The sequence below is a fragment of the Columba livia genome, chromosome 3 (genome assembly GCF_036013475.1).
Source record: "Columba livia isolate bColLiv1 breed racing homer chromosome 3, bColLiv1.pat.W.v2, whole genome shotgun sequence".
NCBI lineage: Eukaryota > Metazoa > Chordata > Aves > Columbiformes > Columbidae > Columba > Columba livia.
In genome coordinates this window covers 36,168,514-36,236,693 of record NC_088604.1, presented here as the reverse complement: position 1 = coordinate 36,236,693, position 68,180 = coordinate 36,168,514, and the positions used below count along the sequence as shown (strand labels likewise).

Here is a 68,180-nt window from a genome sequence, read left to right as displayed (position 1 = left end):
TCTTATTAACTTCAGAGGGAAATCGGTATGAAGATGCATTTTTTTTTTCCTTCTTGCAAGCAGCTGTAACAAGGGCAAAAGCAGAACTCATTCTCATAACTGAAAGCCTGGATATTTCACTTCCAGTAATATTTCTTTCGCAGAAAAGCTTATGCATAAAAATATCTTTTCCCAAAGTTAGCATTTCAGCAGTAATTTCAGCAGATAGGTGCTGGTTGTAATTAGTGCCTCATTTTGTATTGACTGCTGTGCTGGTGGAATTTTGTGACACCAACTACATTAGTTATGAATCTCTCTCCGTGTATAGGTAATTGAGGGGATGTATAATGTTGAGTGAAAAGTGCCTCCTGAGGACTTGGGAACGTTACTGTTGAACCACAGGTATAAAGTGATGAAATAGCTAAAATCCTCACAGGACATCACCCTGAAGCAGTAGGCAAACAGGAATGCAGGCTGCTCACGATGCAGACAGAAAAGAGAGAAAGGGAAGAGGAGGAAAAAAAAAGCATTCATTTGGAAATTTCCAGCTGCAACCTTCTCTTAGATGCGTTTATGTTCTAAATATCCCTTTGGTCATACTACCTATGAAAATGTTCACTGCTGTGTGTGCTGCAGTGGCAAACAGTTGATCTTTTCAGATTCTTTACAAGACATACTGAAAGGAATATTTGAATATTGTAATTAAAAAGAAGTCTCTTTTCTTCTGTACCATTCATGAGTATTCAGTCTGTCCTCTAAGGGACTGACTCAGTAAAAGGTGTGGATAACTTCCACACCACATTGCAGAAGCTTCCAATAAAAAGGACTTGAGGTTTCATTCATCATTTTCTCATCAGCAACACACAATGACTTCAGTCTGCAGTTTTGCATTAAGCAAAGGTGGCACAAGGTGCTTTCTTTCCCTCACATTCACCAGCCTTCAAAGGACAGTTTCAGAATGGAGAGGACACTGGCAGAAACCCAGTGTGATTTCTGCCCGGCTGTTCCTCTTACTCCGACGCATCTCACCCAGGCACTTCCATCCCCTCTCAGCTGTCATATGGTGTCATGTTCTTTTTTGCTGTAAGCATGCATAGCTCTTCCCTTTTTGGAAGATCTGCGTAATTCTAGTAGGAGACCAAAATTGCCCGTGTCAATGGCAGACATTGGTATTTGCTGCAGTCTGCCTGGGCTGTGCATAACAATGCAGCCAGTTGAAAGATCACCTTTGCTGAGATGCCTTGTATAAGTTGAGTAAGTTGAGCAGGAGAGGTGTTTGTTCTGAAACTAGAAATAACTTCAAGCTGTATAAGCAAAATCAGAAAATATAATGGGCACTTGTTGGGGAGAATTTTATGTGAAAATGTTTGATCAGCAGGATGCTGGTGTTAGACCAGCATCTGCTCCCACTGAGAACGAGGTCTTGGTGTGCTTGTGTAAATAAGTAATGAAAAATGCGTCCTTTCCAAAGAGCGTGCTGTCTGAACACTGCAGATCGGCTTTAATGGAAATAGGGAAGAGAAGGAATTTACCCAAGGCCGGTGGGAGCAGCAGGGAGGGCACGCTGCTTTTCTGACTTTCCAGCCACCGTTGTTTGATCAGCTTCTGTGTCAGTAGGCAGGACCCAGAGAATGGCAGAGATGGGGTTCTCGTTGCAACAGCTGGCATGTCAGATGGGTTTTACTGGGTTCAACTTCTGGCAATGCTGACTGTCAAAGCTAACACAAGACAGAGCAACTGCAAGCAAGTTTTGTGCATAAGTGTAGCCTTTTCACATGAATGTGCATGTAACTAACTATATTCGTAAGTATGTATGCACAGTGGTTAAAAAGGGATGCAAAACCCTGTTTGTGAGATGCAGATGTGCCATATGGAACGTCTTTGTTCTACTACTGTAACACTTAGGAAAGAGCCAGCAGATGCAATGGTTTGCAGCAAAGAGCCTCTATAGCTAACACTGGATCACCCTTTAGACCACTCTGCAAGCTTTGAGAAAACGTTCCAAAATTATGTGAGTTTTGAAAACACTGTAGAATCAGAAAATTAATTAGGACCTCTTTTGGCACAATTATTTTTAGTGGCACAAGTTTGACAGCAGTAGAAAATTGTCTCATTGTTTGTTTTCTTTAAAAATGAGGAATTAGAAACTATTTCTTAAATAGGAAAAAAGACTAGTGCATTTTCACTACCATCTGTTGAACACATGTTTTGAGAACCAGGAGTTTCCTTTTACATCCACAGATATCTGTGAAGGTTTTATTCACCATTCAATTAATTATTTACATTTTTGAAAGAAGAGGGAAAGATGAATCTGCTGGGACCTGCAATTATTTTTCAAAAGCAACAGTTAAAAAAAACAAAGTTTCCAGCCTGCAAAATCCCATCTTCATAGAAACTATATTTGGTAGAAGAGAACTGAAGCATAAGGATATTTACTGCAGAATCAGGAGGAGTGAGTGAACTGTGAGAGCAGTGAGTCTATCACATGAAATCTCCAGTACAACCAAAGCTTGAGTGGTCAAAGCTTCTAAAGGTTCTGAGTTTGGAGATGCTGATCATGCTGATACAGCCACACATCTCACTAAAGGCCTGAAGAAGTTTGGAGAAGGGCAATCTGGATGGAGCATTCCCTCTTCATGACAAGAATACAGTGTTCAAAAGAGATTCTTATGTACTGTGCAAAAATATGTGGAATCCATACTGCACAAGAAAAGTGACAGGGTCCAGAAAGTCATCCAAGGGCAGAGGAGAAGAAAGGGCTCTAATGAAATGGAAGTGTTTGGCTTGGGTTTCTCAGTCTCTTCAAGCAATGAGGAATGAACTGGGAGCAATCTGCTAGAAGGGCAGGAGAGACGTGATAAGGGACACATCAGAGTCCCTTTTCATATGGAATTTTTTGGGGAATGGGGAGCTTTCCACAGACAATTCAGAGCCTCTGAAAAATCACCAGTGAGGGTGCCAGGTCCCCTGCTGTAGTGGATTGAAGCAGGGATGGCTGGAGCAGCCCCAAGCTCCATTCTTCCCAAACTCCCAAGCAGCAAAGGCAGGTGAACAGGTCACACATCTTTTTTTTCGGGGTGCCTCCATTTACAGCTCAGCACTTTAACATAAATTCATTTTTACATGCCACAAAATAAATGTCAGTCATTCAGAAATTATTGCCCCACCAGTCCAGCTTCTGCTGGTGCTTCCCCCATCAGGGAAAGCAGCAATGTGGAGTGGTGGTGGCAGTAGCCATTTTAAATCCTTTCCTCTGTCAGACACCTCACAAGAACCAGCAGCTTCAACTGCACTGATGTGCCTCTCACTAAGAAACCTCCATGTCCTGCTGTTCATCACTGAGCTGAATGGAAGCTGGAAGGTACTTTTTCCTTCTAAACCCAGGACCAGGATATGTTGAACCACAATGGAGACTGCTATAAAAGTGAAAGGGAGGATTTTCCTGACCTCCCAGTGCCTATATGCTGGGTCTCTGAGCAACTTTTAATGTTTTTCCCATTCTGCTTTCAGTGACTTCAGCTGCCACACTGGAAGTGCTGAGCTTTGTGCACACAGGTGCCCTTCCTAAATGCTCCTCTATATGCATAACAAAGTGCCATTCAGGAGGGAGCCTGTGTATATTGCATCTGAATACAAATAAGGTTTCTTTTTTTAAAAACAACTAAGATCTGGATGAAGCTTCCAAAAAACCTACTGCCACACAGATGAGATGGAAACCAAAGGCAAACTCAGTATGTTACACCTTTCCATAGCACCAAGAGACCCAAGCTGCTGGTTGTAACTGCTTCCCTGTGGCTGGACCATGCTAAACTCTGAGCATGTCTTAATGTAGTAAAACCTTGCTCTGGAATTGGGAGATGAAAAGTGGGAAAGGTTTTGAGCAAGGAAGATCTGATGAGGGAGATCTGACTCAGCTTGGGGGAAAGAAAAAATGTGTCAGCCCTGAGAAAATCAACATGGGAGTTTTTCCACACTGAGACTTTACACATCTGTCTTTAAAAAAAGAACAAGAGAAATCATCACTACTGACTCTTCTTTCCAAGAACTTGGTAGCGCAATGGAAGGTGTCGGTCCCAAGCCTGCACAAGAAATAGAGAAACAGGATTTACTTCTGTGAGTCTGCCCCAGAATGTCCATGGGATAATGGCCATTGAGTTTATTGTTGCTGGCAACCCATGTGCCTAGCAAGATTATAGCTATCTGTTCTGCGAGAGGACAAGATTAACTAACCCAAGAGTGCCTCAAGAGTGAGAGAAAGAGCATGTAGAGCTGGAAAGGCTAACAGTAATAACAGAGAGTATTAACAATGACAGTAAAGTAGGTGACTTTTTTCCTAGTCCAAAACCCACATAGTGCTCAGGTGAAAATTATTCTTTGGTGTTAAATAGTTTTAAACTTTTTCTTTACATGTCCTCTGTGTCTATTTTTGCTGTGGAGCACATTGCTCAAACAATACAAAAAATGAAGGACACATATTCAGATCCTCTGAGAATAATTCAGGTGCCTGAACATGTGTGTCTAGCACCATTTGAGCTGCCCTTGATTTTCTGTCTGACTTCCAGTGGCTTATCCAGAAGGTCCAGCATCATATCTGACAGTCCAGTGAGGAGGGCTCAGATAACCTGAGGCACATGAAATGTCATTAGATGGGCATGTTCAGGCACACCAGTCACTCCCTGCCAGTGTCTGTTTTTCAGAGTTATTACTGAAAAACTTCTTTCTGTGTTAGCAAGAATAATGACAACTTCTTTCTTCTCCACAGTAGCCACATGAATGACTACCAGCACCAGGCAACAAGTGTTGCCTGCTCTCCCCTGCTGCTGGTCTCTGGTGGCAATGACAGCTGTGCCAGCGGGTGTTGGAGAAGAGTGCTCTTCCTTCAGCGTCTCATGGTGATGGGATTATTCAGTTGTGCTGTGGGTTTCATTTTCCATGAGATGCTTTTGCTCAAGTTTTATTAATGATTTGACCTACCAGGACTCAACACCAGACTCTGGCCACCACTGCTTCACTGAAACTCCTGAAGCTGGTGAAAACCTCCTGAGCTGCATAATGCCCCAGAGGACACTTGGCGTGCTGCAGAAAGGTGGCCATGAAAAGCACCCCTGAGCTTGTTCCCCTTCCCACAAGAAAGCCAAGCAGACGCCAGCTGGTTTGGTCAGGTATTTAAAATCATGTTGCTTTTACTTTTTTATAATTTTTATGTATTTTTTTAAAAAGCGTTGGCAGAGCAGAAGCAGCGTAAGCAGACATGAAGACCCTGGCTTCCAGCACAGGCAGCGCTGGAAGGCAGCGGCAAGTGGGAGACATTAGTGCCGTGCTGACTGCAAAGTCTGCAAGGAGCAACCAGGGGCACTAAGGGGCCTGTTTCCTTTTTAGGAGAATTATTAATGACCAGAAGAAGAAAAAGTGATTCAATACTGAAAACTTGCTGCGTACCAGCTGTTGTTTGGAAATGGATTCAACTCAAAAGAGCAATACAAAACACTACAGTGAATTTACCTCACTTGATCCAATGCACGAGCCAAGACACAATGGTATGGCTCTTTGCTGTGTTTCCAACTGTTATTCCACATTGTTCCCTTCTCTGACAAAGTACTTTCATTCAAGGAAACTATTGTTTGAACTTGAACATAACTAAAACAAACCAGAAAACAGGACTGAAGCCCCAGAGCAACAGCACACATAACTTCAGAAGAGAAATTAATTTAACCCATCTTGAAATTCTGCACACAAGCCCCTTTTTATGTAAAGGTGATCAGAAAATGTTAATTGCATGGGTTGTTCTACGTACCTGAATTTTCCACCTGATTCTCCTCCCTGTTGTCAGGATAAGAAAATTTGCTTCCAGTTGTACAGCACAGGAGCTCTTGCTGGGTCAGGGAAATCCCTGCTAATAGGGAACAGAGGGGGTAAGGCAGTATCTGGGCTGTGCTGGAAGCCCACAGGATGCTGGAGGAACCTGCCTTGTGCTGGGTAAAGGTAGAAAACAGTTTGCATTGTGGTTTCTGAACGCTGCTTTGAAGATATTTCCTGTACTTGGTCTCCAAATTCAAACAACAGGGGATCTTTGTGATTTTGTTTTTCTTTTTTTCCTTTTTTTTTTTTTCTCCTGGAGTTCTTGGCTGGTGGCTGAAGAGTGACTGTGGCCACCGCTTGCCAGCAGACTTAGGACTGGTGCTGGGACTATTTCTAAACTTTAAGAGTATGAGCTGCATGGTTCTCATTGTTTGATTCGCAGAGACTTTCAGGAGAATCTTTAAATTCACATTCATTACTTATTTCTTCTGCCCAACATTTTCAATTGTCCCATTTAAGAGTTACGTTATTCAAGTCTTATGTAAGCTTTGTTACTACTGTAGACTGAAGATTTTTATTAAGAATATTGGTTTTGTTTTGTTTCTTCTTTGGTTATGGATTTCAAAACAACCTTAATATAATAAAACACATAAGTGGATAAAAGAAAAGGACAGGAGAGCATGGAATGTGCTGTGTCCTAGGTCCAATTTTCATCCTTTCAGCAGCAGCTGTGAGTCCCTGTGGAATTTCTAATCTCCACATGAGTTAATTAATTTTGTACACAAACCCTGTTTATGGCTTCCTTGTTTAAAAAAGTGTTCGAAGTTGTAGGTTTGTTTTGTTTTGTGGGTTTTTGTTGTTGTTGTTTGTTTTTTTAATATAAAAGTTATTCTCTTAACAGTTCTATATGCTATTAAGGATCTTTATTTTCTCCAGAATAATTTTGAATTAGCCACCTGGCATAATTCTGTAACCCCCCCCTTTTTTTTTTTAAGACAAAAGAACAACTGTCAAGAAAAATATATTTAAACATAGGAAATAGAAGAAAATCCTTCCTCTAACCTCCTCTACTCAATATTCATATTCTACGTCATGGAATAATTGCAGGAGAGAGCTGGAAGGTCTCCTCCAATACTCCTCCCACCATATGGGAACTGGTAGAAGCAAATCTACAGAGGAGTTGTTTAATGTTTTTTCTTCTTGGATTCACAGATACTTTTTAAGCCTTCACAGCTGCTGTGTAATTAAGCTTTACTTTTTTGTGGCTTCTAGAGCAAAAAGGTGAAGGGTTAAAAGCATCACTCTGTCCTTGACACCTGTCTTCTTGCAACCAGGTTCCTAGTTCATGCTCCACTCTCAGGAGCATGTAGTTGTTCCAGTTTCTGCTGACAAGCCCATTCCTCCTCTTTGCCACTCCTTGGTGATCTCATTACAAGTGTCACCATCACACTCTGATACTCTTTCTTTCCTGTGTCACGCATGTAAGCCACCCTCACGATGAGCAAGGTGTCACTGACATATTCCACTGGAAAACACTTCTATTATGGGTTTCAAAATCTCATTACATTCCCATCTAAGTACCAGTCATTTGGACCCCTTTCTGTTTTGCTGCTTGGTGTAAGCACTTTGAAACAGAAATAAAAGTAGCCTGCACTGCTGCTGTTGCCTCCGGTTCTCCCTACGCTTTGGGCCACTGAACCACCTTTGGAAAATGTAAGTCTGCATCATTCTGCCTACAGACCCATGTGTCAGGATAAGTCAACACTGTTCTCTGCTACTTGCAGCAGCAACACAAACAAAACAAGCAGGTGGTCAGCCTCCACCAGTGAGAAAAAAACCTTTAATTCACGTGTATGTGGGTAACGTGAAACGTGGTTTGTGGCAAGGAGAGGCAGTGCTCCCCTGGGCTGTCACTCAGGCCCTCCTATTTGTCTGCAGCAACAGGGAACTTTCTAAACAAATCTGGGTTTTCCTAAAATGTGTGGAAAGCACCCAGATCTGACACAAAGCTTTCTAGTTGTTTGTGTCTTTGTGTGTTGAGACCATCAAAGTGAATGATGGCAGGAATGAACTGCCCTGGGAATAAGGCACAGTAGCTACCTGGGGACTCATTTGGTGACTTGCTGCAGCAGAGCATAAAACACAGCGGTAAGGGAAAGCTGTATGTAAACCTTGCCTGCTCAGCTGCTGGGGAGACCAAAATGCTCTGATCCCCAAGCTGGTAATGGGGTGGTTAGGGAAAAAGAGACCTTGGTGCACCTGTGCTCTGTCAAACAGCTCCTTTGCTCCTCTGGGCTTCTCTGTCCATATTAACAGGAGAAGTAAGGGCTCTCTCAGACCCTCTAGGTGAGGACCTAAGTGGTTAGTACCCACTGCTGATTTGCAGCAGGAGAAAACACCAGTCTCAGTCTCCATGGCTCTTCCTGCTCTCCTGTGATGGAGCAGTCACTGTCGGCATGTCACAGACAAATAATTGCTGCACCTCAGGGTGACGCATCATGAGGTAGTGTCTGCGGGACAGTACAAGGACCTGTGCTGCTGACCATCCTGTGTCGCCTCTCTGCTCCTGCCCACTGCATGCAACCCCATTTGTAAAGCCTCTTGGGTGTCTGTGCAGTGGTTCGTGCTGTGAGTCCTGTCTATGTGGTGAGACACTCATTGCATGGACAGTCTCATCCTGCTGTTCTTGGGATGGAGGCTGCTCAAACCACCTTGTTGTATAGACTCTAGGAAGAGACCTAATAGGGAAGGAAAAGCAGTCCTGGCTGAGGACTTTGTGCTCAGGAGCGTTGAACAGGCAGTCAAACATGCTGGTCTTAGGGAGTTCACTGCTGTCTACTGACTCCTGCACTAACCCAGTACATATATGTCTGACACAAGGCTTGAGGGGTAATTTGCGAGAAGAAAACTACCAAATGTTGAGATATGTTAACCTTAGATATGAGCCAGCTTCCTGCTCCTTGTTTGGGGTTCTCACCTCATTTTCTGATTGATAAATTAAATTCCACTGTTACAAAGTAGTGGATCACAGAAGAAATAGATCAATATGAAAACTTTGTTGGATATTCCCAACTTGGGTTCTGTCTTAGAGGAAAATTGTTACAGTTTCATGAACATTTCACCGACCTATGGCACATATGGGTGTTCACTCTTCCATAGCTGCACTGACTCTCCACTCAGAGAAGCCTGTGGACATGGCACTACCTTGAGAAACGCATTTAAGACCTGCTGAAGTCGATGAGTCATAAGTACACAGTTTATTTAGCTAGGTATTAAGTAGTAGCCATGCTACTGGGCAGTACACCAGGTTGTGCATCCATACTGGTCTGTGCTGGGCTCAGTGAGAGGCCTGCAAGCTGTTCCAGGTATGTTTGCCACCTCCCTCAGCAGAGCTTTCTAGCTTTCACTGTTCACTTGATGCATGTGAATCATGCTGGGAAAGCTCCTCCCTTTCCCTTCTCAGAGCCCTGAGTTCAAGCAAAGCAAACAGAGATGCACTAGATGCAGGATCCACAGCAATCTCTACGCAGTTGTGGCCAAGCACCACAGCATGCTGCCTTGTGTACCCACAGGTGAACCACACAAACATAGTGCTCTTGACCATGCTAAACAGCCAGCACAGCCAAGCTGCCTTCTGCTGCTGTTGCTGGCTGGACTCAACACTTTCTGAATGGAACAGGAGCTTGGAACAGACCTAAGATTTGACCCTGGAGGACTGTCACACCTCTTTGATCAAATCATGGTCAGTGATGGTCATGTTCTCTCTCTGTTCTTCTCTGTACACAGAGGACAGAAAAGAGCATGTCCTACTGGGATGGCACTGTGACCACCAGCAGTGGTTGTAATGCTGGTGTGCAAAGGGCCACCTTCAGTGCTGTCTTTGTTCACTGAGACCTTCAGCACAACCACACAACCACATGTTCTGTAGCACTCTGGCTTTTGCTGCATAGCATCTCACTTTCTCTCCAATGAGAAACCTCAATTTAGGATATAAAATTAACCCACTGAAACCACTTTAACTGAAATAAGAGTTCCCATCAGATGCATCCTGTGCCTATATGGGACAGAGAAGCATAGTGGAGAGCATCAAAGCAATATGGTTTCTTCAGCCATAGACAACCTAGATGTCACAGCCTGTAAAGTTTTATTTAGAGCTAATGGGAGACACTGGCCGTCAACTAATGCAAACACTCTATATCTCAGTTTTGTCAGTCGTAAGTATTGTGTTTAAGCTACTCAGTGTTAAGAGTAGGGTTATTTTTGTTATATTAAAAAGAGATGCATTTAGTTAATAAACTTTGTGGTGAACTTGATTTTAAGAACTTGTAACAAGAAAATCAGAATATATTAATTTGAAGACACAACAACATATATATCAAAATCATTTAAGAAATATATGATTAATCCCCACCCTTAGCACCACATAACATTGCAGAGCATCATCACAAAAGATGATTGGCACACCTGCAGGAAGACAAAGGCTGGAGGGGTTGCTCCACCACATGCAAGGAAAGAGGCAACTTGCCCAGTACACCTGCTCTGTATCTGCTATCTGTCTTAACACAAGAATAAATGGTTGTTTTTCTAGAAGACTCTTTGAGAGGTGTTTGCCTGGGGTGACACATAAAAACCAGTTAGTGAGCCTCCCATCACAGCTAAGATACTGAAACAACTAAGGAATGTTGTTACACATTTTTATGTCTTTAATTTTGGCAATGTGTTTCCTTGTTTTATATTTTTGTAGCCTTCCTTCACGGCTGTGCTCTCCTGTGTCCTTATATGAATGTACTGTATTATCTTTACATCCTACCTAGGAATAAAGCTACCCACAGGTGAGCTGGTGAACAGCATGGCATAGTGCTGCTGTCAGCTTGGCAACTCTTTAAAGGCCAGGCACTCTCGCCGTGCTCAGCACAGCATTTCTCAGAGTACCGCTCCAGGGCACACAAAGGGGGCAGGGTGCATTTCCACTAAACTGCACTGCCCAACTAATTAATGAAGCGGAGGGCCTAAGTGGAGGAAGCCTCTTCTGGGGGTTGATATTATGGAAGAAACTGCCTGCAGGGGAGTACTAGTGCTCTCACCTACTTGTGGGAATCCTGCAGGCTCACAGGAGATGAGTTTTCTATAGTGAAGAATCTCCAGCCTAGCCTAGCTGTTCAGTCCTTGTTCTGGCTGTTAGTGAAGCTGGTGGAGAAATGAGTAGGCAAAAGTATCATCAGGTAAAGAATGGAGGCAGGGAGAGGTGCTGATCAGAATCTGCTGCACCAGACAATCTGTTAATGGCATGTACCTGCTGTATCTATTTCTAGTCTGTAGTGAGTGATAAGAGAATTGTGAAACTCCTGCTTATTCAGGTCCCTCCCTGGAAACTAGAGCAGGTATGTGAGATCATGAATTCAGCTCTGGCTATGTTTGCAAAAGACCCATCTCATGTGATGCTATGCCATGAAGAGATCCAGGAGAGAGGCCAGATCTTTAATGTAGTACTTTTCATTGCTCAGCCAACAACCAGCTTGTTCTGGACCTCCTGGAGTTCCTCTTGGCTGAGATTCAACTCAGAGAGCACCTAAGCTCTTGCTGCTCTGATTCTGGTGGGCTGTGAGCAGGCAGCAGGGGCTGGGGCATTTGCAGAGCCCTGAGGGAGACTAGCAGAAAGGATTGTTGAAGTGAAGCTGCCTGTGGATGTCCTAGGGCCTGGTCCCTGGCACGTGTGGATGTGAGCAGCCTTTGCTATTCTGGAGAGCAAGTAGAAGCGCAATGATACACAACTCTCCTCAAACCCCAAGTGACAGCTAGGCACTGGCTTTGCAAGAGCTTGTTGCAGATCCTGCTTTGTTAGGCAACCCTGCATAGACGAGGGAAACCGGGAGTGGTGGCCTACACTCCAAGCTGACCTGGTTTGGGGCTAGAAAGCTGGCAGGCCTAGGAATGTCTCTTAGTGTTGATGCTTGGAGAGACGGATGGCGCCCAAGTGGACTTGCACAGAGTGCATGGAGGGAGGAGGGAGGCACGGGAAAGTGCCAGCTTCTGCAGGGCATGCACTGAGCCACAATAGTCTCACCAAGACTTTGGCTCCTTGGACTTTCTTGGAGACATGTGATACTATTACACACAGGAGAGATAGGAACAGTCACAACACGCTTACTGAGCCTGGCTGTAGCCAACTATGATGAGGAGCGGCTGAGGGAACTGGGGCTGTTTAGCCGGGAGAAGAGGAGGCTGAGGGGAGACCTTATTGCTGTCTACAACTACCTGAAAGGAGGTTGTAGCATGAAGGGTGTTGGTCTCTTCTCCCAAGTACCAAGTGATAGGACAAGAGGAAATGGCCTCAAGTTGTGCCAGGGTAGGTTTAAATTGGATATTAGGAAAAAAAATATTCACGGAAAAGGTTGTCAGGCATTGGAACAGGCTGCCCGGGGAAGTGGTGGAGTCACCATCCCTGGAGGTGTTTAAAAGGCATTTAGACGAGGTTCTTAGAGACATGGTTTAGTGCTAGAGTTAGGTTATGGTTGGACCTGATGATCTTGAGGGTCTCTTCCAACCTTAATGATTCTGTGATTGTTGATTCAGCAGCAACATAGATGCTTCTTCAGTAGGGCATAGCTTCTGGTCATGACAGGGCCAATCTGGGGTGCATCCTTCATAGAGTCTGGAAAAACATGTTTAAAGAGCCCTGGACCTTCACAGATTGCATATCAGTCCAGAAAGTCCTTCTTCAGAATCCCTAGACAGTCAGGCAGCAGCACTTGGTGCTGGGATTTCTCCATAGAGACTGGGAGAAGGCAGTGGACTGTGAGCCACCAGTGGTTCCTCAGTGGCTTGGACACCAAAGACCTCAAAAGAACACTCATAAAAATTACTTGCTGTCATCAAGGTGTATATTTGTTCCTGAGCTGCTTTACGTTGGCTTTTTTTTAAATTATTTTTTTGCTGTTCTGCTACCTTGTCAAAGATGATTCTCAGCCAGATTTCAGCTCAGCTGTCTGACACCTGGATTTTTTTTTTCCCCATTTTCAAAATCATGACAGCTGTTGGGTAATCACTCACCTTGGGGTTCTAGGCAGAACATCTTCAAAATATCTGATGCAATGCTAGAAATGGAAGAGCAGCTTTGCAGCCTGACAGTGATGGAAATTGGCAGGTGGATGACAGTGTTAGTTTGGTGGTCTGGAGCATCAAGGCATGGAGAAACTTGTGAGGCTTGCCCAGGGCTGAGGCAGTGCCATCTGAAGCTGCTTGGGTCCATACAGCCTATAAGAGTAGGCTGAAACACATAGCCGGAGTGGAGACCATGTGACTTTGAGCTTGTGTGGAAACTCGGGGCTGAACCTAAGGAAGTACATGTGTAATACGTGCCATGCAGGAGCTGCTGTGACAGCAAAGGTGTAATTTGTGTCTCGCAGGATAGATGTTGTGCTCTTCTCATTGCTGTGTGGCAGTATTGTGTCAAGAGACATGAACAGAAAAAGCGGTTTTAAAGTAGCTCAGCAGTTGCGTCTTTGTATTGATTCAAGGCTTTGTATCACACATAACAAAGTAGAAAAGCCCCATCAGAGACACAGGTGGTAACAAGTGAGCTTTAGATGGGCATGAATCATTTCTTACCAAAGGTTTGGAAGCGATACTGTGATTTTTGCTGCTTACCTGTCTCTTTGCTGTTGGTGCCTAAGGCAGTTTCTCAGAAATGGTTCAAAGGACATATTCTATATCCTTGAAAGCTGTGATGAAGAAAAACGATTTCTTCTCCGAAGGAAAAAAGTCTTCCAAGGTGAGGAACTTTCAGTCTTCACTCTATACCACTCAATAATCTGCTATGATTATATATAAGGAAAAATGTGGTCATAGAAGAGAGAAAAAAAAAAAAAAAGTCAGAGATTTTCCTTGAGATCACCCAATGGAGAAACATGTGGGAGGACACTAGAGAGGCAGGACCTCAGGGAGACCCAAATGGAAGTCCTGGCTCTGCTGGAGACTGCAACTATCTCTAACGGGGTAAACATATGGTCTAAATATTTAGACATAGTTTAAAGAAATTGCTGGAGAAATGTTTATAGATAGAGCTTTAACAGTTGCAGGAAGTTGTGCTCTGTTTCAACATATAAAACTGAAGCTATGCTGCAGACTTCAATTACATTGCAAAGGTAGTGGTTTTTTACCAATAACAATGAAAGACAGAATTTGGCTTTCAATTGCTTTATGTAAAAATAGCTCTCGCATTGGATTATCCAATAGGACAGTTGAACATTAAATTTTTTTACAATCTACACCACCTGTGAGCATAAACACATGTATTATGTATACGTTCTGGCTTGTTAACAGACATTGCAATAGTCTACACCCTGTTGACACAATTTTTCAGTCAGTGGGGTTTCTTGTGGTAATGGGCAAAAATGCAAAATAGAATGAAAAACAAAGCAGAGGCCAAAAGTCATGGAAAGAACAAGGAGAAATTATCATTTTTCTAACAGCCTCAAGGGCTGACCATGGTCTGTCATTACTACCATAAAGGGTACAAAGATCTTCACTATCTCCCAGGAGTTTTCTGATATGCTGCTGAGGAAGAGCTACTTGATTTTGCTCATTTGTAGAGCAGGAAGAGCAAGGTAAGTTCTATAGGGGTAAGAGACATTGGACAAAATGCATTGTTTCTCTCCTGGATGCTTTTTTGAAACAAAAAACAAAATAGAAAGAACTCATCCTTCCAGCTGAGGAACAAAGTAATTATGAAATGACAAAAAAGCTGTCATAGATTTAACTGCTGATTTTGATCATAACCTTCTGTGGGATTTTGTTCTGGAAGTTCCGTACATAAGATAATAACAAAAATTATTGTACCAGTTGCTGTGGAGTGTCTAATCAATATGATAAAACTTTATTTCTCGAAAATTCCAAGTAACCATTCATAACCCTTTCCCTTACTGACAAAAATGCGGCTCTGTCCATAATCAGAGCTCAAATGCTGCAAGAAGAAAAGGTATAGAAGTTTGTTTTTTCTTCAAAAGCAATTTTAAGGAAGTTATTTCCCCTGCCTTAAAAGTTTCTCTCCAGTCACAAGCTCTCTGACCTGAGAGGCACATCCTCCCTTTTGTTTGGAGGGTGAGGTAGATTCAAAAAGCCTGTGTTGATCTGGCAAAATTTGTCAGTCTTTGCTAAATTGGCAGCTTGAGCATTTTTAACTGAAAGTTTGAAGCTAGATGTGACTTTATTTTTAAATTTAAAGCATATTACTATCAAGCTCTTAATTTAAAAAGGCAAAGAATATATTAACATTTTTTCTGTCTTGTGAGATCAGTGGGAGTATATGAGAAAAATAAATCTTATAATGTATCTGAAAAATTTCTTCTTGGAGGCATCTGGTTTTCCTTTCTGTGCCCTCCTATGCTATGTGTTGAACTGTAAATAATTATCCAGGTCCTGAAAGTAGAAGATGTGATTATACATATTGCACAGCACTTGTTTATTTCAACAGATATTTTTACAGCCTTTAATTTCAGAGAATAGATGTTATTAAGTATGCTCTATGGTTTACTGTCTACATTTGTGTAGTAAAATGTTCATATTTTGGGTCAATTTCATCTGATTTCCTGTCAGTGGGTTAGGGATTCAATGGTGCTGATTATGAGTGTCCTGAAGGCCTAAATAATCCAGTCTTCATTACATAGGCTTAACTTTCAACCAAGATAGAAACTTGGTGGCTGAATCAAAGCCTGAAAAAATCCTAAAAATGAATGTAATTCAGGGAGAATGCTGGCTCTCTCATGCTGTTTCCCTTGTGACTGCTAAACTCACACTTTGTAGGTTTATAAATAATGTTCACTCATTGTCAAAGAGATCAGGGGATTTCAGGTGAGAGTGTGGAAGGTGGGTCTACCCTGATGTTTCCCATGCACTGCTCCAGCCATAGTTACAGGGAGCGATGGGGAGGGCATGGAGGGTGACTCTGGACCCATGAAATCATCATTAATGTGTCACCCCATGCTAGCTGTGACTGCCTGTCAGGCTGGCACCAAGGAGTCTCTGCTCAGCCATGGCAGCTTTTTAGGCCATCCCATGGCAGAAGAGGTGAGGACACGAAGCCACAACCCACCAAGAGGGGCCTGAAGCCCAGGACCATGAGAGGGAGGAAACTCAGCTGTTTTCTTCACTTGACCTCAGCTGGGTGGAAAAGATTGTTCTGTAGTTTGGGTTGACATTAAAGGATGGATGACGCTGCTTGATCCATGGATGTGGGCTCCTGCTGCCTGCTCAGTTCACCCAGCTGAGTGTCTTATTGCTGAATTCAACATTTGTTTCACTTTTCTCTGCTCCCTCCTTCAGCATGCACTTTGGTTTCCGTGACCAAGAAAGAGATATTATCACTCAAATCTGGTTTTCCATAGAACAGAGACCTAAAATATGTCCTCAGATGAATACTGCTTCCCATATGGAGAATGGAGGCTTTTTTTCTGACTTTGTGGATTCCCTGTTGACACCATTATGTGGATGTTGAAGTCAGGCACTTTCAGAGAGATTAGTGTGAGGGGAGGAAACATAAATCCAAACAGAAGAAAAGAAATTTCCACTCCCATGACAACAAGAAAGGAAGGAGTGGTCATTTCTTCTGTGAGAGCAGAAGCAGCTGCCTGACAGCATTTAACAATTTCCTTAGAAGGTCAATGTGTCATAAACTATAAGCCCAGAAATGGGAGGTCAGGATATCAGTACCACCATTCATTACCAGAAATGTCTCAGCTGATACAGAAAAAACCCTCTTTGTATCTGGCACAGAATCTTTGTATTATCATTGGTGATTGCAATGAAATTACTTATGCACACCTAGCTATGGATTATGTTACATGGTAACATATAAGAAAGAGCCCCAAATAAGGCACTGAATAGGTAGCACAGTTTAACACAGGCCATGCATCATCAAAAAGGAAATGGAGGTGGAAAAGAGATGAATTGAGGTCACTGCTGCATTAGGTGTCCATCAGCCTCCTGCAGCAAAGTCCAGAGAATAGAACTTGCTGTTCAATAGGGAATGAAATTTAATGTAAATCACACTGTTTCTCAACTTTATAGTAGAGATTTCCAGCAAGATGATTCCCAGATGAACATGCTCTCTTCTAGTCTCAGTGACTTTTAACAAATCTGAATAAAATTACTCTTAAAAGCAAGATTCCTACAGCTTTTCTTTTTTTTTTTTTTTTTTCCAAATGGGAGCTATCTTAGTCTTTGTGTACGTGTGGATTTATTCTAGCCCATGAAAGACTATTGATGGTTTTGCATAAGAAGAGCTCCATCAGGTCCAGATTTCTGCATGCAAAGTCTAGTATGAACTTATGTATACACAAGAAATGTTACTATTCAGTGGCCAAAATCTTCTATCTAGAGCACCGTCAAGTAGGCAAAGCATTAGTTCTTAGTTTTCATAGTAAGTGAAAAAAAAAATTGTCATTAGAAAATTCTCTGGATTAGTAAGTGTTCTGATACTGCACTAGTATGTGGGTCATCAGAACTACTATGAGCTCAAAAATGTCCAGTGCAAATGTCTGATTCAGGGAAAAAGGGTAAATCCTAGGCAAAGTTGCTGTGGAGGAAAGGATAGACATCAAAGTTTATTTTGAAGAGAACTGTCTGTGTCATCTGAGTCAAGTGCTTTTCACTATTTGTATGCAAACAAGAGAAACTAACAAATGACTTGGAATAAACCTGATCAAGGACTAAGAGCATTATAATCTAGAACCAAAAAGGGATATTCCCCCTTTGTAAAGCAGGGAAAGACTGGATGCATTGCAGATGTTTTACCTTTTCTTGGCAGTTCATTTAAATGAACATTCATTCATTCCAGGCAGATTCTTGTTTAAAGGTAAAGGTAAAAGGAAATCTATTCTCTTGTTTTCTCTGGTGTACAGCTGCTTTGCTGTTTACTGCTCTACTGGTTGTCCATTGATTACATACAGCTCCCCTAGGAGTTCAGATGAAGGTGGAGGAATAGAGGAAAAGACAGATGTATGTTAGGGATGATTGATTCTGTGTAATAATTGGCAAAAAATGTACACAAAAAGGATTTTTTTCAGATCTGACTGGGAAAGAATAGCAAAGGAGGAACAGCAAGCACAGTACCATCTTCAGCAGGTATTTATGTCTGAGAAGCATGAAAATTAGAGGAGTCGATGTGATAATGTTATTTCCTCTACTAAGTAAACACACAGGCCAGCACAAGCATGCCTGCACTTCTGATGGCTTGAGAGGCTTCCCATGTACTCAAAGACAGAGAAGCAGGTCCAGGGCAAGGACAGGATGGCTCACCCTGCTCGTGGGGCCAGGTCCCTTGGACTATCATTGCCACAAATCACAGCCAGGACCAGGCTGTGACCCTGCGCTCCTGTCAAACCTCTGAGCTGACAGCCTCCAGATGTGTGTATCAGTGCCACAGACATGTACAAAACACAAGCTTTGGCAAGTCCCAAGGCAACCTGATAGAGTTGGTGAAGTAAAAGGGATCATGCAAAGCCCTTACACCATGTTTGACAGACATCTCTGTATCCAGCCAGCCGTACCGTGACTTAGAGTTGACTTGGAGCCAGTTGCTTTTCCTTCAAAGCATAAGGTTTTCTTAAATCTGTTTGGACTGGGGGTTCAGAAAGTGTGAGAGGGAGAAGGAAGGAGAAGTACTCCAGGCCAACAGCCAAATTTAAAACTGAAAGAAGGGTAGAGATGATTGAGTATAATTCTGGGGAGAACCACAGGCTGGTGTGCCTTCACTCTCGAGTAGGCATTTTAGCAGATTTCTTGATAATGAAGCTGCAAAGTTGCAGAGGTTGGAAGGTCCATGGGTTTTTGACAGACTGTAGTGTATTATAACAAACACCTCTCCTGGAAAAAAAAAATTGGTGACAATTACTCCCTGTGAGGGATATTCTTTCAACCACAAATCAGAAACATCACAAGTTATAACTCATTAAAAAGATTATTTCTGGGCTCCTGTCCAAAACTAATGCCAGATTTCTCCAAGTATTTGAGCAAACACAACTGCCACCATCAGTACCGCTTTCCTGGGTAAAAACCCTTTAATGCTTGGTGGCTGTGGTACCTAGCCAGGCACTAGCATGTGCCTGCAGTTTCTTACTGTTGCCTGCAAGGTACTACAGGCTGAACAAAGCTGCATGGCTGTGAGCTGAGGTACCACAGCACAAGGTCGTCTAGCCCTGCTCATCTCCCAGGCATCGTGTGGCTCCAGGGGTGGGTTTTTCAAACAGACTGTCAATGTGTTAATGCTAGGACAGAAGCAGTGTTTTACGGCAGCACAGTATCATTCGGCTTCTCCACCACGCCAGGTGTCCAGGGTTTCTATGAAATCTGGGGGGAGAACAAGGCTGTTCATTACAGAATGGAGAGAGGCCAGCCTGCCTAGAGCAAAGGGCCAAAGCCAATAAGTAGAAAATCTGGAAAGAAAAGGCAAGCCTGAACTCATGCTCATTTTGGAAGTGTAATTCCCTTATTGCAGGCTGCGGTGCTGTAGCTGTCCCTAATAACGATTCACAGTCTCCATTCACCCGTGGTTTTGGATGCTGAAAGCAATCAAAAAGGATGGAGCTCACCCCTTTGCCATAACCAAGCAGTTGTTAGATGAGGCTGAAGTAATTCTGGTGTCCGCTACAGAGGGACTTGGGGAAACCGGTGGTTGGCAATGTTGCATTTGCAGATGTCAGGTGCCTGCAGGATTAGGTGGCTGCTGAGCAAGCAGTTGAAATCAGATAACTGCACAAACTGGCATGTAGCATGTAAATGAAGCTTTTGTGAGCTGACTGTAACATGAAGAACACATGGTTTCTCTGTGGGGGAGGTAGTGGAAAGATTGTGGGGGACATATAATTTGGTATGTCTCCTTGAGGCAGGTACTTGTACTGTGGGGTATGTCCCAGGAGAGCCCCAGCTCAGTCCCCCATGTTTCACCCCCAGCACTTCCTGGGCCAGGCAGGAGCTTCAGGTCCAGCTCCACAGATGTCAAGTCCACTGTGCCACCACATGACTTGGGGCTGGGCTTGAGAAGAACTTGTTCCACTTCCATTACCAGCTTGCTATGAGGGGAAGGGTGAAGGGGCTTTTATTTACTGACTCATCTTTATTTGGAGCCCTTTCCTGGGCCTCAGTGCTGGTAGCAAGCTGATACATTTAGGTTTTCTCCTAGGAGAAATAGGAGTTTTAAGAGGGCACTTTATTCACTAGGTAAGAGAGACTTAACATTTCATATCTGGAAAAGATCTAACAGATGTCTACTTTGTGCCTCACCAGGCCAGGGTTGCTCACTCTTTAATACTGCTTGGCACTCACATTGTGCTAGTTAAGGGCAAACTACTGTACAAGTATTAATTAACCTTAATTAATTAACAAGAGTATGAGAGGCTCAGTTTTCAGGGGAGAAAACCCAGAGCGAAGAGATGTTAAGCAAAGTCACACACACAGTATCACTGTTGTTCCAATACCTTTCACTTTGGGAGGAGATCCTCAGGAGGAGGGAAATAACTTGAGGAATGGGGACCTAGTGGGAACTGCTGAAATGGCTAATGGGTGAAGAAAGAGAGAAGCCTTTTGCAAAGATAAGCAAAGGAGAAATGTCTCAGGGATATTGGAAAGCAGGGATAGACTGCAAGATATACTCAGGGGTGGTAATAACAGGTATGCCAGTGAGATCAAACCAGACCGAACTTCTTCCAAAGCAGCCATAACACACAGGGATTAAAATAATTGAAAGGTTCCTGAGCTATATCACCAAGTCCAAGGTGTTAGGTTTCACCTGTATGGGTCAAATAACTGCTCCAGCAGTGGCACCTCAAATGTCAGCACTTGCCAATATTTACCTTTGAGTGGCTAGCTCGGCTGATGGTCCAGCCCTCAGATGGAAATTGTTCCTTTGTGATCAAAAAAGGAAATATGATGGTAAACACATTGGCAAATACAAGTAGGAAATATTTTAAACGGTGTCAAATATACATCCCCTTTACAAACAGATACAACAGAACCTTGTCTTAATTTCACTGGCACTCAGTGTATGGAACTACCACGTGGAGACTTGCAGTACATTGCATGGTAATACTGAACACACAGGCTTCTATAAAAGAGGTGAAAAATGCATCTTAAAATAATTTCAAAATTTATTTCACAAAATGAACTTTTTATTTTTTTTTTCCTGAAGAATACTTTCATAAATTAATAAACGAACTGTTACAAATGTTCTCTCCTTCACACATCTGGTCAGAGACTTGGAAAGAATTTAGTGCAGGTGCCAGTTGAAAAAGTTACCTGCAGTCTTGGGATTGCTTCTGACTTCCAGTTTTCCTTTCAAAGCAAAGGAATAATGCAACTCGACAGTATAGTATTACCTTGCTGCCCAGAAAGGCTGTTTAAAAAGATTCAGTGGCTAAATAAGATTTTCAAGTAGTTTTTACTGCTTTTCTTAGTACACAGCCCTACAAGTTACTGCACGGGCGGGAGGCTTATTGGGCAGCATTTTACCTGGATAACAGCAATATCAAATGTATCCAATGATGGGTTAAGCCTGATTTTATAGATCTGCCATTTCTCTTTAAATCATTTCATCATTCTGCAGCATTTCACCTGTTTCTTTCTATTGTCTCTGACTAGTCACCAGTTATATATGTAGAGATCTAGAGGAATGTGTTCATGGAATAAGGCTGGCGGCCTTTCTTTGAGGGTAGGCGAAAGGCGGCCTCTTACAAAGAGATATTTGTGAGAAGTGAAATGACATGGGTTTGCTGTCAAGGACAGTGGTGGACTCAGCAGCAAAATCTGGACCTTCTGGCTTTGAGACCAGTTCACAATTAACAAAACAGAATTGCCTTGAAGAACACTGTTGCCATACTTTGTTATCTTTACAGATAGCCACTTTCAACACACCAATGAACTAATATAACCTGTCCAACAATTTTTCTTGGGTTGTGGAGTGTATTAATGTATCATCACAATGTATAATATTGTGCTTTATTAACGTATCAACTTCAGTGCTTGATTTGGCCAATTGTGGAACAAAATTTCATTGCTTTACTGTATCTCAGTTACTTACAAGTTCAGTACAGCAAACTTCCTCCCTCCTTATGGTTCTGCAGCAAATCTTCCTATAAGTGAAAATGTGAATTTCGATTACTGCACTCAAGATTATATTGTTAACTCCATTAAAAAAATTCTGTCTATCATAATACCATTTGGGAAAACCAAGCCTATTATCAGAAAATCCATTTCTTTTCAAGTTTCAGATTTGTGTTTGAAAAGTAGGCCATTAAAGTAATAGATGAGTGCTGCAGACCATGGATTTCAAGTGACTCCTACTTATATATATACATGAGATGATAGCTTAAAAACTGAAGTCAAATCCTTCATAAAGGAATGGCTGTGAGAAAAGCAGGCCTTTCCAAAATGCTGTTTGTGAGGAGTTTCTAAGACCAAAGGATCAAAATTAATTTTAATTTCCCTTTTGGTAGCTGTAAATAACTTATTTTTCAAGCTCTGGGCTTGTCCACTGAAGACACTGAAGTGCTATAGAAAACATAATTTAGTTCACAGTGTATTCATTATATGACACTTATATATAGTTCTTGCATGACAATAATGGGAATTATTTCAACTGTACACCTGTAGAATTTTGTTCTTTTTCCACTGATGCCAGTCTGGGGTGATTATATTGGTACATATTGCAGGATCCTAATTCAGCAATAATGTCAGATCCAAATTTCCCACCCCACTGTTTAGTTTTCCACCATAGTCTTAAACTTCTCAGTGTACTGGAAAAATGTTAGGAGGCAACTGCTGGGTTACTGTAAGTTTGGCACATGACATTGGCCAAAGAGCAGGGCTATAAAAGTGGCTTTAAAAGGGCCTTAAAAGAACAGGTATCCCTCACTGACGCAGCATTGTTCAAACCCCCTTTACGATTCTGAGTCTTTCCAGGAGCCTAAAGAGAACCAGGCTGACTCTGAACTCCAGAAATCCCTCCAGAGTCTGGCCACATGCTGAAATCTGTAGGAAAAAAAGACAATGTGGTATCAGCCGTATCAGGTAGAGAGGCAGAGCACACTGCTGATGTCTGAAGTGTTTGCAGTTCCCAACAGTCTTTTAATTTTCAGACTCCATGTGTTTGTGATCAGTTCATAGTTGTTCTTTCACCTGAACAGCCCTCCTGCCTCCTTGGTGTTTATGTTCATGTATTTATATAGAGCAACCTCCTGTTCTCTCTGCCTTCATTCTTCTAGTGCAAGCAAGGCAAGCAGTTTTGGTGTCTTCCGTATGAAGACTTTCTCCACCTCCTCATCACTGAAGTATCTGCTTTTTGTGCCTTTCCCAAGTCAAGATCCTCTTTCTGGGGCACAAATGACCAGCATTGTTCCCTGTCATTTCTCACCTCTTCTTTTCAGTAATAACTTAGAATCATAGAACAGTTTGGGTTGGAAGGTACCTTCAAAGGTCATCTAGTCTGTCCACCTGCAATGGGCAGGGACATCTTCAACTATATCATGTTGCTCAGCATCTCATCTAGCCTGGCCTGGAATGTTTCCAGGGATGGGGCATCTATCAGCTCTCTGGCCAACATGTTCCAGTGTTTTACCACCCTCTTTGTAAAAATTTTCTTCCTCATGTCTAACCTGAATCTTCCCTCCTTTAGTTTAAAACCATTTCCCCTTGTCCTGTTGCAGCAGACCCTACTAAAAAGTCTGACCCCATCTTTCTTATACTCTCCTTTTAAGTACTGAAAGGAGTTTCTGCTCAACTAGTATGTCCTGTCACCTTCTGGATACTCTGGCTTATAGTGGAAGCGTTTTTGATTACTTAGGCACTGGGGAATCAAAAAGGAGTCAGATGAGAGCAGGGGCTGTCACATGTTCTCTGCTGAAGTAAGCCATGGTAAATGGCTATTACAGCAGCTGTCCCCTTCGGTCACAGACTGTCACTCTTGCTGCAGTGGTGGAAGGGCACACACACTCGTGCCTCAGCTGTCCTACTTCAGTCTGGTACCTTGGCCAAAACATCTAAAGAAGTAGCCTGCACTAAACTACCAGGCTGTAAGCTCAGGTGACCAAACTAAGGATGTATACCTTGTCTTCCAGCTGTAATGGAGCAGAAAGGATTGCTGGAGGGAGTGGAGAACAGCTGGGACCCCTATCAGCTTCAATCACCCTAGCAAGAATCAACACTGGATTTCTGCTACAGCCTGTAGTGCACCTGCTGTCATTGGTAAGTGAAGAATTTAGTTCCTCAGCTCAAGGGATGGAGGTCTCCTTTATGACACTGAGACCTTGGTGTTAAATCCTGGCCAATAGCCCCACCAGAGGGAATGTTAGCCTTGGCTGCAGAGATCAAGAAGCTCATTTGCCTTTGAAAATCCAATATAACTCTCTCTTGGAGTAAGAACTTGTCAGCAGTGTAATAGATGTTCATGAGTTATTGATTTATCCTTCAGCTTCCGATCTGTCCTTCATTTTATTAACCTAACTCTATATCACAGGTTTTATGACTGATAGAAAAATATAATTCTATTTCCATTTGCAGGAAATATTCCTCGTGCCCCTTTCCCTAAAGGAGACACGATGGGTGACACAGTCTCTGTACAAAAACATGGTTCATCCACAACTGAGAATATTAGTGCTTTTTGATCTTCACCATCATCTCTCATCACTTGTATCATCCAGAATCTGTTTTTGCCCCCCTAGTCAGACAGCCAGAGCAGTTTAAACAGAAGTATAGATGTTGCATAGGTAATAACAGACATCACGGTTGATCATGAGTGAAGAAGAGTATTTGTTTGAAGAGAAGCCATACTCCAAATATTTGTTCAAACACTTGCTTTTGTGAATGCTCCCAAGTAAGAATGATAGTCAAGCTGGACAACAGCTGCTTCAAATAAAACCAGATGTCCATATTTGGTCAGGTCTTCTACTGACATAAGTTTGCTATCACATTTGATCTTAAACATTAAGAATATATTCACTAGTTGCTATTGCTATTTCCCATCTCCTGTTCACTGATGAATTCCTCTCCTGCATGATAGTTTGCTACAATATATCACTGAAAGATAATGACACATTGTTTAAGCACACTACATGCTTATAAGATAACAAAATAAAAAATAATTTAATAATACATAGTTTGTACCTATATCCTACTTCTTCTGTCAGTCACTAAGACTAACGGACTGTCTTCTGTTTTTCTTTTCATTCATGATTGTGTTTTTGTTCAAATCATTGATTTATCATGGATCTAATGATTCTTTTCTGGTTTTCAACTTGAAAAATTTCTATGTTCTGGCTCATTACTGTAGCATTTGTCATCAGAACAACACCATCAATCATTTTAAGTTTAAGATCAGACGGGGAAGGTGAAGGAAGGTCTGGATGATTTAAAGACAATGTGCAGAAGAGATCTGATAAACTTTTCTGTTGTAGAGAATTTATTTAGACAATAATAATAAGGCTTTGCTGGAATAAGGGTTTCTCTAGAAGGTGGGTACTCTGAACTGTGGGTATTGTTAGAACAACATTATGGATTGTTTAATGTGTGGAGAACTTTGGGATATCTATCCATGAATTTGGGTATTGTATTGCCAAGTAAAGCTTACATCTGCCTTAGCTTTGGTTTTCACGTTTTAATCTCAGTAGCTATCAACAGTTGTTTAGTGAAGTATTTTAAAAAGGTGTCCTGTAAATAGACCTTTGATGCTATGGAAAAAAAACACATGGCTTATCTCAGCACAGGGAGAGGGTAGGGGAGTCACAGCTGGTCAGAGCCACGGGGAAACACTACAAGAGAGAGCTTGGCCATAGGCTGGACCATGGTGGAGACAAGTTGCTTAACAGTGTTCCTGACAGGCTGGGGGTCCCAGGCTTTGCCTTTGACGACCAGAGCCTTGAAATTTAGATGCGGAGTGAAGCAGAGAGGTCAAAGATACAGCTTGCCTGTAATCATATGCCTGTTCATGGCCTGTTTGCAATCCCCCTGCTCTGGCTGTTGACACATAATCCCAGCCCTGCCCTGTGGAGGTACTTTGCAAGATATGAACATACAAAAGCAGAGTGAAGAAAGTAACCGTTGATTCTCTCTTTCCACTGAAGTCCAGGCACTCTGGTATCTAGCCTGAATTTCATGGGCATGAAAACTAGTGCACTCATTAATTTCAAAAGAGGTTGTGATGTATATCTCAAGATGATCTTTTAAATCTAAGTCTTTTTTATGCCTGAGAAACACAGTAAATGAAACTACATAAAAGCCATATTGCCTTTTGCATGATAAATCATTTCAGCCATTTCAGACTTTCCTGTTTTAGAAAGAGCAATATACGGGAAAAATACTTCGGTCCAAATTAATCCTTATTATAGAATAATAATTAACAGTTGCATTTCTCTGAGGAGTACTTCCAGGTCTGTAAGGGTCAGGTGAACATCTGGTCTCCTTCATATCTGTATTACCGTAACATGTCCTAGGAGATATAAAGTTATCACTGAAAACCAAATCTTACCCAGTCTTGTTAATGTGCTATTTAGCTGCTGTCTAACATAATGTACAACATGGTGTACTAGGTTTTGACCCATATCCAAATTCTCAGAAAACTCTAGAGAAATTCTTCAAATAAATTTTAAAATTTATTTTACTGCGATACTGCAACTGATGTCACAAGACAGAAAAATGTTACCACATTCTTTGTGTTTTTAAATTAGTAGCTTTAAATTAATATACTCCATATTTAAAGAAAAAGTCACATCTAGATTTGAACTTTCAGTTGAAGATGCTCAAGCTGTGAAGTTAGCTAAGGCTGACAAATTTTGCCAGATCCACACCGGCTTTTCAAAACTGAGCTTAAAAAACAACAGTCTGAGGGAGTAGTGTTGATCAAGCAAAATCTAGAAATGTATACTGACACACAGCAGGCAACTGGTGATAACTGCTGTGTGCAGCCTTCGTGTCTGCCATGTGCCCACAAGTCACTTTATATAAGAGAAAATGGCCAGCTGGTCCTGTTGCACTGCAGACAGCAAACTGTGCTCCCTTGCCATTAATTCAGGAAAAACACTGTTCATGAAAATTTAACTTTTCAAAATGATTTGAACTACTCGCTTGGCCAAGATCAAACCAAAGACCACAATGAAAAACTGCACATTGTGGCATTATGTAAACCAGTATAGCAGGAATTTATAAAACATAAAAGCAGTTTGTTTCCCATGTTAAAGATCTTTCAGTCTAACTTAGAAAAATACGAAGATTAACTGAACTATGAATGATGATTGAGGGAAAATAGCTATGAAAGAGGTCCTTTATTTTTGTAATAATTTCTTTTTTTGTTTCATTAATCTGTTTAAGCATTTTAGATGTAAGATTTACTTTTTCTTCAGTGATACATATTGCCTTCAGGTGCTGAAAGAGAGGTTTTCACCAATGGCAAAAAATAAAAATGTAACTGCTAGAGCTCTTATTTCTATTCAATTGACCAGAGGTATTTTTTTTTTTTTTTGAATCAGTTTAGAAATCTACAGTAGCACAGTAAGTACTGATCTAAGGAACTTTAAACAATATATTTAATATTATTTTAATAAAATAGCAATCAAACATATATCAACTGATACATTCCAAGTGCTATACAAGCATTAACTGACCATGACCATTTGTATACCATGATTAAACAGAAACATAAAACCACATATAATTCACAGGGTAGACATATGTGAAAATGCATTAGGCTGAAATAATTTGTACGTCATATATGGAGCTCACTAATACAAATAAATATTTTTTTTTTCACAAATATTTCCATAAATTATTGAAAAAGAAGTTTCAAGTTGTGGATAATAAATATACCTGTTCTCAGAATTTATTTTTTAAAGAAGACATTGTAGCTGGTCTTTCAATGTACTGTATAGTGAAATTAAAATGGATTAATAACTATAATATCAATTTTTCTTTGGTAGATGTGCTACGTATTTCTGCTTTATATCTTGAAAAATGTTGAGCAGAGCACCATTATTGTAGTAACCAAGTCCTCTTATGTGGCTACAATAATGTCATTTACCATTGTCTTCAACTAAGGGTGGGCAATAAAGACAAAACCGTAATTAAGATCACTGTATCCAAACATATGGAGCAGTTAGATATAGAAACCAGAGTAAAATTACTTGTTTCTTATATGTTGATCCTTTGAGACTCCCAATTGTTTCTGTCTCACTCTTCTACTTAAATTAATTTACCAAACATAAAAACACAGTCTCATTTGGAAAAATATTATAAAAACACCAAAAAGTCCCATTAATCCTCAAAGTTTACACTTACTTTATATAACACTTATGTTATAAAATAGAAAAGAAGTACAGGTATTGCAGGCAGAGTGTAGATGGAAACAAGCTGCCCTTTTAGAACCATTTGTCCTCTACACAACTATTATTTTCTTCCAGCAGTGAATCTGTACAAAGGTTTCCTGCACAGGGAATAAATTAATGGAGCTATTTAAAAAGGACAAATATTATAGTGCAAGCCATGCTCATACTATCACAGCTGAACAGGTGCTAGAGAAGTAGCATTTAGACATTGTTTCTGCAGAAACAAAAGGTTTATCACTGGAGTGGTGTAATGTTAACAAGAGTGCTGACCTACTTACACACCATAACACTCTGAGGAGTGTCTGGGGAGATAGGAGACCCTGGAGCAGGGCATATTTTACAAGCCAAGTCATGAAACTATGACCAAGAGCACAACTTTCCTTGTAGCAGCTATTTATCGCTGACAGAGAAATATTGGGTGAGTTTATTTCCATCTCAGTATAGATATTTAAGGTTTAGTTGTCTAATTCTTCACTGATTGCTCTGGGCTTCAACTACATTCATTGGAGAGCAACCCACACATGCAGTCTCTCTGACCTACTTTAACTACCTGCCTCCAGATGAGATTAATTTCTCCTTGGATGTACCTGCTTCTCTTGACTGCCTGTAATGGGAGGCAGGGTAAATAGCTGAGAGTTTGACAAGTAACTTTTTGAGACCTAAGGGCAATAGATCCCACCCATGGTCTAAGAAAAGTACCTTCATTACTTGCAAATACTTGAGCCAAGTCTTGTAAAGCAATGAGCATGATCTAATGAGTTTCTAATGAATGTGACTAATGAAATGACCACTAGCTGAATTGTTATGGGATCTGTCCACACTGTACCACAGACCCTCCCTGGTGAGCAAATGGATGAACTACCCAGCTTTTCCACTTGGATATTCTCATAAATTACTTCATGGTGAAGCCTAGACATACCTGAGGTGGAGAAGCTGGATAGCATCACATCTACTCACCATGCAGACAAAGTGGTGGGAAAGGTGTACCTAGCATAGAGAAAATATAACAGCTGAACTAATTTAACTGAAAAAGGTACATATCTGTTATGCAAAGATAGCTCCTCTGGGGCATTAAGACCCAACTGCTATTTAAAGTAGTTAGTGTTATTTCCTCTAGGGCTCTAGAATACATTCACCAAACCAGTAAATGACCATTTGCAGTAGTGCAGGGAGGTTATGAAAAACTGGTTGTATGATATTGAAATTATACAAGAATACATACAAATTTACTGTTAGGTACAGTTGCTTCAGCTTGGGTGATTCTGTTGCTGGTGAGTAATGAAGTATGACAGTGACACAGAGGTACCCAGTTAGCAGCATATTATCTCAGGGCAGTAGCACAGCAGTGTATCGCACTTGCACATACTGATGGCATACACAAAAAAGCTGGTTTTTATCACTCTGCAGATGGAACAGGTAAAAAGCAGGGAAATGCATAGACAAACTGAGCTAAATTTTGTATATTAAAGAAACCCTGAACAACTAAAACCCCCAGACTCATGGATGAGCCACACTTAGCTTTAAATACTGTCAGAACTTCTATCAACAAAATCTCTACAGCTTTTTTACTTAGTTTGAGAGATGCCTGCTATGTTATGCCATAAAACCATAAGGGAAAGCTAGTTCCTGGCTGCCATTACCTGTGTTTTTCCAAAGTATCTACCTCTTGGAATCGGTTCCTTTAAGCACATCAGCATGCTGATGAATTGCTAGGTTTGATAGCATTTCTGCTTGTTCTGACAGAATATTTTTTATAATCTTCCTTCTTTAAAAAAAAAAAAAAGGTTATTTATTTAGACTCTTAATGTCTTCATAACAGATTGTCTTGCATGGGAGGAAGCATTAAATTCAGTTTACCTAGAGACAGAAGAGAAAGGATTGAAGGTGCGGTAAATCTCCAGCACAGTTCAGAGATGTTTTGTTTCTTTGTGTCTCCTTTCATATGAATCTGCATTAAATCTTCACCTGGAAAATGGTGAACAAAAATAAGTGCAACCCCATCTCTTCATGAAGTTGATCTGGTTCCTGCCTTGGTACTCTGGATCCAAAGCCTGGCTTCTCAGCAGGTGCTAGGCAAGGCACTGATATGGTAAATACAATTCTTTCCTAGCATACATGTGAGATTCTAACACATGGACTTATCCTGCCCAATGTGCTAACTTTGGCTTCAGGGAGACAGGTGTGGTGTCTCAGCTCCAGAGTTAGTGTTTTCCTGTTTTACGCATTTGGAAGTTAAACTTTTCAGAGGCTCCTACTTGGCACACTTTGCTCATCGTAAGCTACCTGGTACTTCTGCAGTGCTATATAAATATTTATTATAAGCTCCTGATACATCTGAGTTGCTCTCATGTCCAAACCTCTCATGTGAGGTTGACATGTGCCTGTGTAACTTCTATTTCATACTCTTTGCTGAGTTTTAGTTCTGGATTGGATTCTATTTGCCTGCTAAAACAGTGAACCCCCAGGGCCTGCCCAGTAACCGGTGTGTTTTTTATAGTTCTGTGTACTGTATAGCACACATAAATGATGTGCTTGTTTTATAGGAAAGTATCAAGCCTAACTAGCTGGCAAAGGAACCAGAGCTGTTAGTGTAGCTTTTGAGAATACCACTTGCCAGTATTTGTATTATGGCAGCACACAGAGGCTCAGCCGAGACTGTGGTCTCCTGTGTTGGTGCTCCACCAGTCCCCAGGCAAACTCCAGCCCTTGCCCAGCCCCACAGGCAGTGGGAAGGTGCGAAGAGAAGTGACAGCATGTGAGATGCACATACTTCGCTTTTTAGAGGCAGCAGTAGCCCATCAGATCTGACTTGAAAGCAAAGGGGCTGCAGAATGGGACACGTTGGGGACCCCGCAGTGGGAAGTCAGCCAAGAGGGCATTGCAGTGGCAAGGAATGCGTGGCATTGCAGTCCACAGATTGGTAGACCAGGGAGAAGCCAGGAAAAAAAAAAAAAAGGCAACAGGTAGGATGGTTTTACTGTTTGATTTCTTACAACACCATAGAATCATATGGTAGAATCCTGGTGCACTAATTCACTTGGTGTTTGCGTTACTGTGTAAGCAAGCAGTCATAAATTCAGAATGAATAAAGGTGAACAAGTTGTGGTACACAGATGTGCACACTAAGAAAGTCTGATGTCATGATTTACTGGAGAAATTTTGGGCTTCTCAGCATGTTATTGTTTTGTTAGTCTTTTACTGCTTGTATAAACCTAAATTGTTTCTGTAATTAAGTTTACAGGCTCATACCTTTGACACACAGACAGAATTATTTCTTTTCAATATTCTGAGTCTTAGTCTATTAGTCAGCGATGGCATATCCTAATATGCAAGACTGAAAACCCCAAACAAAGGCAAGGAAAATACATACACACTCGTCTTTGTGTGTGTGTGTGTGTATACACACATTTCCCTCTTTTCTAAAGATAGTTTTGGTTAAAATATTCATAAAACTACTTATTTGGTAATTGAAAATGAAAAATGATATTCCTGTGAGAGTAGCAGAAAGCTAAAATAATGCTTCTCTGCAGAACTTTTTATTTCTCCCAATGCAGATGCCACTGAAAACAGCAGAGGTGAGATCTACCGGTAAAAGTTAGGCTCTGAGCAGCACAACCTGAGAAAGCTGCTCATCAGTGACAATAGATTGTCAACATTTGGACATGTTAGATGCTGAAATATATATTTCAAACCGCACTGCAGAGAGTCTTCTTGTTAGCTTCTAAATTCTGTGCTGCCCTTTTTGCTGAGAAATACAACCTTCCTTCCCTTGTTCTTTTTTTAATGCTGAGGCTTGAAAGTGGTGTGCTCAGCCCAGCCTGTGCAGGACAATCATGTTGAAATGGCATGGAACGTTTCTTGCCTTTCGTTTCCTTCTGTCCTTCATCTGTCTGCAATGCACAGCTCCCTAAGGTCTTCAGGCTTTTCCATTTCTCAGGGTTCTCCTGAGTTAATGAGTGCCTGGGGACAGTCCTTGCTTCTTCTATCAGCTGTCACAACGCGCGCACCACTTGCAGTGCCACCACGCTGCATCAGGTGCAGTTTCTGGTATTTATCTCCAAAACTGTTTGACAGATTTTATTCCAGTGCATCGCAGGGGGATTCCAACTGGTTTGGGGTCCGGTTGCTCATGGTTTGTAGCTTAATCTCGCAAAGATGGAGGGGCTAAAGATGTATTTAGATTGTAACTGTGGAAACACTTCATTTGAGAGTCAAGTGCTTCTCCATAATGCAAAACACTAAACTTCCAGGGCTTCAGTGTGTATCTCTTCTAGCCTTTCTTCCCTTTCCTACTATTCATTCTGTTTTCTCTTTTTACTTCACCTGGCTCTGGACACCTCTTCTGTGACGTACAAAATACTTGATATAAAATTTACTTCCAGATTCAGCCCATTGATTTTTGCTGACGCTTTTACTTTATACATGCTCCTAAACTTCGCTTCTTCTACTTTAACGTGAAAGCCAAAGTACCTCAAAAAGGAATTTTCAGTCAGCAGATTCAGGGCACCTTGAAGCAAAGAGCAGAAAGAGCATGTTGCCATTTCCACCACCCACCTGGCTCTGGCTGAGCTCAATATTAAAATGCTGCTCAAAACAGAAGGAGCAAATTAGCACAAGAAACTCAGAGAGGCTTCTCGTCAGCTCAGAAATCCCAGGGTAGCTTCTGGTTTGACTGGAAGCTAATCTTATGGGATGAGGTCTCCATGTTTACAGTCCTGCTTGACAAAGGATGTCTCGGAGGTTTTTCTGGGGACAGAGCAGGGAAGTTTTCAAAACACAGAGCTGTTAAACACTGAACTAATCCAAAATAATGAGGCAAACCTTTATGACCTTAGAGAAGGCAGAGCCACGAGCAGGTACTTTGGTGTTTCTCATTCTGCACCAGCTTGGGGTCTGCAATGTGCTGTCTATAGCCTTTTTCTGTTCAATGGGCATGAATTATCCAGCCTCAGAACAGCCCACAGCTGTTTGCCTGTTGTCACAGCACTGGGCGTCAAAACACCACCACCCTCTTGCCTAACCCGTCTCCAAGAGAGAATGAAAAGCAAAGAGAGAGAAAAGGTTTTGCAAGGAGCCACAGATCATGGAAACAGCAGCAATCTTCAGCTCTCATCAAAATGAAATTTTCCTGTCCTGTGGAAGGACAGGAAACCTAATAACTTGGACCTGCAGTCAAATCAACAGCGGCTGGAGTTACACAATGCCTCAGGCCACACTTATATAGGGATCTAAATATGGGTCTAGGTACCTAACCTCAGGCATAAAGGCAAAGCTCAGACCATGAGCAAGCTTTGGCTCATTTTTAATTAAGATAGCAGCTTGCTTATGATAAAGGCTATAATTGGTCCTACATTTATAAATAAAACCTTAATAAAACAGTAACTCTGTTGCTACTGAACAATTCAGTGCAGCAGGCTAAAAATATCCCCCAATCAATCCAGGGTAGAAGGTTTTATGAAGTTACTGAACTTCCTTATTCTTTTTTTCAACATGAATGTTTACGTGCTTCTGACATTCACAAACCCTGCCTGTATCAGAAAGCAAGATATTTATTAAAATAATCAGATATGGGGCAAGTGAAAAATAGAATAAGACAGTTTAAGGTATGATGGATTGTAGTCTATCTAGGATATCTGGTTTTAAACATGAAAAAGCAATATTGTTTCTTGGATTTAAAAATACATCATATATGATTGAGTATTTAGTGTTTTTATCAATGAATTCAACGGGAGAAGGAAATAATGTGGTAATGAAAGCTGCTGCTAATGAAAAAGTTAGTTGTACCAGCACTGAAAATGAGGATTTGAATATAAAATAAAAGAACTTCGCTGAAATTTTAGATTGGAATTACAGAAGTGGGAGAAAATTTAACAGGAATTAATAGACATAGCTACCATTATAAACCTGAGATTGACCATTAGGAAAGGAGAGAAGAAGAAACGTGCATGCGGTGGTCAATCCTGCTCAATGAGATGCTGTCACGAAGAAAGAAAATACAAGGGTAAAACCTGCCAGATTAGATATTTCTACTGCAGATAATCAAGTGTTAACCTATTGTACGAACTACTGTTAGAGTCTCTCTTGAAAAATGGTTGCAACTCTGGTCACCTGGCATAAAAAAAATCCACCCAGCATAAAAAAAAACCCCAAAAAGTGGATTCTAGCTTCTGCCGGTGCAGAGGAAGGCCAGAGACTTTCTGTCATCTTGGGGGAGACTGGAAAGACCTTGGTTTCCTCACTCTGGCAAAATAAAGTTTGGATGGGGCTAGAAAGGCTGTTTAAGTGCAGACTGGAGCTGGGGGTTAGTGTTCTATAGAGTAAAGAGATCAGATAAAGGGTCTCCATGACACGAAAACGAAGGCTACAGCTGTCTGTGAATAGATTTAAGTTGTGAGTTCGAAGAAATTTTCCATCCTTCAGAATAGAGTTTATTTTTAATATGGAAGAAGATAGATTTATGTATCAGTTTATGTGGCGTGATTGCTAGAGATAGCAGGGGTCTGGATCTGATGACTCAGAGGTGACTTACAGTCCTGCAGTGTACAGACTGTGTTGCCTATATGCTGGGGCTTGAGGGAATCAATTTCTTTCATTGTTTGCTACAAAAACACAGATTTCAAGCTGTGCAGCAGACCACCCAGGAGGAATAGGAAAAAAAATTATACACCCACCAGTTTTTTTCTCTCAGGTGACTTAGACAAAATGGTGTGGGATTGCAAGGGAATAGACCGAGGTTTGACAGTGGGTGCGGTCCTTCAAGCATTCCTCAAAGTCACCTTCCTCCTCACAAGCAGCTCTGAATACCTAGATTTATTTTAAAACTACTTTGCTTCAAGTAACTCAAATTTATTTTTAAACTTTATTCTGGGCTCAGAAAATACATTTTACTGAACTATCTTTATTACTCTCCTTCTACTGCCAGATTTCAACAATTTGGGCTCTTCATCATATGTTATTTCATCCACTAGAGCTAGTGTCTTCATCTGTACTTTTTTTATCAAACTAGATGTCTTAATTGAACATGCCTGAACTGAGCCTGACTATGAATATGGAAAGGACCAGTGAAGGGAATTTCACAGTAGGGAAATATTCACTTTCCACAAAATTTCCGCATTTTGATGGGCTGGCCCTTGCCACTCAGCATTCTGCTTTTTTTCTCCCAGCAAGTTGAAGAATTTTTTGTTTTGCTCATTATCAGTGGACAGATTTGTAACCCTATCCTCCACTTTCTGCATCACCTAGTGACACCTTCCTGACACCTGAGTGGCTACATGCTCTCATTCTTTCCACTCTCTCCCAAAAAAATAGGATGCCAAGATGTGATGGGTGAAATGAAGTAGGACTTTGGTGTGTACAGGAAGGGTGGTGGTGTTAAAGAGTATTTTCCAATGAAACCTTGAGTTCACACTGAAATATATGTATATTTGCACAGTGTATATATGCAAGGTGCCTGTTGATGTGGAGCCTTCATGAACAAAGCCCTGTAGGAATCACAAAGGCTGTTTTCTGCTGGCTTAGCTCACCATCTGGGATACTTCTTTGGCCGTATCTATGCTGCAGTTGCAGTAAAGACATGTTTGAGCCAGGGTTAGGTTAACTACCTCGCACAAGAGCAGGAATCCAGCTCGGGCAACACTGTTCCTATGCAGACTGAGCAAGCCGCCCATTTTGGGAGAATCCATAGCCCATGCTGAGCATCTTGCTACTGCAGCTAAGCTGCTATCAATCACAGTACAGTTGGACCAGTGGCTGTGTTATAGACGTTTTCTTTGTTTGCAAAGTGTGATAAAGTTAGGCCCACAGCTGGTGCAGAGAAGCTGTTTGAGAGCCGTGCTGCAGAGTGTAGCCTCCAGCCCCCTCTGATTTCCTAAATGATGGAAGGGCAATATACTTGCACTGTTTGCTAATGCTTGTTCCTCCGATGCCATATAACAATAAATTGAGTTCTGCATCTTCTAGTTGATAAAGTTGTTTATCTCTGGCTGAGATGCTGGACTTGATTTATATTAGACTGCTTTTTCTATTTCTACTGAGTTATCTACAAGACAAACCACTCAGGGAAGCAGAAAGAAAGCTTTTTTTTTTTTTTTTTTTTTTTTTTAGTTTGTGTTGTTTGTTTTAAGGTCAGCCTCACTGTCTCTTCACAAGGATCCTGGAGAATGGATTTCATTTGGACTGTACTGTAACCCAAGGTTTTCTGCATATTCCAGCAAAGGTCATTAGTAAGTGTAAGACTGGGCTGCAAGCATGTAGAGCTAAGTATGGCGTTACAATATCTCCTAACCCCTCCTGTTGCGGAGGTGGGTTTACCTTCCTACAGACTTTTACTAGTGGACTGCAGCACTAATACATTAAATGTGCCTAGCACAGTTCTCTAATCCTGAGTTCAACTGGCCCAGGGAAATATCCTTTGAAGCTCTTCTACCTTGCTGTGATGGATGCTCTCACTGAGCCTGTCTGTTGGGAATGATCCCTGCCCCACGTGAACTGCTGGCCTGTGAACACCTGGAAACTGTTTGGGGGGTGCTGACAGACCCAAAACAACTGATGCCTTTGCAGGGAGGGTGACTGAGTGCCCAGGTCTGTGTTCCAGTATTGCTGAGTTGGGAGTACTGACATAATCTGAGCATCCTGCACTGATGGAGATTTCAAAATCTCTCAGGGTCACTGTACTACCCTCTGTCTACCCTCATCACTAAGAAATCTTCCCTAGTACCTGCCCTAGATACAGTAAAGTCAGAAAGAGTAACATATAGCAACCTTTATGACAATGGAAGATTTCAATTTCTTTCTCAGTCCTCACTTTCCAAGCTGAACAACCCCAGCCTTTTTTTTTTTTTTTTTTTTTCTCTTTATGTATTTTTTTCCAGACTTCTTATTGCTCTTACTTCTCAAATTTCCTTTTATTTTCTCCGGCTTACCTTCAAGTGCAGAATCCAGGTCTGGATGCAGTGCTCCAGGTAACACTTTACCAGCACTCTGCATGACAGAGGAAATATATTTTCTGTCTTAAAGCACACCCCATTTCTGTAACACCAAAATGAAAGTTGTCTTCCTTTTGCAGTGCTAGATTGCTGTGTTCATACCAGTTTTGTGACCCCTATAAAGCTGGTTCTTTCACCAACACACAGCTGTCTTGCTGATTGTTATCCCCATTGATTTGTTCTGTAATAGCTTGTCAGGAATAAACCCTTCGCATTGCATTTGAGGAAAGACAGGCTAAATTAATCTCGTTGATTTTGGGCAGCTACATCACCAGATCATTTTAAAATTTGGTCTGATCCTTCACAGCTTTTGCCATTCCTATAGCTTATCATTAACCATTTTATAGCTCTATGTAAATGAAAATATTGAACAGACTGAGCAGAGGATGGACTTGTAAGGCAACTCACTTGAATTGCCTTCCCACTCTGTCTCTCTGTGTGTATTTTAATGATCAGTTGTGGACCGCTTTTATGATATTTTAAGCTAAGCTTGATTTCCCTAGGTAACTGTGGGAATGGTGTGAAAGACAGAGCTGGAATCCTCCCCCTGGCTCAGCTATATTTTAAAGACAAAGAAAGACAAAGAAAGCCTTGCTTTCTGACTAGGCACATATCCCACCTTGGTGGGAAAATATGTTTCCTGCACAAAGTAAGAAAGAGGTGATCTAGACATGCAGTACTGGTTCGAAACATCCATCCTGGTGGAAACCATAGAAAATGTTTACTCTGGAGTTTCAGCTAATGCATGTTGAGTTCATCTGCCATAGAGTACAGCTTCTCATCACAGAAAATAGCTGGGTTGTGTTTTTCTATATGTGGTAATGTTGTGATTGGAGCTGTGATCCTCTGAAGATTAATCTTTTCTAAATTACAGATCTTGCTTGCTCAAATAGATAACATTTGTAAGCAGGAGTAATATCTCATAAGAAATTTGCTGATGCAGCTCCTATTTTAAATAAATTATTACTGTAACAGTAAAAAGAAAGGAAGAAAATAAATTGTTTTAGTGCTGTTAGGGTAATGAGTGCATTAGAAATGCATACAAATAGTATCTCAGTGACTTAGTCAATTGCTCATATAAACTGTTGGCTCTCAGGTTTTTGTGATGGCTTTTCTGTTTTCTGTATTGTGGTTCTCAAACAACTGTAACCTCCATTTTTTGAAAGCACAAAACCTTGGACCTTCCTCCCCACAGTAGAGAGTCTGTGAACAGCACTTCATGTTCACCACCCCTAGGAAGGAAAAGGAAGGGTGCTCGTGACCACTGGGTGCTCTTTCCGGACGGAAACCTCTCACACTGAGACACACTTTCAGTTTTGCCATCTGTCCTCCAGCTGTCTGTCTGCATTTGGGAAGTCGGCAAAGACAAGGCCAAAGATGAGGGTAATTTGTAGCTTGGTGCTCACTGGTTTGCATGTCAGCTGAGACACGCGGGATGAGATGTCTTCTTTGGAAGTCTGGATACATAGTTCAGATTGAGAACTGGGGAAAAATAAAGATCTGAGACAATGTAGGAGGTGAGTGGACATGGAAGCGTTAGTCTATTATCCATCACGTAGCAAAAGTCAGTGCAGCCTATCTTAATCGAATATTTTCCATTTGCTTGTTGCTTGTGGGATCTGCTTAGTACACTAATTTTTAAATACATTCGTACTCCTGGGATCTGTTTACTGCACAATTGAGACTGAGAGAATGTTTATATTAATCTACTCATCAGTGTGTAAATCCCCTTGATTAAAATATCTGTCAGCTTGGCAAAAGTGTTAATGGCCTGATTCTGAGAGCCATAGGATGCTGAGTATCTGTTGGCATTCTTTGGATGAGGCTTTATTCAATTTTGCTTTGACAAGAATAAATGACAGTAAATGTTCTTTTGCCTATTTCTGCCCTTTCGCCAGTTTGAACAGCTCAGTATGCAGGGTGTGCTATATTTATTCATGAGATGTGGCACAAACTTAACAAAACTACTTGTAACTGCAGTTTGCAAAACTAATTTCCATTCCATGATGTAGAAGTTGCTATATTATGTCTTTTGTTAATTAAACCAGAAAATACAGATTTAAGGGTAGCTGAAAAGCAGGCTTAAAACAACAAAAGCCAAATTAGAAGTAAAAAAACTTGCATTTATGAGACGTTATTATCTAAGTTAATCACCTTTTATTGTTCAGCCACTATGCCACAACAAAAATTACATTTTACAGTATATTTATAATTAATTTTTAAAAATTCCCTTTTCAAAGGCAAAGGCTTTCTCTCTTGCTGGAGAGTTTGGCTTGTTTTGAGTGCTTTATGTGACTACAAACGAAAATGCAAAACAATTTTCAATTGGGAGTCATGTACAAGTGGCAGTCTTCTGACACAGGCAATCTTCCATTCCTACCTAGGAAAGGCTGCCTCATCCAAGTGACATTCTTCTGTGTACATTGTCTCCTTTACAGATACATGTCAAGAATTTACATGTACAGATGCTCACACCAGTGCTCTTGATATTGTACCTGCCTTGCAAGTCAGACACGAGCAATTTATGTATTTGGAAGAATACTGTTTGTACTCTCTGAATTTTAGCTGATTGATCCTCTGAGTTGGAAGCAATTACAGGGGGTTTTGCTAACCAAACCTAATTTCTAGGGCCTTGTTCTTTATTCTTGGAAAATGCAGCTGAAAGAACTATGAAACTGGGTTTCTTAGGAAAGAAGACAATGAATATTTTCATCACAGCATGTGCGTTCCCATGAATGTCCATGTGCATCTACTCACCGTCCTGTGCATAGTGGTGTGCATCACGTAATTTGTATGGTCCTGCACTGTCCTAGGGTAGACTTCATATTTAAAATCCTAGCCAAAAATGATGAATCTTGTTGTGTTTGTAGAATCTCTCAGCCCTTCAGAAACGTGCCCATTGATGGTGTGACTTGAGCAGAACTCTGCTGCTCTTCTTTCTCCTTTTCCACGAGCCATGCACTTCCAGCCTTGCATGGCAGGGCTTTGCAACCTGGAAAAGAAACAGCCAAGATGTCTTGCTGAGCATGGAGTGGTGTGGATAAGGCTCAAAACTGTTGTTTATGGTCCTTTCTAATACAAGAATGAGGGGCACCAGGTGGAGCCAAAAAATTGCAGATTTGAATGAATCAGAAGGGAGTAATACACACAGTGCAGAAGGATGCAGAAATCCTTGCCAAAGTGTATTTCTGGTGCTAAAAGGTTGCATGGGTCTAAAAATCAATGAGATAAATTCAGGTCAGAAAAGACCAACAAGGAATCCTAGCTGCAAACATTTCACTTGAGAATTTCTATCTTAGGGAAGTTCCTAAACCACAAATTACTGGGCCTAGGAAGGTGTTCTGAGGAAATATTGCTATAGGCTTACCTTTGTTGTTCCATCCTTCTCTTGGCATTCACTAATATCTGCTGTGAAAAACAGGATATTGGGAGAGATAGCTGCACAGAGGATGCTGAGGTTGGTCCACGTGCACAATGACTCATTAGTGGCATCAGTAGCTGATGGGATATGCTGATTTTAAAAGTACAGATTAAGTTTTGGGAAAACTGAAAAACAGAAGAGAGATAGAAAAGGAACAGGAAAAACTCTCCACAGTGCCCAGCCATGAAAAGCAGTGGTGAAGTCCCAGATGATCATCTGCCATAGGAACGGTCTCTAGTACAGCCACTGTCAAAGATGAAGATGACAAGAGGGGGAGGATTTTTGCCATGCTTTTTTTCCCTAGAACTACATCATTTTCATTAGGACCTGCCCAAAATCCCTACTGGTTGTTCCTGTTTGTGATGTTATTAGTGCTGATGGGAGTATGCTAGTCAGATGCAAATGTTGCACATACACTATTGCATCTAGCCCTGGCATTACCTGGGCTAAGGTCCAAGGGTACCTTGAGCACTGGGCAGCAACATGGTGTGGAGCAGGAGGGGAGATGAACACCTTGAGGAGAGCCACTAGGAGCACCAACAGCAGGCAAGGAGATGTCACTTTGAAATGACTTATTTTTTTCAGAAACCAAAAAATATATAAAGGAGAGAGAGAAAAAAAATATTGTTTTAAAGCATTTAAGAATATCAAATAAAAGAGAAAAACTGTATAGGCAAAAGAAGTGTGTTGCATACAATTTGTTTAAGCAACAGTTCCATGGTTATCTTTAAATATACTTTAAAAAAAATCGGCAATTTTAAGGATTTGTTTGCCTGTCATAAGGAAACAAATTAAATGTCCCCATTATTCTTTTATAGACAGACAACTGCTTTCAGAGTGATTAAAAAAATTCCAGTCTTTTATTTACTTTCTGTCCCAACAGTAGAAAAACTAGCCAGGCTTGCCAGCTTGGCACTATGTATACTGTTTGAGATCCTAGGTCTTGTTTTATCAAGTATTTATAGTTTCATATTGAAAAGGCTGACAGACTTGTTATTAAACAAGTGCTACCAGGTGCTTAAAACCAAAATACTTCACAATACAGCCTTATTTCAGGTCTGATGAATTTGTACGTTTTTCAAACATCAGCAAAGTTGGACTCTCATCTTCCCACATCTCATGCATGTTTTCAGTCTCACTGAGGTTTCTTCTATAGCAGAGTACATCTAACTATGTCAGTTGAACACAATGAGATTATTTTTATCAGTGCCTCACAACACAAGTGGGTGCCTGCCTGTGTACCAGGTGTACCTGGTTTTACCATACATGTATGTAACAAGTACTACAACTCGCCTTAGTATAGGTCGCAGGTAAATAAAGACAAGCCTTTGTGACCAACTGGATCAATGAGAAGCAGGAATATACACCTATGTTTATTATACATATCAACTGAATGGTTTTGAATACTGTTTTGATGACTTGATTTACAGCTTTCTCTTCTTTACACACTACAACAAAAAAAAAGCACGTAACTTTGGGCAAAGATATCTACTTACTTTCTTAAGAAGTGTAGCCTAAAGGACTCCTTGACTAGTCTTATACCCAAGTCATGTGAAGAACTGTACTACAGATGAGTGCATATGGACTGACAGTGGTCACGAGCATACCAAACAATCAAGATCCTGGCTTTCGGCTTAGTCTGAGGTTATAATAAAGAGAGACAGAGTCTATTTTAACAGGAACAGCAGTAGGAAAGTGAAGATTTTTTCCTTTTTTTTTTTTTTTATGATTGTAAGGCAGCACTCTCTCAAGTAAACATGAGGTACTGAAACAATGTGTGTACTTGACCACATGAGTCACACGTGTAGAAAGAGATGTAGGCAGATAAAACCTACTCCTTTTCCCTCTACTTGGGAGCGTTTTGCTTTTGGCAACTCCCACATTACCTGCAGAAGCTGTTTAAAAACGTTAGTTTCTAGAGCTATGATGAAATATTAATATTTTACTCCAGAGTTGGATGGAGACAGCAATATGAGCAGGTTAACTCTCTCAGTCTTCATCCAAAGAATGAAATAGTTGGAAGCTGTGATGGGAATGAAAGACAAAGCATGGCATATTGGAGAGCTCATGCAGATCTGGGAATAACGTGTCTTCAGCTATTTTTGGACCCAAACTTTGTTGCAGCATTCTGTTTGTTTTGAATCTGTTTTGTAAGTGGCACATATAACTGCTACGTAGCTCAGTGCCGCAATACAGCTGAATCTTTTGAAAACCATTCAGATGGCAGCAACTAACTTGATAAGTCAACCTACAAAAAATCATATGGCCATGTACTGAATCCTGGATACACAAGTCTGAAGAGGATTTAGGGGCCACAGTGAATAGACAATTCAGCGTGAAATTCCAGAGCGGTGCTGGAGCAGAAAGGATTAAAGCATTCCTCGGCTATGCAAGCAAAGAACTTGTGAATTGTAGTAGGATGCAGTTTTACCTCAGTATACCGCACCATGAGCTTAACATCGGAATAACAGATGGGGGTTCATCAGCACTAGCTTAGAGGAGATTCATCTCATCCAGAAATAGATACACCAGCTGGGTCAAGATGAATTGTCTGCTAGAAAAAAGTGATTGTAAAGGGAACCTGTTAGAGCTTTGCTATCTGGGGAAACAGGTCCCATGCTTGTGGCTTGCAGGATGTTGAAATGTTGGAGGCCGGTCAAAAGAGGACCATGAAATTATTTAAGAGCAAGAGAGTTGCAGTTACAGGCTCAATCTGTTTAGTTTATCAAAAGAAAACATGGAAGTGACACAACTACAGTGTACTTTGAAGAGACAAAATACAAGCCCTAAAAGGTTCTTTATCCTAACAGACAAATGCATAAAAAGAACTAATGGCTGTAAGCTCAGGCTTGTTAGATACAAGTGAGAAATTAAGGGCATTCACTATTTGTAATCAATGAGAAACAAATTACCAGGGCTGGTAGCAGACTCTTAATTTTCAGATAACTTCAAATTATGACTGGATGGAAGAGATACAAGTTATTTGACTTAATATAATCACTCTTCATTTGCTGTTGTTAATAGGAGTAGTAAATCTTTTCAGTCGCTGAGGTTCCAGAACGATACACCATCTACAAATCTTGCTCCCATTTCTTTTTATATAAAATACTAGATGTAATTTTGTTGTTTGTATTTTGATTTTTTTTTTTCCAACAGTGACTGTGGGAGGAAATGTGTTTGGGAAACTACAGTTACTAAATAAATAAATATCACACATAAAATACATTTTCAAACATGACTTTACTTCCCCTCAAGAGGCTTGAATCTAATATTGGTTCCAAGCTCAGAATTTCAAGTCCTTCAGCAAAATTTATGCTAATAGACCCAATGGTTTTGGATTCTGCTTCTACTGCCCTGACACGTTCAAGAACGCCATATTAAAACAGCAAACACAAGAGTAATTCCCATTATTAGTCCAAGGAAATAAATTGCCTCGGAGCTGGTGGAATTAATGTAGATGCCATTGTAAGGATTTGTTTTCTTTATTGCTTGATTTCTTCACCACAATAACCCAGCACTTTCCTGTCCCCTGCTGCAATAACCCACCATCCGTTCCCTCAGGTCATTGCCCAGCTTCTCCGGTTTACCTCATTCTTTGGGCACAGAGGGGATGCTGAATGGCCCATCCTCCCATACCCACACTATGCCTGTGTCTCGGTCGTGTCCCTTTCTCCATGGCTAGGCAAGGGGCTGTGCACCTGTGCCAGCCCATCAGCCAACACACACGATGAATCTGTTCTGACCGGGTTGCTGGCAATTGCTGTTAGACTCGCTCTACAGCCTCTCTCTCAGTGCAGGGCATTAATTTAGATCTCATCTGCCCTGCCTCAGACTCTCATGAAATTCGTAGGAAATTATTTGTCAATGATATCTTACCTTTCTGTCAGATGGGCTTGTAGTTGGGACATGATAGATGGATGGACAGAGGCAGGAAGATCACGTAAGCTGCGTTCTCCTGGGAAATCAGACTGAAAACACATAAGGTATGTGTTATAGAATACACTGACTTAACTTTTCTGGCCTGTAAATGTGTTCAAACCATAAATCTTCCATAGGAAATATGCAAGTTAGTGAGAAGCAGAACAGGCTGAACTCAAGATGCAGGATGATACACTGTCTGTATCTCCAGAAAGTAATTCTACTTCTTTTCACAGACAAGTACTGTTTTAATATTGTTTTTCTTTGAGTAATAGCATATCTCATGCACCATTAGATATCACAAAAATTCCTAGAAAAATACAAATGGATTTCAGAACCTTCATTCTTCTACCATTTATAGTCTGAAAAATATTAACAGGTTTTACTTCAGAAGGCTGCAAATTCTAAGCCAAGTGTAGAGCTATGTGAAATCTATTCTTCCTTTTCATGTATTTTTCCTGAGTATCCATGTCAACGTTATTGTAATCCGCAGGACCTATGAAAGTAACAGCATGGAACAATTTATAAGATCAGGCCTTAAATCTGCAGTGCTGCTAGCTTCTAGTTTAAAAAACAGAAGTGGAAGTATCAGGAGTCTGTGATTTCCTTTGTAAATCCACTTAAATCAACTGTAAATTAATTGTTACAATTGCACTGAGATACTAGCTGCTCTAATAACATATAAATTATTAAGAACTCAAACAATGACAATGAAGTAAAAGATATGAAAGTCTGCAGTAGGCTACATGAAGAACTTTGCGTACTGGAAATCCTTTTCGGTAGACAAACTTCTGCAGATTTCTCTGCAAAATGATTGTTAAAGATGTTAAAGTACAGATAATGAACATTATTATGAAGTCTGCTTCTAAAGCAATGTAAGTTAAGCCCCATGTTCCCTGATGTACTTGAAGGAAAGGAAAGTACAGCTTAGAAAATCCAGACAACTGATTTAAGCGTAACTTGGATTTGAGCTGATAAGAAATAATTACCACTGTGTATAAATATGTCAACTCTCCTGTTTCCTACACAGGACTAACTGGCATAGAATACTACATCTGGCCAACTAATTTATTTTAGGTATTTCATATTCACTTCCACATTTTTACATGGTTGTATATTTTAAAGAACTTTTGTCATGTTAATGAAAATTTGTTCCCCCTTTTCATTTGATTTTTATTGGCTTTTTCTTTTTTAACTGGAATTGGTCTCTCTCTTCACATTGACCATTTTTTTTTCTGTGTCAGACTCAGCATTAGGTAGGAGGACAAAAATATTGCGTACTAGTGATTTTTGCTGAGAAAATGTCACCCTGAGAGGAGAAAAGCAGTTTTGGTTTGTTTTGCATTTTTAATTAGATAGATCCTTTCATGTTGCACACACTGAGGAATCTGGGCTTTTTTGGTGCTTACCTGATCCTCTTTATATTAATTAAAAAGAAAAAAAAGAAGTATTTTGATTGCACTTGCTTCTGGTGGCTGAGTTTTGGGCTAAAATAAGGAATAAAGAGAAGGTATAGAAGAACTTTGAGTTGCTTTGCCCCCAGGTGAATAGAAACTCAGTGGTACTCTCTCATTTCTGGGTAGCCACGAAACACAAATGTTGGAACAATGACCTGCCTCAGCCAAGAATCTGTCAACCTGTTTAAGAAAATACTGCTGGAAGTTGACACCAGATCCAGCAAAGTACGGAGGCTTTTAGCTCTCAAAAGCTAAGCAGGGGTTACAGGTTCGATGCCTTGCAGAACTGCCTCTTAGTTTAAAGTTGTGCTACTGTTCATAGGGACATTAACAGGCTGGAGAAATGAGATGAGAAGAATTTCATGAAGTCCATCAAGGACAAATGCAAAGTCCTTCCTCTAGGGAGGAATAATCCAATGTATGAATACAAGCTGGGGACAACTGGCTTGAAGGCATCTTGGCATAAAAAGACCTGAGGGTCCTGATGGACAACCAGTTGACCCTGAGCCAGCAATGCGTCCTCACATCAAGGATGGCCAACAGCTTCCCAGATTGCATCAGGAGAAGCATTTCCAATAATGAGATACATCTGAAGGGCTGCATCTATTTCTGGGCTCCCCAGCACAAGACGTGAACATACTGGAGAGAGTCAAGGGAAGAAGAGAAGATGGTGAAGGGCCTGGAGCACCTGACATGCAAAGAAAGGCTGAGAGAGATGGGCCTGTTCAGCCTGGAGAAGAGAAGGCTCAGGGGGATCTTAACAATGTGCATAAATACCTTACAGGAGATGTTAAAAATAGTGGAGGCAGGCTTTTTTCAGTGGTGTCCAGTGACAGGACAGACAATGGGCACAAACTGAAATACAGGAAATTCTATTTAAATGTAAGAAAAAGCCTTTTTTTTCTTTTTTTTACTGTAAGGATGCTGAAACACTGGAACAGTTTGCTTGGATAGGTTGTGGAGTCTCGAACCCTGGAGGACTCAAAACACAACTGGACATGGTTCAGTGCAAACCTGTTCTACGTGACCCTGCTTGAGCAGACGGGTTGGACAACAACCCTGTGACTCCTACTCTTGAGGCTCCTGTGTAGGACTGATGAGCCAATGATCACACTTGTGTCTCCTGGTACATTTTTAATGTTCCATAATAAATTATGTAAAATAGAGCTTGAGCAATTATGTTTTTAACATAACTTCAGGCAGAGAAGATGCATTAGGTCTAATGCAACACTTGTAACGTGAAAAGTATTATATAGAGTAAGAGCTGACAGCCCACCCTTGGGAAAATATGGAAACTGGGCTAGAGTCACAGTTTAAACTTGGATTTCACTTGTTAAATTCCCAGCAAGTCAGTGGTTTGGTGTATGCATTCAGGTAACCAGAGACAAGATATCTTGAAAATGACACCTTGTTACTTACAGAATGGGAAACATGGCATGAACTATTAGCTCTCCTTCCTCTTCCTCCTGTTAGCTTAACTGTTCGATTTCTAACTCTTATAGCTACCAAGAGAAAAAGAAGGGAAAAAAAAGGATAATACATATGCTTTTCATTATAATTGCTGTGACATGTTACAAGCACATGCACAGACTGGATCACCTCATTAAATTCTAGCAACAGGCTGTGCTCAGATGCCTCCTGGTTCTTCAAAATGCATGAGTGACCTTTTCCAGCCACTCACCATAAATGAATACAAGTTGGTACAGAACCAATAGCCAAAGATATTAGAAAGCCTGGCTAGATCAGTGTGTCGTGCTCTGTCAGAGAGGAACATATAGCTCTCTCTCATGGAAAAGGGTTATTTGCACCTCTCTAAGTGGCAGCCCTGGGAGTGTTCTCCCTCATTCCATTCCACTGCACATTCAATATTTGTTTGCAGGAAAACTCATGTCATTCTGAGTCCTACCCTCCAGGTGGTAAAACAAAAATACTATGTCAGATTTTTTTCTTTAGTCATTTCTGTGGCTGTTATGTCACTGCCCACTTTCTTCTTTTCAAACTTTTGTTTTTAATGAACTGTGTTTATGAAAAAGAAAGTACAAGCCAGAGCTCAATGAATAATGAAACAAACTAAATTGCAAATATTTTATTTAAACTTTTGGGGAAAATTCCCCTCTGTAAGATGTGAAAGTAATGAAAAAATGAATAATGTATTGGAAAAAATATCATTAAATGCATTAAGTGACTTACTTGAGGAATATTATTCAATAATCCTTCGGGAAAAGAAAATGCCCCACATACCATACTTCTAATCTGACATAAGCCTGCTTTCCACATACCAATCAAAACTTTAGATGTTGTATTTGAGACTGTTATTGCAGAATACCCCACTGGACAAAAAGATAAGTTGGTAACATCTATTACAGGTGATGGTTCTAGTAAAAAGAGGCCCTATGTTCCTTGAAAGAGATAATTTCTTAGCATCTTGCATAGTGGCAAAGTGTTATATTAGTGGTCATTCCTAACTCTCTTACCAGTATTCTTGTGAAATGATCACAGAACCACAGAATGGTTGGGGTTGGAAAGGACCTCTGGAGATCATTTAGTCCAACCCACCTGCTAAAGCAGGTTCACCCAGAGCAGATCGCACAGAAATGTGTTCAGGCAGGTCTTCAATGTCTCCAGAGAAGGAGACTCCACAACATCTCTGGGCAGCCTCTCGCAGTGATCTGACAAGCTCAAAGCAAAGTAGTTTTTCCTCATGTTTAGATGGAACCTCCTGTGCTTCAGTCTGTGCCCATTGCCCCTTATTCTATCATGAGGCACCACTGAAAGGAATCTGGTCCCATCCTCTTGACACTCACTCTTGAGATATTTATAAGCATTGATGAGGTTGCCTCTCAGCCTTATCTTCTCCAGGCTGAACAGACCCAGCTCTCTTAGTCTCTCCTCTTAAGAAAGGTGCGCTGTGATAAGAAAGGTGATCGGTGAATACCTAAACTTTGTTGTAGCCATTAGAGAGATCTCTTAGTCCCAAATCCTGGAAAATTCTAATTCTTCTTAGTTCAGTGTTATGGGCTATGGAGAGACTGAGAGCATACTTTCTGGAGCTAGAAAGAGGAGGAATACTCATTTAAGAGCACTTGTAGCTTCTGTGTTTTGAAGTCTTGATCTCCTTATCTGTCAGGTTTGTATCTGTAAAACATGCTTAACAGCCCTTCCTTTCTACTGTTCTTTTCTCTCATCTATTGTTAATAAAACTGCAATATCTCAAGGACAAGAACTGTCTGTATATATTTGTATACCACCTAGTGCAATGGAGCCTTTGAATGCTGTCATAAGACATTTTAACTGGGTATTACCAGAGTGAACTCCTGAGCAATGCAATGAGAATTAGGATTATCCATCATAAACCTGACAGTATTACAAAGTAAAACAGCATAGTTTACAATCTGACATAGGACTTTGAATAAACACTTGTCATTTGGTGATTGTCTTCAAAAGATGACTTAATGTGGGATTTGCAAGAGATGATGTAGTGGAGCTGTCTAACTGATATACTTTGACATGAAACTAGTTAATCCCCTGACATTGATTTCTTGTTTTGCTGGCTGATGCATGATGACTCTAGGACAAGGCCTCAAAAACAACCAAGGTATTGGCTCCCAGATCACTTCTCTCTTTGCTTTCATATGCACTTATCTACCTTTCTAACTCAGCATCTTGACTAACTTAAGGTCTGAAAGCACCTTCCTGACATCAGAGTGCTCTTCAGGGCATCAGTCCACAATTAAAGCAAAGAGATCCTGAAGAAGTGAGCTGCAAGTGAGAATTTCATCTGTGCCTTAGGGTAGATACGTAATACATCATTACTTCTAGTGTCTGCTTTTACATCTCCTTCTTCTGTTTTTTCAATTTTTCTTGCTTAAAACAAGACAGATATTTTGGTGGACCCTTAGAGGCCCAGAAACAGGAAAAGAAGGTTGTGGAAGCTGCTGCCAGCTGAAATCAAATCCTCATTTCAAATCCTCTTCTTTCAAATCTTCTTTTGAAGTGAGAGTTAGAATTTTAGGGAGAAAACCAAAATCTTCAAGGGTGACAGTTGTATGCCATCAGGTAATAAAAATAGTGCAAGCTTCTTATTTTTTTTTTTTAATTGATGTTTAAAGCAATTACAACACTGTCTTGCTACAGTCTGTGCCAATGTGAAGTAATGCATGTTGCTCCACAGCCAGGTTGCTGTAGCTAATTTTCTCTAGTGTTTTGCTTTGGCACCAACAGCATCCCTCATTAGTTTCTTTATTAGTACATTTAAAAACCCTTTTTAGCACCATTAAGTCTGAAATGGCTTTATTCTTCATTCAGCAGTATTTGTGTTCAACATATTTTCTCAGTGCTCCCTACAAGGGTCCTTACAACAGATGTTATGACGCAGTTGAAGGAACGTGAACCAAATTGTAGGTAATGGTCCATGCTTATTTGTTTTGTGTAAGCTGTGGTTTCCATAGCTACTGTACATCTGCTTCATGCCATTTACTGATCACTTTCTGTGGCTGTCTCAGTCTAGATATTTAAAGCGTGCTGTACCGATTCTGCTCAGCACAGCAATCTGATAACGGCTGGACATGTGAACCAAGCTACAAATTTGGAAACATGTTTGAAAACAGCTGTTAAGTCTACATAGAAATTGCCTATTGCCACAATGGCCACCTAACCAAAAACTGAAAGACACGGAGGTGCAGTCGCAGGAAAAGACTTGAAAATACAACTAATGCTGAGTGCAATTAGGCATGGTCTTAAGTTGGTGGCTAAATTGGCCTCCTAATGTGGGAACTCAGAGACAGAGACAGTGAATCTCTCTTGTATCCTGCACTTTTACCAAAAATCAGAAAACATCCCTGGCTGAGGGATGGAGTTCTGTTGGGGTTGGTGGAATTACCTGAGAGCCACACTAAAGATAAATTTTACTCATTTTTCTTTTCTATTGAAGTTTTTCCTTCTGATGTAGAAGTACAGTAGCAGCATCTTGTCCTTTCAAGCTTTGCCTTTATTGAAGGAATTCCTCTTCTGTCCTGAAATCTCTGCTTCTGTCATTGAAAAGAATGCTATTTGGCTTAAACTGCTGGGGTTATAGAGTGACATTAAGGGCTAATATTTTGTAAATTTTTCATCTTTTGTGTACTTTTTTTCCTGTGACCTTCTACCAGCCACCCTAGCTGCTTTTTCTGGTTTTGACTGGTTAGCATGAGTTTGCTTTTCTAAGTGTATGACGGAGGCATAAAAGCTGAACTGGTGCATTTTGCCTTTATAGCTTACTTTCCAAAAGAAGGTGGACTTACATGATCTGTGTCAGCTAATTTCAGCTATATTTGACTGAAAAAGTAGAGATCTCAAAGGTATTACATGCCTACAAACTTCTCCCTGGCTCCTTTTCTCCCATTAAATACCCAGACTAGTTCCTCCACTGAGAAAAAAGCTGCAATGCTTAGCTGCATTATTAGGCAGCTGGGAGACAGCCTCTGGAAACAGGACCTCTGAAGAGCTGCAATACATGAATCTGCTAGTTTTGGACAGTGCTAAATGCTACTTTACCTCTCATAGTAAAATTTAGGGAATTATACTCATTTTAAGCATTTTGAAATGAATTTTAAGGTATTTCTGGTCTTGAAGACAACACAATAAAACTTTAATCAGTTACAGTGTGCAAAAGTTTCTTTCTCTTCAATTAATAGGCTCATTTATTTAAAATATGATAAGAAAGTACACAGTACATTAATTGCCTTCAGCAACTGTCAGATAATAACTGGCTAGGTTTTATTAGTTCATAATACTGGTCTTTCTGTCATAATCTGACACTACTGATTTTCTAGAAAAAAAAGGAATAAAACCAAATGTTCCCTTACTTTCTTTTCATTTATTGAATTTCAGATACTATCCATACTTTCTTTAAGCTCCAGAAGAGCCCACAGAAACTGTAGTTCGCAAGGAAGCAAAGAATGTTTTATTGTATATGAGAAGCTGTAGCTCCAAGACGAATGTAAATTAGATCCAGAGGAAAAAAAGCAATCAGATTTTTTACTCTGGGAAGAGTGTGAAACTCTTCAAGAAGAAAAACTTACTGAGATCTTACTTCCAGGGTAGAAGGAATTTTCAAGGACTAAACATGCACATTTTAATAATGAAAAGGATGAGTTTAAGCTAAGTGTAGCCTAGGCAAGGAAGGTCCACCCTGCTTTACATCTGAGTTCGTGAAGCGTTTAGAGGGAAAGCTGTATGAGGAGTGGCTAAAGTCACTTGGTTTGTTCAGCCTGAAGAAGGGAAGACGGAGGGGAGACCTCATCATGGCTACAGCTTCCTCACAAGGGGAGGAGGAGGGGCAGGCACTGATCTCTCTGGTCATCAACGACAGAACCCAAGGGAATGGCAGGAAGATGTGCCAGGAGACGTTTAGGTTGGACATTAGGAAAAGGTTCTTCACCCAGAGGGTGGTGGAGCACTGGAACGGGCTCCCCAAGGAGGTGTCACGGCCCCAAGCCTGACAGTGTTCAAGAAGAGACTGGACAACACCCTCGGACACATGGTGTGAACTGTGGGGTTGTCATATGCAGGGACAGAAGTTGGACTTGATGGTCCTTGTGTGCCCCTTCTGACTCAGGACATTCTATGGTTCTATGACCCTGTGCTTCTACAAGCTACAGGCATTCAGGCTCACTTTACCTGCGTGGTGCATCACCGTGAGCCCTGTTTTGCAGTAAACACATTGCTGCAGCAAAGAACACAACTGCTTTATTCCCACTTTGCTCAGAAAGTCTCATTTTTTACTTAGAAGAAGTTTCCATATCTCTGCTCCAGCAGTTTTGTAGCATTGATATGGTAATAAAGCGGTTGTCACACTGCTGGCAGGAGTTGCCTGAATTTCTTGTGTCCCTTCTCAAGTCTCTGTGAAGCTCTCAAGCTCTTCACATTCTCTACTGTACATTAGGACTCAGAGTGAGCACATCCTGTGACATGTTATGGTTGTCTGCTGTGCTGGGATTCATGATGTTAGTACCAGAAGCACTGTTCCTTAGCACAGCTTAGAGAATAGAGAAAAATGTTTCTATATTTTAGACACTACTCAGGAGGAATTGCCCTACAAAGAGTGGCAGAAGTGTGTATAGATGGAGAGATTTTTCCTTCAGTAGCAGAGTGAATCTGTGCTGCTTCTCCACATTGAAGGACACAAGGCTTGCATATCAGGCTTCCCTGCCTTGCTGAGAACATCAGTCTTTTTCAGGGTATGTCATTTGTTAAGCACTGAAACAAACTGGCATTCACAGTGAGAAGCTGCAGTAGCTGGAGTTCCTCTTCCCAAAACCCGCCCTCCTCAATCAGTCACTCTGTGGGACAACCTTTCGGCTTCAAAGGGGGATGAAGATGGAGATGCACGTGAGGAATGCTGAGCTGTTAAATCACTCAGCTCCTCAGCTCATTCCTGGACCCTTGCAGCCACACTACAGATAAATGAGTTGTTTCTTTGTTTGTTAAGAGTGTGTGTGTGTTGTTGTTTTTAATCCCTCTGAGCTAATTTAAGAAGCAAACCAGTCAGTCCCCTCTCAAAGGAAATGATTAACACAACATTCTACTCACAGCCTACTTCAGGCCAGAGTGTTTGGGTGTAAATTACACCAACTTTGGCTCCATTCATTCACGACAATCTTGTAACATTACCTCAGCAAGCACTGGGAATACTGGTCGAGCCCCCTTTCCACAGCTGGGTGCATAACACGCACCACTGGCACTGTACTACACATGCACCTTTCCAGTGCTCTGCAGCACAGACCTTTCAGTCACTACGTGGAAATCAGTGTAGTGTGGGAACACAGCACAACCACATAGGACAGAAGCAAAAAAAATGTAATTCCACATTAGAGATCTGCATCTATGTCTACTATATCTAGAGATGTAGAGATAAAGAGATATAGTAATGTACAAATATAGAGATATAGAGATGTATGTGTGTATATATATATAAGTGTGTATATATAAGCCACAAGCATGAGCTGGATGTTTTCACACGGAGGCTGTATTTTAACCAGTAGCAGAAGTACTATTCCACATTTAGATGATGAAGAGAAACCACGTTTGCAGTACAGCTGTATTTAACAAAGCAGGGCACTGCAGTGCTGTCCAAAAATAGGGGTCTGAGGCACAGGCAACACCTGCTTCTTCCTCAGCTCTTCTCCTGTTACTACATTATATACAGAGAGCAATTGCTGGTCACTCTGTCTGTCTCCTTCTCTGCTTAATACATGGATGGCAAGGCCTTGCACCTATGGCCTGTACTTGGATCAGTGGCCACAGGACTTGATGTTGCAATATTTCAAGTTCCTTCCACTGAAAAGCAGCTGTTAGGTTTTGGGGGTGGAGGGGCACCCAGGGGACTCTCAGTGAAATGAGTGCGCAGGTGGGTATGGTCAGTCTGCTCTAGCAGAACCAGCCACCCCATACCGTGGTTTGGCCTGAGAACAAGCACTGCTTTTTCGGACATAAGCCTTTAGCAGTAGAGGTGTAGCCACAGAGAGCAATAGCACAGATTCTCAGGGCTGCCGTCTGAAGGTGTCCGTCCCCTTTGATGTGATGGGATGTGTAAAATAGCCAGCAGATAACAAAGATGCCACAAGTGGTTGAATAAATATTGGCTCCCCGCTGCCTTCTTGGTGCATTACCTATCCAGAAAGGCAGGAACTGCAAAAACACTAAGCAGAAACTACGTCTTCATTTTTTGACTGCTGATGGGCGATTTACAAGCAGTTGTGCTGGATTCTCAGAATAATCTACCCAATGTTGTGCATTATTAAAATAATTAATCAGATGCCTAAACAGCTTTTCATCATTACTTTCTGTGATAAATTTATTCTAGTATTATAGACAATAACCTTCTATAAAGATAATAATATAAGCTATGTTGCCTCCATTCACCTCTTTCCCACCATTCACCTCTTTCCCACCATTCACTTGCCTAAAGAGATGAGTAACTTACACATCCAGCAATGCTTGTGGTTCCTCATATGTGTATTGTACTTTCTTTGGCATGTCTGCTCTCTCCTCTCTGTTTCTTTAGATGTTAGAAGCAAGAAGACCATATCTTACATCACAATCTCAAGGCAAGTAAAAATAACTGCTGCCGTACCTTTTGGAGATTGATCTGGTTACCATTATCCCACATTACTTCCTTTTTCTTGTGTATCAGTCCAAGCCCCAGTACTCCTCTTCCCATCTTTGAAACACAGGTAAAACGTTGAAATGCTTTTCAGGACTACAGTATTGGTTCTAGGCATTTCTCAATACCTGCAGAAAGAGGCACTGTATTCAAGATTTGACATTTTCTTTAACACAGCAGCCAGACCCCCAGCTCTTTAGGTAGCAGTTCTTGGTTAGAGCTGGAAGAATGCTCAAAGGAGGGTAAAAACAAGTGAGGAACCAGATTCAAGCCTGGAAAGCTGTAACATCCTACCCCTCAACAGCTCTGGGCGAAGTAGCAGTTCCTGCCCTTCACTGCCTTCCTGCAGGTGCTCTGGAAAGCCACCATGTGTGGCTTCCAGCAGGAGCTTGCCTCACTGTGATGATGGCCCACACATCAGCCATCTGCATCGGGTTTGGAGGAACCTGCTGGGAAACATTGCCCTGCTCAGTGTGGTCTATCATCTGTGCCTTGCCTCAGTGCGATGCCTCCTGGCATTGCAGAGCGGAATGCTTGTTCCAAATGCCACTCTTTGGCTAAAAAATGAGACAGGGTGGTATTTGCTGTACAACATCCATCCCTGAGCATGGGGGACAGAGGATATAGCCCACATGAGTGCAGAAGAGCACTCACAGTGTGTTGTCCTAAGGCTGCTGAATCAGAGCTGCTGTATCTATCTCAGACAGTTCAAACAATGAAATTCTGAGCATCACTCTGAAGGATTCCTAGAAAATGTTCTTCTGGTCACTTCCTCAGCTTCAGCTTACTACTTACAAGAATATATACTCTTTTGATTAATTATTCAGCAGTTACATTTAATACAGAGCACTAGGCTCCTAGAGGAGTTCAGATGTTCTATCTCAAATTCCCAGAGAAACCTGAAGAATTACCTTGGGTCTGCCCTCCTTTAATGTCTCCACCCCAAAATTTAATACACGAATGGCTTAAATATTGTGGAAAATTATTGCAGATGCAATCATATCTTCAAGCTTAGAAGGACCAAGTTTTGAAATCCATATTATTCAATTTGCAGTGAAGTTTTTCATTCATTTGTTTGTTTGGGGCTTTTTGTTTGTGTTGGGTTTTTTTTTTCTTTTTTTACTCTTGCTTTTTAAGACTGGTATTAGTTATTGTAATTTTTACCCTATAGCTGCTTTATTTTTACTTTGATATCTCATTTGAAACAGTTAGTCTTTGAATCAATAGGCTGTTCACAAGGCCAAAGGAGAAGGGTAGTTAGATTGTGATCCTCAGACTAAGTGAGGATACAGTAGCAATAACTTTTCATCATGAATCCAAATCTGTGATTTCTCTGTCACCAGTAACAAACATTACTAATTTTACTACTGTTCTTGGTTCTTTTTACCTTATATAAAAGAGATTAATATTGAAATATATTCAAAATAACCAGTGGTAAGGAACTCAGTACTGAAGAAATAAACAGTGCAGTAAGTGAAAAGCAGGGCTGCCCTAAACTGCTCTGAAGTTCCTCTACCACCGTGCCACTTTTTATTGAAAGGGACTACAGTATCACATCCAAGTTTGGAGACTCTGGAGAAGAGATGTAAGGTCTCCAAACTCCATTTCTTCAGTTAGGAGCATGGGCCAGGTAAAACCATGCTTCTTTGCATCTCTGCTACATTTATTTAGTCTGAGATGGAGCAGAAGCACTGCCTAATATTAATGTTTCCTGTACCATGTCCTGCTCAAACACTGTACAGCAATCTTTCCTTGGGCATTTCTGTCACCACTGGAAAGTGAGCTAAGCCACCAGGAAGGCTGATTGATCCTGTCTTTGAAGACAACTGCATTGGCTTAATTGTAAGAGATGATAATAAAACACACATTACTTCACTGGACTTAGATTCTTTTTTTTTTTTTTTCCCGAGAAAAACAATACATGGGCCTTATGCTCCAGCAGCAGGCTCACCTCACTCCTGTTATGAGTATAGAAAAGCATTGGAGGGCATAAGAAGAAGATTTGTGCTACAGGCTAATGCGCTCCATGTGGCACCAAAAGAGCGAGACTAATATTGTACAGAAAACATACTGCCATTGCACCAGGCCCAGCCAATCTCTGCTGCACAGGGCTCCTCTACACTGGGACCGGGTATTCTCACTGGTAAGCTGCCTGGATCCACCCTGTGCTGAGATCTGCAAACTTTTGGGGGGAAATTAAAGGTGAATTTCTGGGTGTAAAGGAACCCTGAATTAACATGTGAATTGGCAACTGTGGGTCTTCAGCCTACATTATAGGGAGAGCAGAACCGAATCTTTCTAACTTTCTGTTGAGATTTTTCTGACTTAAATTCCCAGCAGCATCTAGCATTATAGTTTGTGTTTATGAATATAAGAAACAGCCTTTATGTTATCTTTTTGCACTGAAGCAGTTCACTGTGCAGTGCAACGGGCAGTGCTGCTGCCTTGTCAGATATATATAGGGGCATAGTGACAGGTCACACTAAAATAAGCTCTGTGGGCTTTTGTACTTGGAGTACTACATGCTCTTATTTTCTATCACCACCTCCATTAGGAAATACATGAACTCTCTTCTTTTGTACGTGTTCAAATCAGTAATAAGTTTTTATAGCCAAGTTTACTGAACTTTTTCATACAAATGCTGCAAACAGAATAAAAAAGCACACCAGTTCATGTTGCAAAGGTGACCCACACCAGATAGCAATTTCTCATGGGATCGTTTGCCAGCCTATTTCGGGTTTACTTGCATCACACACAACCTTGCTGAAGACTCCCAGGTGTTCTGGTTCCGGGCGATGTGATATGGCGGGGATTGCCCTGAAACAAGCAAATGTGCTCATTAAAAATGATTTCTGGTACAAAACGGAGACAAGTGGCGGTTAGAATGTCTCCTTGTTGTGACCCTTCTCCTCCCCACGGAGGCAGGATGCACAAACGTGGCTCAGAGTAATGACAACTTGTTCTTGGAAAGAATGAGCGCAGGCTGGAAGCAGAGGGAGGATTTTTGTTTCTGCTCTGTTCAAGAGCAGAAAGCCTAAGTATTTGGCTTGCATAACTGGAATTGCCTGATGATACTCAAAAAATTTGCATTCATGAGTACACAAGAGGAATGGCCATCGGCTAATCAAATCAATAAAATGCGGCATCTCCGTGGGTGGATTAAAATGTAATTAAAATGGGATTTCTCTTTTAAAACTACTCCTTTAAAATATGTGTCTTCAGATGGTAAAATTCAGCACAAGTTTGGATGGAATATGAAATTCTCTCCTCAGGATGCCAGATTAAAAGGAGAAATTAAATGAAAATAATTCCATTTTCTATTCAGCGCTTTTTTTTCTTTTGTTACTTTTACAGTCTGCTATTAGATTTGGTTAACTTTTCCTAGCAAAATTACATAAAGTGAATATCTTGTTATGTGTTACAATTTCCGTACCAAGTGAGGAAATTCCTGCACTGTATATGTTGTCTAACTGTTTAAATACAGATTTTACTGGCAAGTACATGAGAACGGACCTTTTCATGGCTACAAAGGTATATCAGATGTTCTAACTGCTTGTTTATGTGTCACTAGGGTCTACACTTGAAACACAAGGCTTTGTCTGTCTGGTAGTTGCACTACTTAGTTTGAAACTCAGAGACAGCTGCATATGATGAAGTTTTAAAAACATTTTTGACAATGTATCTTCTATTCCTGTTTTAAATGGGAATGACTTTTTTCTACATATTTTGTTGCTTTGAAATATTTCAGTTTGTAGAAATGTCCAAGAAAGCTGCTAACAAGAAGCCCTAAAGCATGATAATTACTGCTACCTTTCTCTACTTGCCCGTTTCTTCACAGTGTATTTCTTCCAGCAAAGCATTCTGCAACAAAATGGAAAAGCTGAAACTTCCCCTCTGGAAGCCTTTTAAAAGGAAGGTTATAAATGTTTTATATTGCATCTCAGGGTATTATGCTGTTTCCCCAGGAGGCCAAGTCTTCAATACGCAACTCTTAAAGTGCTGTAGGTCAGTTACCTGCTTCCTCATTTACTGCCAGCGTGATCACAACATCCCTTACACTAACCACGCCGTAATGAGTGGCAAGGAGAATAATGTCTTTGACTGTATGAACAGACTATTATATTTGCAAATGAAGTGATCTTTCTGTTACCGGTATTTTTTTTTTTTTTTACAACTTGTCGCTGCTAATCAGCATGAAAAGTCTTTACAAAGAACCCCCATTTCCATCCTAAGGGTCTTTTTCTCTGGTTATTGTATTTTAAAAAGAAACAATTTTATAAACTAGTGAACCTCTTCTTCTGCCTGAAGGTCTGTCTTTCGCTCTCTCTCTCTCTTTTGACTGCCATGAAAATCCTAGCAGTTTAACACCAAGATCACCAGGTACATTGTGCACTGGTCAGGTACTAGAAAAAAAATATATATTTTTTACTGTTTCTTCTTTTTTTTTTCCTTTAACATTCTGTCTCTGGCTACACTGGGACTGACACCACAGATCTTTCTCGAGCAAAAAGAGAACTCCAAGGGAGTGCACAGAGCTCTGAGTTTATGACGGATGGTTGCCATGCAAGTGGAAGTGCATGTAGCAGAGGGACTCGTCTCCCACATCAGCCTAACAACTCCCCCTGGAAGACCCAGGGATGCCCCTGCCTGGCTCCATGTCAACCCAAGAGGCAGCTCTCCCCTTCATGTGAGACCTCACTGTGCAGCACAACCACCAGATCCCATTCCCTCTCACAGTGGCCTCTGTGCTGATACTTCTTATTATCAAAAAAAAAGAAGAATTACGCTGTAAAAGGCTGGAATAGATTTTTGCAATTATGTTTGCAACTTGTGGCAGTCAATAAGGAGCTGAATAGTTTTAAATACGTCCTGGATACAGCTGTGATCATGATAGTGAAAACGTTCACTGTTCTGAAAGTGGCAGGTAAAAAGCAATTTGATATTACTGTTCAAATTTTAATAATCTTTGTTAAGCTTCAGAGTTAACATCTACAGCTATTAATGAGGACAGTTCCCATCTCTTAAAATTATTGCTCAGAAACTCCTCTGTCTGTGTTTGAAGGTGACCTCTGTAACTCTAGAGGTGAGGTATTAATGAAAGTTAATTAATTAACTAATTCATGGAAGCTAATTATGCAGGAACTTAAGAGGAGTTGTGGAACTACATATTGTGGTTGTCTTACCACATTAAACATTGAGCTCTGACGTGTGTAAACTGGCTTAGCTCACCAGACTATAGGCAGTTCTGGTTGATGAAAAGGGATAGAGACATTTATAACATTTCACCATATAATTTCTTTAATAAGGTTTAGTTTAATGAACGAACCTTGTACAAAAGATATGTACATTTGAGTAATAACAGTTTCATGTTTATATAAATAAAAATACAGCTTTTACAGTTTCATTTAATAAATACTTTACAAATGCTATCAGTGAAAAACTCAGTGAGGTTATACTCCAATGAAACATGAACTGTATTTTACAGCATGAAGTGATGTTTCACTTAGCCTTGTAAAAACATCTTTTCATTGGATGAAACAAACAACTTGGAACTGGTGGGATCATTTTCATGAAGAGGGACAATTTACTAAATAACTACTAAATAACTATTACTAAATAACAATAGTGAAAACCATGCTCATTACCCATGTGGTCATTGGACTCCTAGTGGCATCTGTGCCACTACTCATAAAATCAAGGTTTTCCATAGGGTGGTATGCCCAGAAGAAAATGAACTGATGGCTCCTGTCCATCCTCTATTTCACCACTAAAGAAAGGTCCTTGCATAGTATTTTGGAGCTGAAATTGCTATTTATATTAGACTTTTGTTCTGGGAACACCCCAGGAGGCTAATCTGAGAGTGCAGAGCAATAAAACACATATACAGGCTACAAGATGCTGGGACAGTCCTCAGTGAAGACTTCTCATTACAAAATCCACATACTGCTGAGTTTCTGATCTGGCAGCTCACTGGAGCTATCAGATTGACCCAAATGCTTCCCTCTTTGCACAAGGAAAGAGAAACTCTTACCTGAAGATACCCTCCAGAAGGGATAAGACATTTCTTTCTAAGCTACAGAGAGCCAGTCTGTGATTAAGCATCATTACAGTCCAACAATTATCTCATTTCATGGTTTTAACTGGCAAATCTGTGTATGGACCAGGCAAAGATTTTTGGGTTCAGGCACATAGGAAGTTGATGACCTCATGACCTTAAAAAACTGTGAGCCTTCTCTGACCATTCCTCCCTTCATCTCTGCTCTACACAATCCAATGGCTCAGCCCTGGCACTTAAGAGTTCAGTCCCTTCCTCCAAAAGAAAGCAAAAAAGATGTGTCTGTAGGAGCAATTTTGGGGCAGACTCAAGTTCACAGGGATGAATTTTCCAAGAGAACAACTTGGCAAGCAGAAGGTTGCAGTCACTTGAATTTTGGTTTGCCTAATTCCTGTGCGAACAGGCATAACAGTCCCCAAACAGCATTAGTTTTCCTTTATGTCACAATGTCCTGGAATTATTTCAGTCTTTCTTAAAACAGTGTGGAGTTGTGTCTATAATCGTATATATCTGACATATAAAATTGAAACACATATATGGAAAGTAAATTTGTGCCATAATTTGATGAGCAAAGCATATTCACCTTAGTGACGGAATTTTTAAGGATTTTTAAGCTGTACTGCAAGATGAGCCTTAGGATTTACCAGGGCCTTTGGGTGATATGAAAGTCTAAAAATTTGACATAAATCACACTATTAGAGGAGCATATTAAACTCATTTTACTAAGAAAGCATTAACAATTGGGTTTAGCAGCTCATTGTATTAAACATCTTTTCTAGTGATGAGTCAGAAGAATTATGAGACAAGTTACGATCTGCTCTCACAGAACAGAAAGTAATGTAAGTGAATCACCTGCTCTCTCCAAACCTACCTCCCCTCTCACAAATTAAAAAGTATAATTGATGTGACATGATCATAAGCAGAATGTACTTGAGCTACTTCAAGATAATTGAGGCTCAGTGTCCAAAGAAAGCATGTCTAGTTGCTTTCCTTTGGAGTGGATTCAAAATTTACAGGATGCAATACAGAAGGCTCAGGAAAACTATCCTCCACCTCCTTCTGCTGTGTGTTAAGGCTATTTTAATTGTAAAAACAATGCATCACTTTGTGCTTGTGTTGCTCCAAAGTTCAAGACAAGCTTATTTTTCTGGCCAGGAATATAAATAGTTTGCTCAGAGAAATCACCTGCTCAAAGTATTGGATATACCTTTGTTGAGCTTTCAGGTACCTTCAGATACTTTGCTCTCAGCTCCCAATGAAGCCTATTACATTTCCACACACAGAACCAGACCTTGGGAAGTTCAGCTCTTTTGAGGAGGGTAATGTAAATTGGCCAGCTGGAGGAAAAAACCGAAAGAGGAATGGAGCAGCTGCACACCTGCCTTGCTCAAATGCCTGCTTACAAGTGTTGCTGTGTACTCAAAATAGCTCAACTCCTATAGAGGATAAATATTTGTTATAGCTAACAGACATCTTTGCATAAAATTAGCACATTTGGAAGCACGTGAAAGAGAAAAAATGAAAGAGAAGCAGTACAATGTTTATGGTGCTTTGATACAAATACTTCAAAGCAAACTAGCCACAGCCCTTAAGACTTACGGGGCCAGAGCATCCCTCTGAGGTTTCTGCAAAATCTCCGGCACAGATATTTTTATCTGTTTATTTATTAAAAGAAAGCTCATGATCCACTTCACTGCTGTCCTCCTCCAGGGGGAGTTTGCAGGTGCCACAATGGCTGAGGGACTGGGTGCACCTGATTGTCCCCAGGAAAGATGGCACGGCTGGGCTGGGCTCTGACAAGGAGCCTTGTGCAGGGGCCAACCATGACCAGAGGGGGATGGATTCCAGCAGAAAGCCTGTTTCTGGTACAAACTGAAGCATCTGGTAAGTTTCCATACTTTTTCACCTCAGTCTTTTCACAACCTCATTCTTGGTCCCTAAATAGGATTTTTTAAAAATTATTTTTGCACCAGACTTCTGTCCTGTATTAGTTTTTTTTGATATTTTATTGAAGAATTGTTACAAAAAAAAAACACCCAAGGTATCTTTTCTGTTGTTGCTGCTGTTGTTATTGCTCTTGAAAGAGGCAGTCTGCCTGGCAGAGTAAATTCTCTTGCAGAGTTCTGTACTGCCACAGCTAGACTTCTCATACATAAAGCAGTGCATTTAAAGTCAATTCAGGTATCTCTGCATTAAACTGGAGGCTTTCCCCCAGTTTAGCATGTAGTATTTAGCTGTCTGATGAAGAATTCTTAGGGCCTGTCTGAACCCACCTCACTTAAAATCTCATTCTTGGCAGAGTCCTATTATGACTCTGAGTACATTGTGCCTAGAAGGTGTTATTTACTCCATGCTGAGTACTGAAGGAGGAGGCTCAGGTGCTTGGAGGATTTGTTACTCTATTCCAAAAGCACTGGTGCTCTTAAAGCAGTAAGTGCTATTGGGGAGCTAACAAAGAAAGTGCAGCACATCAGTCTGCACAGCACTACCATTATTTACTTTGCAGTAGCATTTGGCTGCTCCTGACACAGAACAGAAACCCAATGTGCCAGGCAATGTGGAAATACAGAACAAAGCTACTCCCTACTCCAAAAAGTTCACAATAAACGTAACAGCATGCTTCTAAAAGCATTGTTTCTAATGTGCATAGAACATCTACCTATTCCTACTTTACAATACTTTATTGTTGAGTCATAAAATCATCAAGTGATGTCCACAAACTCCTCATTTTTGCAGTATTCGTAAGTTCGACTTTGCAGTATCCACTAGTAAAAACAAAGTTGCAAATGCAATCAGGGTAGGTATTGTGCCTTTTTCCTGGCTTTTTCAAAATAAGTCTTATATGTTACTTTTATGTTACTACCTGGAAACTAGCAACTGATGGGCTGAAGAGAGCTCCTGTGAGGGCCTTGGAAAAATTACACCATGAACATTCTCCCTGTCACCGCTGGAGCTCTGCCTCCCCTAGCAAATCTAAATTTTCCCTGCTAAGAATGATTTATTCTCAGGGCTCCAGGAAATACCCCTGAAGCTCCTATTCTACTTGTTGAAGTGCCCCAGGTCACACTGCAGGTCAGGCTTTCTGGTGATTTTGGAATGAGGATGAAGCTCTGATTCTCCCCTGTAGTCCATCTGGTTTATGTCACTTTGTCTGTACAAAACAGCCCCAAAGACAGGGTAACTGGTCACAAATGGATTGCTAGTGGTGTAGAGAGACCCTCCAATATCCAAAATTGTTCCTTGGCGAGCCCACAGGCAGTGACATGGCCCCAGATGAAGGAAGGCCAAAGAGCCATTACACGATGTCTGACATGGCCTCCTTCACCTGGATGGTTCTTGAGAGTTGGGAGGGGTTGGTGTAACGCAGAGACCTCTCCACTCTACAGCCCAGAAAACAGGCAATCCAGGACAAAAGCAACACCGGGTCTTGAGTCACCTTTCACAGAGGTGCCCTTGCTCCCCAGTGATTGCACTTGAAGATGGAAACCCTTTCACATTACAGAAGCAGGACATGACACCTGAACAACACAGTATCCATACCAACACCCTCTCACAAAGCATAAACACCTACTCTCCCAGTGCCAAATTGTATTGTCTCTTGGTAATTATCCTGTCGGTGTTTTGACAAGAAAACGCAAGTACATCCCAGTCCCTTGCTCTTTTTCTCCGAAGGCATACTGTCAGAGACAGAGCTACACAGATTTTAAGGAGGAAAAGACGTGTCAAAATATTGGCAGCATCCTCATGCTGGAGAAGCAATAAAAACAAAGTGGAGGCAAGGGAGTATTTTGTGCTAAACTATTCACCCAGGATAGGCTTCTGTCTGACTGTTTTACAAGTTATGAATTCTAAAGCTACTCACAAGACTTAATAGATGCTAAAAATTCCCATGTTTACCTGTGCTATAGTTCCTCTTATCAAAAGTGCTTATTGCAAAACTTTACTGCAATAATTGGATCTAAAACATTAGACTGAGTTTCTTTTATCTAAAAAAAAAAAAAAGTGACCGGAATATAAATAGCTTTTAATTAGCATTATTTGTAAAAGCCTGCACAAGATAAAACTGAAATATTATTTTCCAACAAGAACTGTATGTCCAGCCCCACATGTACATAGGAAGCATGTGTTTTCATACATATATAAAATCAGTAAGAATTTTAAAATGTATCATATCAATGTGTGTGTATATATATACACATACGTACATATAAAAATTGAAAAGGCATCAAATGAGTTTTCTTTATGTGTGTCACTATGAGGTGAAGATAAGGAGAACAAAAGCATATGGGAATGCTTCCTCTTGCCTTTTAAAGGCAGTGAGAGCAAATCACAAGATGACTAAGTTGCCTGCACATCACCAGTCTGCGTTGTATTCCTCATGCACTTCAACTGCAAAGCTCAGATTGGCACGTGCCGAATTTTGTCTGATGCAGAAAATACATTAAAATCAACCATGAGGTGCAAATACTGTGTGTCTGGGAAGGTTAGAGGATGAAATTCATGTCCTTTTAGCTGGAGGGTGGGACATTGCTCAGTCAGGATAACAGAGGCTATGGCAGTACCGTCTGCCTCAATATGCTGAAATTACAGTCAGGAACAAACCCTCTGTGTGCAATACAACTGTACCTGCAGCAAAATGAGGGGGAGATGTAGCTGACTGGCAGTTTCAGGTTAGAGAGTTCTTGTCTTCTGCACCCTGAGATAAGGATTTGGCAGGCTGAGTCATATTTGGTAGAGTCATTTTTAGGAGAGGGGAGGAGAGGAGAGGACCCCACATGCTATTAGGGCACTCACACTTGAGGGCTTTGTGTAGGGTCTGGCTTCTTGCAAAAAATCTGTATGGTAGAATCTCACAGAACAGACCCAACACTGAGATGCAGATCGTATTTTGCTGTTGAAACACTTTGCCCTAAGAGCTGAATGTATGATAACCCTGGGGTTTCTGCTTGGAGCATTGCTCCTGTTTACCAGGAGCAGCGGTGATGTCTGCAATGGTGCAGAATGCTTATGGAGGGACTTCATTTACTGTGATGTAGTTTATTCCATTGGTAGGATCTTTAATCCTCGTTGTTTCTAAACAATAATTTTCCTACAGATTGCATCATGCTCCCAAATTTCTGCACAGCTTATGTTCTAATTCCTGATGCAAAAGAAAATAGTAAGACTATTATATTCCTTTGGGAATATGAACATTTAGGACTAAATTAAAAAGAAGAATAATGTACCTAGCATTTTCTCCTGAAGCAGACAAAAGGCTTTTTGCACAGGAGAAAAAACTTTCTCCAAGTTTAAGGCTTTTCAAAGGAATTTATTCATCCAGCAATTAGGGAATAACACAAAGATAATCAGCCTTCTGCTTTAAGTACAAGGTGCTTTGCCTTGCTTATGACAGAAACATAAGGCAAGACGGCGCACACACTGTCCCTCAGCCAATGTACACGCTTCCCTCGGGAGGGAAGGAGAGAATGAGCACTTCATGCATTACTGGAAGGCACAGAGTGCAGCATAAAAATTATGGGAAGAAAATGTATAACACATTCTGGTATTGATACTTTCTGGTGACCTAGATTAAATGTCGATGTGTGAATTGGCTGTGGCTCCAGCAATGCAAAACCCTGAATAAACCCAAACATTCCTGAAAGAAACCCTACCTTCCTCTACTTCAGCATCACTAATGTTGCCACATCGTTCTTCTGTGAGAGCAAAAAGGACTGTCATTGCAGGAGAGTTTTGGCTCTACCATATTTCGTCCTTAAACAGTTTGTTCTGTTAAAGGTCTTCCCTTTTCTACTTCTGCCCTTTGCATGGCAGAATAACAGAAAAATAGATTGGGATGGTCCTCAGTAGCATTTCTGTGCTATTCACTAGTCTCCTTGCACTGAATACTGCCTCTGTAAATTTCTGTGTTTATAGTGTCTAATGTATAATAACAATATTGAAAGCATAATAATGAAGGAATAGTTGAAGACAATATATTTCCGTGATCAAAATTTCTTGAATTCTCATCAATAATGAGGCCAGTAGCTATTATTATTTTGAGATATAAGATTTTTGCCTATTAATCTGATTTATATTAACCAGTTGTTTGCTCCAGTTTTCCTTCTAAACCATGGAGGAGACATACAGTTTTCTGTGAACTATTCCACAACTCGTGTATGAACAAAACTAGAATTGCCATGGTGGAGGTGGTGCTTCACATGTCTATCCAAAACCTTTTGGATATCCTATATTCATACACATCAACTGCTAAATGAGAAGAACAGTTTGTATAGCTCTCTACAGTGACTAATACTCAGTTTTGAGTCTTCTCCTGCCAGTTAAAACAACTATTCTAGCTGGTGAAAGCACCAGTACCACCTAGTCTAAGCTGGTGCACCACTGCATCATCTGTGTGTGTTTGAAATAGGTCACATCAATTCACATTACTCGGTGTCATTTATCAAATCCTATCTGCTGTCTCTGTGATTTTGATCAGAAAAATTGCTAAAACTACGTATCTAGAGAGCTTTATTAAGAACAACAGTAACCCCTACTGGATTGTGACTGTCTCCCTGGAAACCCAGGAGATAAAATACCTTGTACCGCTTTACAGAAAAGGCATAGCCTGCATAACTATGATGGGGAACGCGTCATTTCTCTTCTTGCAATAAATTTCAGTGTCATCATTTCCTAGATTAAATTGGAAATCCTGCTGAATTTACACTCAAGCTTGCTGAAAGACATCTGTTCTTTGCAAATTCAAATTCAGAGCATTTTTTTGTATTTACAGAGAAGTTATGAAACCAGGCTTATGTCAGCTACTTTGCTTCTGTGTTAGAGAAATACATTCTAGTACTTCTAATTTTTCCGTGCCCAAAAACAAAGGCCTTCACATATGAGTAATAATCTAAACAAATTACCGCAATCTGCTGAATGCATGTCCTAAACTCATCTGAGTCCTCTTCAAACATATTGGGGTGTATGCAGGGAAGAGAAATTGGAGCAGAGGTACCATAACCTATTGTAATAGAAATCTCCCGGTCTCATTAAACATCACATGTATCACTATCCCAAATTCAGCATTCCAG

The 68,180-nt window shown here is 40.8% G+C and overlaps 1 long non-coding RNA gene across 1 annotated transcript; it reads right to left on the bottom strand.

The window, feature by feature from the left end:
- Positions 1-26,647: 26,647 nt before the first annotated feature.
- LOC135579000 (uncharacterized) lies at positions 26,648-44,407 on the bottom strand. The gene is made up of 3 exons (XR_010471220.1): positions 40,488-44,407; positions 29,994-40,112; positions 26,648-29,901 (listed from the first exon to the last, which is right to left on the bottom strand). It is a non-coding gene; the product is annotated as an uncharacterized LOC135579000 (long non-coding RNA).
- Positions 44,408-68,180: the final 23,773 nt, after the last annotated feature.